Genomic DNA, 72,089 nt, shown 5'->3' with positions numbered 1-72,089 from the left:
GCCCTCCTCCCTGAGCTTTCACATTCTCTCCTCAATACTAAAGCACTAACAGGAACTATGTAGATAAGGACAAGGGAGATAATAGAAGTAAATTCTGCTACGTGGGCGGACCTTGCAAAGACTGACTGGCCAAGGTAATTCTCCATTTTTCCACAAACAAAAGCAGACAAGGTCCTTGGATTGGTAAAAACACCAGCACCTACTGAAGCCACTCAATGCTCACTCTCACATGCTTAAAAAAATGTACTGCCAAGGGAGTGAAGGGCATTGTTCACCTGCATTTTTACAGTCATACAATTCTGATAACTCACATTGTTTTTAGATCTGTTTTGTAATGTTATAAGTAAGGAAGCATGATGCTAAAAGGAAGTCAATGATCAATAGATTTCCAAAATACGATGTTCTCTGCTTCCCTTGCTGTCAGATGACGGTGATTAAGATTATTTCATTACTTGCATTACTGTCATGCATAACTGACAGCAATGTCCAACTCTGAGATTGGTGACGTCTTTCTGATGGCCCACCAAGCTTTGCCTTCTGGATGGAGATCCGGATCTTTCAAAAGACACTAAGTTACTCTAAGTCCATCCTTCAGTTGTTGAACATTTTTTGTAGTTACCAAATAATTCCTCCAACTTTCAAAACCAATGGATGACTTCCTGCTAGGACATTTATTTCCACACAGAACAAGACAGTCACCTCATGCATCATTTCCACTGAACTATAATGACACGGGTCAGTGTGGTTCGGTATATTATCTTATGGTCCAGAGTATTCAGGAAAGCATACACTGAACTCTCACTCGGTAGGTAGGGTTAAAGCCAAAAACCTAAAATAGTGTCATACTAGAGTGACGAAAAATGAAATGTTTTCTGTCCTGCAGTCAGTGGACCGTGTTGTGTTAACACCAGCAGCTCCACCTTAACCATTTTGTACCATTGTTCCATGGACCTACGTACAACTGAAGGGAACCCAAGAATGATGGTGTATGCCTCAGTTGAAGTAGAAAAAGCATGTCAGTGTTTTGAAGTGACTACTGTTGACTACTGAAGCATCGTATAAGAAATATCTTCATAAAGAAACACAAATCCACAGTACAAGTATACCCTTTGTTGATCAGAAATCACTTAACATTCTTAACGTCCAGTAAGTTCAAGTTTGAATGGTTGTGTGGAAGTGTAGGCTGACATATTCAAGAGTTCATTTCAGCACTTGTGTGTACAGAAAAGAGCTATAGGGGTCATGAATCATGAAGGAATTCCTTAGCACATGACGGATCTGGTCTGATTAAAAGGCAGTAGTCATGAAAAAGAGAACAAATAGCTTGCTGCAACGAAATGCACAGAAAATGTTCAGAGGTTGGAGGGAGGTCACAGTCTTAAAGAAAAGGTGTTTGGGTTTCTGTAATGATCATTTAAGTCACTCAATAGCTCATTTCCGCCCCACTCTGCAGTAGTTAAGAGACTATCAGCATATAAGATGCAAAGAGATGCTACAGTACCTTGGCGTTTTACTCAGTTTGAGAACTGTAATCAACACAGAGAAAGACTGTATAATTCAACAGTTCTACATGCTTTCTGTACACAGCCTGCATCGCAGCTTTTCATCATTGTTATATTGATACAAGATTGGTATTTTAGTTCCAAACAATTGACATCTCAGTGAGCACTTTCACTTTCTTCTTACGCTTAACAAATGGGAGAACAAGGACATCATTTGGTCAGATTAGTATTTTTTTTTATTTATTTATTTTTTTACATTTTGTAGATTTTGACCGAAAACTAGTTGCTGGCATTGCTGACGTGTTCTGACGACGTCGAGGAATATTAAATCACAGAAGGAAGAGCAAAGACTTTGCTTTATCCGGCAAGGAAAGAACAAGAAACTTTGACAGGAAATGTGTTTTATTTCTTTTCTTTTTATACAATCGTAGGAATATCTACCTATATAGCACACATCCGACAAGTAAGTTTCCCCCCATTTCCACTGAACTTGTGCAGGTTAGTCATTAAAGGCAGACAGGATGCTACAGAGCCCCTTCCCCTACCTGGACTTGGAGTTCTTTAGTCGCACTCTGCTGTGGGGAAATTCATGGTTCAAGAATGTGAAGCACCTTAATGCACCCCATTGCAGACCTTGTTCATGCTCCCAGGGCCTACCCTGAATACATTAATGGCTGTTTGGAGCAGGTCTTGAGGACAGAAGCATAACTTCAAAACAGTTACAGCATCACACACACACACGGGTGCGAGCGCGCGCACACACGTCAGATGAGCTGCAGATGCAATACTCGGCTGCCGGTGGACAATATCTCAGCTCTAGAAATAGAAATTTAATTATTTAAGAGAACAGTCATTTTGTGTATGATGGATGTTATAAAAAAAAAAACACACCTTTCTCCCTACCTTTCATAACAAAGAATGCATGCGTGTGTGTGTGTGTGTGTGTGGGTGGGGGTGTTTGCAGCAGGTTGCCAGAATTCTCTTGAGGGCTTTAAAAGCTAATATCCTGCAGGGATAGAGAGGTTCACAGTGAAATAAAGGGGCCACTAAAGCAGCCTGCAAATTCATACCCACTGGGCAACAAAACTGTTACATCCCTCGGAATAAAAACGCAGCGTCGCTCACAAAAGGAAGATAAAAAAGAAACTGGGGAAAAAAGCGAGGAGAAACAAATAGAGCAGTTGCATAACATAACACTTAATGTCCCAATTACTGCTGCATTATAGAAGGAGTGAGTCATGATTTACGTTTCTACTGTCTCCCGTTCCATGACGATGACACGAGTGTTTGAAGTAATAGCTTCAGGACAGAGAGGCAAGGAAAGTGGCAGAAGGTGACATCAATATTTCCTTACGTTTGAAAATGTTTGCGCAAGGCACTTTACGAGCGGGAGATGGATACTGAAGGAGAGATTAATGATTGAGAGTGCTGATTAATGCCACTGTGTGCAATGACTCTCAGAAGAATGGGTCCTTCACAAAACACAGAAAAACAAGGATCACCAAATGACAGCTAAGGCTGATCATCAATGTTCACTTAATGTTCTTGAGCAATTTAAATTTTTTCAATTGAGGGAGCTAGCTTACTTGCTTCCATATAAAAACACAAAAAAATCATAGCCACGTGTCGCAGTATATTATGGACAGTAACTATCCGAAAACTAAATTTTTTTATTTCCACTTCTTAATCAAACTAAAGATTTTTTTTCTGACATGTGGCAGCAAAGAAGTTTTCCCACTTCTATAGATGGACTCTTAGTCTTGCACAATGTGGGTGCTTTTCTGGTTTGTAGAAAAAGTAGAAAAAAGAAGAGTAGAAAAAGCTGATCCACAAGGGGGGGGGAAAAATCCGTTTATGTTTCGACCTTGACCCTACGTCAATGATATATGGGCCGACAGAATGGAACCGCATAGCGAAGAAAACTGACTGAAATGACCTTCATTACTAGAGACAAGTTGAGGAGGTCTAGGGAGCCTCAAAGTAAAGTCATTGGTGTTTTACAGCGAGGCGAGTTAGCTGAAGTGGTCAGAGAATCTGACCGAGATGGATCCTAGGTGCTTCCTTTTAGAGGTGGTCTGGGCACGTCTCACTGGAGAAGACCAGGGCACAAACTGTGAAACCACTGGGAAGACTAAATATATCCCTTCTGCTGTGGAAAACCTCGAGGTTCCTCGGGGGGAGCTTACTTACCCGTGTTGTTAGGGTGAGCGATTTATAGGTATTGATCTTGAACTTTTTTTTCCCCACAAGCCCACCTCAGATAGGTGGAAAACGAGAAATGGATGTTGCTGTGCTACAGATTCCCATGTTCTATGGGTATAGTACAAAATATTGATAAATATAATGGCTGCTTGAACTTTCTCAGTCTAAAGCAGAAGTCTCATAAGCCAGTCCTCAACGGCAGTTTAGCCATTGAATTCAAGAGACACGTCTAAACTGTGCAGGACACCGGTCCTCAAGGACTGCAGTGTGAGACCACTGGCCTAAAGTAATGTCAAAAATTATAACCACCGACACACAGCCTCAAATGATTCTTAGATCCAATGGTTCTGATTCATGATGGGAATAATTGCTGTAATATCTCACAGCACATAAAAGAGAGGACTGGCTCTGTTGAGCACAGTAGGGACAAGGATAAGATATTTGTATTATTCAAGGAAATGTCAAACTCTTGAAATGACATGAACCAGTGCTACATTTCCTCCTGGAATGAGAAATTGTAAACCTTATACTGTTCATATAAAGCAACCCTTAAAGCAGAAAAAAAAACCTTGAAGTATTTTTTTTTTCATTGCAGATGTATTAAGAGAATGTATAACTATGAAACTTGTAGAAAAAAAAAACAGGTAGCAGAAACAATTCATGTAAATTAAATGCCACTGACTGATTTGGTTCAATTTATACTTTCATGTGTTAAAAGCAGACTGAATAATCCAGCAAAAATTCTAACCAATATTTGCTACAAAATTTTCTAACTTTCTTGGCAAGGAAATCAAAACATAAGCTCAGTTAAACCTGTATGTCGATACACACAAGAAGCAAATAAACCGTTTTATACTGGAACCTTAACTAACGGGGCTCACTGATAACCAGAGTTATGGCCATGGAGGTAAATATCTCCAAAAACTCTCTGTTTCACACAACAAATAAGTATTCTGGATATAACACTACACTCAGCTTCCATTTGTTGTCGAACATTTACCTCTGTCATCGTCAATTACCCTTTCCTTTCGCCTTTCCTGAATTAGAAGGCAATAATTGAAAATATTTGGAAAATTGCTGAAATACCTCAGGGAACATTCATTACGTTGTATGACCAAAAAACATCCCTCACCACGTAACAGTCATAAACTGACTTCTTACTAACTGTATAAATTCGGGTTTAGTCTGTGTAAAAAAAATATTGGCTTTCTGAATGTCATGGCAAAATGCCACACAGTCAATGGAAGGTCGCAAACACGCTCCATGGATAGCTATTAGCCAATGCACGTGGCCGCACTGTGCAATATGGGTAATACCGTCACTTGACTTGTTTTAAACGATTTTCTGATTTGGTGGAAAATATGGACGGAGGGAAAATGTCACTCTTTCCGATATCTGACCGAGGAAACGACCGCCGGTTGGATCGCCGGCGGACAGCCTCAAATGATTCTTAGATCCAATGGTTCTGATTCATGATGGGAATAATTGCTGTAATATCTCGCAGCGCATAAGAGAGAGAGGGCTGGCTCTTACGGCCGGACCGCGCGGGGCTGACATTTAAAAACCATGCTCAGGGAGGGAGGACCCGTTGCATCTCGCAGTCGGAGCCCGCTCAGATGTCGTCGCCCGCTTTAATGATCGCTATTCATCTCTACCTTCTCACCCACCATGTCAGTGATAAACAAGTCAGACAAGCAGATATCTGTTTGCCTCATTATACATTTCTGAACCGCGCAGCTGGGATGAGACACAGTTCATGCGAGCTGCAACTGGTGTTGAGTTTTGATTTTAGTTGACAGCGGTATATGGTTGTTTTTGTTTTGGGGGGGGGAGGGGGGGGGGTTTCACAAAAGTCAAAAAAAGTTGTCTTCATACTGGTAGGAAACATGTTTTACTTCATCAGCTTTGAGAGCTGCGAGATAAGTGGATATGTGCAGCACTTTATTTTCAAGTCAGGATGCTCTTTTTCCCCCCCTCGCTCCACCTGATTGGCCTTTTATCACACAGCATGGGCTGCTGACAATAGTGAGATGCACTCGAAGGGTAAGGGAGCAAGGATGAAGTGAAAAATGATGCGGCAGGTTTGGTCCAGCATCTTGAAGGAGAGAGCCAAAAAGCCACACATCTTCAGATGTTTGGGTCTTCTTCTACGCTGCGTGATAAAGAATCAAAATCTGTCGCACCTTGTGGTATCGAAATGCTTCGAAATCTCGCCTCAAAGTGAATTCTGTCTTACAAAGCCATGGCAAGGAGGTGTGAGCTATCAATATGAGCGTCAGATAATTATCAATCAATTGTATGCAGAATGAAGAAGGAGCTGTAGAAAATGTTAATACGTCAATTTTTTATTTTTATTTTTTTAAAGATTTTTGACGTAAATCTAAAAACATATACTGTACCCCCTGTTTTCCCTGTAGCAGATGCTCACAAAATCTAATTTCGTGGTTGTAAATCCACCTATTTAATCTAATGCATCACAAACATAATGACATCAAAATAGCAATGTTACAAGATGTGCACCTCCTACATGCCTCAGTCGTTCCAACTTTTAGTGTCAACAGAGTGAGGAGAGAAAAAACAAACAAACAAACAAAAAAAAAACGGCAGAAAGTCGGGGGAGTGGTGGCTTATTACGACTCCCGCTGGAGGATGTTCAAAGGAGAAGCCCGATGTGCGCCGTTTGTTGCTTTCTGTTTTAATCTAGCCTAAAGACATAAGTTTATCAAAGTGAATTCTCAGTCGCTGCGTTCGCGGCTCGGCTGCAGTGGCTCCAAATGTCCCGGCGTTCAAAGGATCGGGGACAGAAGATGAAATGGCGGACCCGCCACGCGCTCAGACTCACCGAGGCGCACCAAAAACACGAGCGCGAGAACAAATCTCTACATTAGGGGAGCGATTGTGTGTCTGTCTATTGATATGAAAGCCAATGTGCAAAACACTGTGTGGGAAGGAAAACGCTGCCATCAAGGCCAGCAAAATTTCTGTATGATTTATTTCTTTATTTTTTTTACAGAAACAAGGTTTTCCTTTTACGATCTCATTTTAACACCTGGTTATTCTGCACGAAATAACGGTCCTCTTTCTTTTTTTTTTTTTTTTTGGCATTAAAGTACCCAAGGCCATAAACGATGTCACTTTAAAATGCAAGACGTGTTTTTCTCGGGGTGGCACAGCCCCACAGATCGTTGTGTTTTGAAGTTTTCTTGTTTGTAAAATGTAATGCCTCGTGACCGAAGCAACGTGTTCTCATGTAAATATATCGGCTTCCTTTGTTTTTGGTCTTTTGTGGCAAAAATGAACATCAGATTCTCTCAAAGTTTTAAACACAAAGGAGTGGCAGCAGCGGTATAATATACATGCATCTGGTTTTTGACCTTTAAAAACCAAGAACAAAAACCCTTTCAGGCGCTACACGGTGTTAAAAGGTGTCTTGGACAGGTCTACCAAGGTTGGTTGTCACGTTGTGAGAGGTTTGAAGTTTACAAGGACCCATAACCTCTAATTCCCTTGTGCACCAGTGTGTTTCTAATGCTTTCCCCTGTGCAACTCCATCAAGTTTCTTTTCTTTTTTTTTTTTTTTCTCCAATAAGAAGGTCAAGCAGACCTCAGAACATTTAACAAGGTCGGGCTCTGTGCTCCTTAACATTACCAGACATGATTGTTGTTGGTGCTTTACATATTCATTATAATGTACCCGGCAAAGGCGTTCACCTTTTGACAATTTGTCAGCTGCAATGTATCATCGAGAGGACTTTGAAACGTGTGTATTTTACACTGATAGTGCGCAAATTATTGGTGTAAAATGGCAGCGTAATGCATTCAAGAGTTTCTCTTAATCCACACAGAGCGTCGTGTAATTGTGATGTGTGAAAAGAGGCGTGGTTTTTAAAATATTTTAACACGTGAAAATGTAAACAACCGGAGTTGATGCCCTTAGAACCACTTTCACTGCAGTTTGACCTGTTCTTATATGTGATTTGGACTTCAAAAGTATTAAAATCAATCCATCTACCTACCGCATCTAAAAGTCTTTTGAAGTATCTTTTTAAAAGTTTCGCATTCCTAGAGACTGAAAAGTCTTTCTAGTTTTTCCTAAATGGTTCAGGGTCAGTCAGACTGGATGAAGAGTTTATAAAAACGCACTTTCAAGTTTTGCTCAAAGTCCTCAACTGGAATTCGTTCTGGACTTTGACATATTTTGGGCGACAACATGGATTTAACGTCGTCTAATGCCTGTGTTTGTGATCATGAAAAACATAGCCAGGTATGGAAAAATGACTAATGAATACTTTACAATATTCATATAAGCACCTAAACATGTTTCCTGTTGGAAGGCAGGTTTTGCAGCCTCTAACTGATTTTTTTTCCTCATGTTTGAACTATATTTAGCACAAGTTAGCTCTGTCCAGCTTTCAAGTGAAAACTGAATTAAAGAATCCACACAACCTGAAGCCGCCGCCGTCATGTTTCGCCACGGGGAAGGCGAGTTGTGGACTCCACATCTAACAGTTGTCTTGTCAATATATTCTCCCATGTGAGATGTTGATATTTGCGGTTTCCAAATTTACCAGCGGCCTTTTGGCTGCTTCTCTGATTACTGCTCTTATTGCCTTGCCCTTTCAGTTTAGGTGTGCAGCCATGTTTGGGTGGATTTGCTACATTCTTTCCATTTTCAGATAATGGCTGGAGCACTGCACAGTGGCATGTTCAAAGTTTGGGATGCAGTGTTTTATAACCTGGCCTTGCGTTAAAGGTCCCTGAGGCTTTAACCCTGATGTGTTCTTTTGTCTTCGTGTCGCTGTTTGATCGTTAATGTTCCCTATCAGACCTTTCACAGCCTTCATGGAGCAGCTATATATTTATACTGTGATGAAACTACACAGGTGGACTCTTTCTGAGAGCGTATGGTTGCACTGCGGATTTATCAATGAGCTTCTGAATATTGGGGGTTCAATGCAAATACTTCCAAAACTTTTCAGAAAAAAAAAAATGAAGGTTGTCACGGTTTTTTTCAGAAAAATTAAGAGACCACCTAAAATGATCAGTTTCTCTGATTTTACTCTTTCTAGGTATATGTTTGAGTAAAATGAACATTGTTCTTTTATTCTATGAACTGTTGACAATGTGTCTCCAAAACTCCAAGCAAAAAATTTTGTATCTATTTGCAGAAAATGAAAAATAGCCAAAATAACAAAAGAGATTCTGTGCTTTCAGATCTCAAATAATGCAAAGAAAACGAGTTCATATTCATTTAGAAACAACAATGCTAACGCTTTAACTCAGGAGGAGTTCAGAAATCAATATTTCAATGGGGCTCAGTGCATATATATATTTATATATACATATAAAACCAAAAAACAAAGTTATATTTCACTTGTTTAACCCCTGATGAGGAGTAATAAACTCAGCTTTTTTTTTTTATTCATTGAGATCTTGAATATATACCAGGATGGTTTCAAAAGAAGTCTTAAATGAAACCTGCAGAAGCTCTGAGTACCAAAAGCCTTGGAAGGTAATTCTGGCACGTTGTTAACCCAAAGCAGCATATCTTCCTACATCATTAAAACGCGAGGGAGATCCGCTATCGAATGACAGGTGGTAGGTTATAGGAGCAGCAAGTTTGAACCACGTCTTCCTGATGCTCCTCTGAGGACCCATGAAGAAAGAGGTCACTTTGAAAGTAAAGATAGACCAGGGAGGAAACATTTTGAAGAGAAAGTTTTAATTACCCCATTTGTTTTAGCGGGAATAAAAAAAGGTTACTAATGAGAGAGAACAAACACAATTAATGTAGCACTGGCATTCTCACAAGAGATGAGGAACAGGAAAAAAATGGCTTTGACAAAAAAAAAAAAAAAAGAAAATCACAGGGCCTATTGGTGAGCCAATGAATGGGGAGAAGAAAAGAAAAAAAAAAAACGAGTTGAAGAGCACACAGCAGTCAGAGAGGAACGGCTGTCGTGCGTAGTAGCCACTCCTCGTGGGACGTGGTAACAAAGCCAGCTGCCATCTAATTATATCTTGCTTTACCAAGTCCATTCGAGCCAAAAACAACAGCAAGTGCAACAAGCAAGAAACCTTTTCCCAGGACCGAGCGCGGCGTGAAGGAATCACACAGGACAACGCTATCAATGCCAGCGAGAGCACGTGAATAATTCTAGGAAACACAGCAGACATCAACGTTCAGGAAACAGCTGACAGCTTTCTGAGCTCACTGGACTCAGAACGGATTACTGAAGAACAAAAGTGAATGCTTAGAGTTGATCAAATACTGAATTAATAGTAACAGATATATATATATATATATATATATATATATATATATATATATATATATATATATGTGTGTGTGTGTGTATATGTATATGGTCATGTATGTCAAAAACATATACCTTTAACAATCTGTAGTGGCAGATCCAACTCACTAATCTCCAATTTCTCATTTCCAGAAATATTACAGCTTATGAGAACCAAATCTACCTGACAAGCTTGTCATTACACTTGTGTCAATATGTTCAGTTTAAGGAGGGTTATACTTAAAACTTAAAAGGAAAAATAAAGATGCGTTGCTTAGGGTAATAGTCAGTTCCTCATGCCAGACATGTATCAGACATGAAGTGCTGCCTGCCCTGTATGCGCTCTGCCAAGAAGCCACCCAGAGCTAAGGCAGCTGTCTGTGTACCGACTTTGATGTCTTATTAATTTTGTTGGTTGGCTGTACATGTGTTGGGTTTTTTTTTGTATAAGTGCAATATGTGCTCCGTGCCACATGCTGCAGAGGTGTGTGCATGAATATATATATTTATATCATTTTTGAATTTGTAGTAGACTTTTCATCTAGCTGCTTTACAGTACTCCATCAACGTGAGCGCCTGTAGTGGCTTTAAACCTTGGAAATCAGATTCTTCTTGCGACAAATATGCGCACCTTTCGCTCTCTGCCGAGACATTTTCAGAGCCCTGTCACAATGGCAGGGAAAAAAAATCTTTTATTCTGCTGTTTGTGTTTCAGACTTCTTCAGAAAATGTGAGTGATGTTTGTGACCCTGCAGGGCGATTAAATAAATAAAAAATAGCTACAGGAGATACAAATAGTGTACTTTAAAACGAGTGATGTTTTTTTTTTTTATTTGCTAGTTTAGCATTTGGTAAGCTTTTGAAAGGTTCCACGCATAATTCATGACAGCTATACCTTTATATATATATATATATATATATATATATATATATATATATATATATATATATATATATACCTTATAGTGGCAGAATGGCACCAGTTCTTTAGCAGGTTTGACCAGCCCCCTCTCTCTACCCCCATGCTGCTACCCCCATCATGTTTGACGACAGCTGGCTTTTCTTCTCAGGACTTCACAGCTCTCAGCCATCGTCCATCTCTTGCGCTTCAGAGGACTCCGTCCCCCATCCCTCCTCCCCCGCCACCATCTCGTCTCTTTCAACACTTTGGGTGAGGAGTGGGGCTGCAAAAGATCAAGGTGCTAAAGGCTGCTGATCCAGATGGCATCAGCTCCAGGCTTCTTCTGAGGTGGTGCGTGAATCAACTGTGCAGCATCATGGGATACATGTTCAACCTGAGCCTGAAGACAACCGTAGAAGACGCCCTGTGTAGAAGACATCCGGAGGTCGGTGGCTCTGAGGATGCACCTGATGAAGACTTATGAGAAATTGGTCCTGTACGCTCATTGGATCCGCTGTGGTTCACCGACTAGCCTGGCAGGGAGTAGGTTCGACTCTCAGGACACGGTACTGGCAGACTTCTTGTAATTGAAGGGAAGAGCAATGAAACTCAACAACATTCCTGATAAGAATTTAAAGGTGAAATCCAGGTGGATTTTGGGGAACATGCTGATCCCAAACAACTCCAAGAAATCTCAAGAAAAATTGTTTCAGAGGAAGAAAATAAGGTTTGAATCAATTGAATTATTAGGATCCAATTGAAAAGCTACAGAAATAGGCCAACGCCGAAATGCCTAAAAGTGGTCTCAAGAAAACGTACATTTTTGAGAATAATTTGTGGATATTTAAAAATAATTAACAACGTAATTGCACCCATTGCCTGCGTAATGGATGAAATTAGATTCTCCCTTCAGAAGCTGTCCTTTACCCATTAAAAATCTACTAAGTATCTTAATAATTTTAGTAAGTTTGTAGACACACAAATAAGATTGTGGTACTTTAGTATTGAATTTATTTTTTTGGTTTTGGGATTTTTTTTTTAAATATCAGTTTTCATGAGAACCATATAAAAATGTTGACTTGCTGCAGATATCTATTTCCAGAGTTGCAAATGGTACACTAAGGAAGAGCAAAGGGTCAAAGGGTAAAGGTCATGTGTGTTTTGCCACAGTCTGGCACATTTTACCCAGTCAAGGACGATTAAAGCTTCAACAAATTTAACAGCTTAATTGCTAGTTGTAGCTTAATTATAATTCCTGATGCCAAGAGGCATGCTACTGATGACTAAAGCAGGAGCGAGAATGATAAGCAGCCACAATGACTTTTCAAACTCCAGACAATACTAAGTCATCTGTCTTTGCTGGAAGATGAGTTTGTTTCATCCGAAGAGTTTGTTTTTTTTCTCTCTCTCTCTCTGCCCACTGAAAAGGCAGTGAGCAGTAATTAGGGCCACATTATCACATGTTAGTATTCACTGGGGAAGTGAAGATGCTGCGAGGGGGAAAAAAAAACCCAACAAAAAAACACAGAAGGTAAGGAGAGACCGTGCCACTTTTGCATCAAGTAACAAAAGAGATGAAGAAAAAGTAGCAGGAAGGAGAGTAAAGAAATGAAAGAGTTCAATTTAATAAAAATACTGTCAATCATGAAAAAAAAAGTTTGGTGCGTTAATGTGTGCCCCTTAATGAATAAGAGACGGCAGCATGGGTCCCTGTGATTAGCATTTATTAGCCTCCTTTCTGAGGTGTCTGATGAGAACGCACAGGAGGAATGGTGAGAACCAGGATAACTAATCTCATGCAGAGCGCATAGAGAACGGGGGAAAAATGAAAACTGTAGATGGAGCTGGGCAGTTATTTAAAACGCATTACTGAATGTTGGTCTATATATGCAAATGTACCTGCAGTGTTTACTGAGATGCGGTTGTCTTTCATCGTAAAGTCGGTCTTCCAACACGACTCCCATAAACACATATACCATAAATATTTATTTATATAGGGAACATCCTGTTACCGTAGTGTGACTAATTATCTGCTGAAACAGTGTATTAGTTGCATGATTACCTGATTCCTCTATAGTTAATTACACAGCCTGCTCTCCCCTGACCTCTGCCAGCATGATGCATTACTACTTCTCCATCTCTCACTCCCTTCTTCCTCTTCCTGTTTCCTTCCACCTTTTCGAAAGTTCACTTCAGTCCCCTTTGATTTTTATTTTTTTTAATTATTTTTTTTATGTAGTGATAAAAAAAACCTAAAAAAATAATTGGCCTTTCAAGTCAAAGTACAGTCTTGCTAAATGCTGACGGCTGTAACATTTTGTCATGTTAGAGCCAAAAACGTCAGTCTCTATGTACCAGACCTACACAAATTATTATTACAAGATTAAAATTTTACGGTTTGTTTGTTCAGCCCCCGTCCCAGATTGGCTGCATACAACCAGTCTGATCTTTCTTCTTGACGACTGGCAAGAAGAAAGCAGATGTCAATAATTCTTGCTTAAGCTTTGCTACACATTTTACGCTGCTTTGTGTCGGCTTCCAACAACCGTGGAAGAAATTGCTCAGGTCCGATGACAACAAAATTCAACTTTTTGACTTGACATGCAAAACTGACTGTACGCTGGCAAGAAAGCACCACCCAGCTCTTAAACATGGTGGTCTTCACATTGTCCTGTGGAAAGATTTTACTCTACTTTCCCACTTCGAAGTCTTTCGAAGTGGGAAAGAAAAAAAGTCATTGAAGCACAAGGTCATTGTCTTCCATTTCTGTTCAGACTGGATGCCGCTGAAACGTTCTCCGTCGTGCCTTCTGTAAAATTTTGTCATGAACCAAAGACAAAACAGACAAATCAGACAAAACGGTGAAAAAGATAAATATGTTGTTACTTATCAGTTCAACACTGTTTGTTTCAACTTCTAGCTGTAGGAGCTCAGAGTACGGCTCAGTTCAAAGCAATATAGAAGTTGTTCTATTTTTTTCTTTCTGCCTGATCAATCTTCTTTTGCTTCTTGCACAAAAATCCCACCTAGAGAAGGAGCCCAGGATGCATCCTGACACAAACTATGACCTAGTTACTCACCTTACCTTTAGGGCCAAACTCATCTGAGATCTGTCATGATCTATATCTCACGACCAAGGGTTAGTAGATCATAGATGGATTGGTAAATCATTAGTGTTGCTTTGTGACTGAGCTTTTGGCCACATTTTATTAGATGAGGTGAAAATCTGTCTATCATCTGCTGCTTCATGTGAGCAAAATACCAAGTCACATGAAATCCTGTAAATAAAGCACAGACTGATTCCCAGTACATCAAAAAGATCATTTTTCTTAAGCATAGCATGAAAATGACATTTTTTACATATTTAAATTACAACCTTTTCTGAGTACTGCAATAACAGGAAGTTATAAGTATTACCCATGGCTTTACACCTGTCTGCGTTGAGTTGTTACGTGATAAATTTTGATCAGTTCAGAGTGCAGAAATCCCTATTTGTAAGTCTAATATTTAGAAGTCAAAAAATGCAATGAAATATATAGGTTGCTTCAATCTCTTGTCCAGAGTTTATAACTAATTCTATTTACAAGATGTGTTGGGTGTTTCACCAACATTATATGTGAAAATACATGGGTGCAACATGAAAATGCGGGATCAAAAATTTATTTTTGTTTTCTTAAACGATTGATTTAATAACTAAACTGACAGATTAACTGCAATACCCTTTGCCACCCTGCATTGCTGCACCAGCTCCATCCTATCCTTCAGTGCTAATTAGCCGTACACTGTAGTTAAAAAGCAGTTTATTTCAATGTCATCTGTTTAAGAGGGGTTACTTCCAGGTGGCTTCTGTCACGTTACTTTAAAACAACCAAACACAGACAACTCCTCAATCTTTCATGTGCCTTGCAATTTAAATGGTCACCTTAGTTATGCGCCCCAAGTGTCCCTCGCTAATCCTGACACAATGTCTCAAAGGTAGCTAATGCATAAAGATAGTCCCCTGACTGATTCATTTTCTGTGGCGCATTCTGTTTCATCTGCAGCCTTTAATTTATTAGCGAGCTTTGAACTCTCACAAAGCCGTTCCATCACGCGGCTCCATGTAGTGTTAAATACTGAACAAAGTCTTTGGCAGGTTATGACAAGTTTCAAAATACTGTTACCGTGCAAAGGCATTCATACCCTTTTTTTTTATTACATTATGTCACATAGTAACCGAATATTAGAGTGTAATTGAAATGTATTGAAATTTTATGTGGTAGATGAGCACAAAGGAAGGTTTGGGAAATTGAAGAAAAATGGCTATGACTCCCGGAGCAGTGCAAACCTAAAACGCCTGGTGAATACTTTGTGGAGCTTTTCACATCTAGAGACTTAAACTTTTTCTTTGCCAAACAATCATTCCTGTTGAAAGAGGAGTTTTCCGTGCAGCCTCTTGGTTGCCTTTTCCACCAACCGATGATGAACTGGTGCTAGAGCTTACTAAACACCAGTTCTCTGTGTTTCCCCTGACCACGCTTTGGTCCCAGCACTAAAAAAGAAAAAAAACACCAATCAAAACAACTTGAGCTCAAAACCCTAGAATTTCATTTTTGATCAGTCAAATTTAAACCGTAAAAAAAAAGAAAAAAAAATAGTGCTTGAACTATGATGAAATGTCGGATTAATATCTAAACACACACTGTGTTTTAACTTCCCTCAGTCTTTTTTCTTCTTCTTTTTAAATACCACTCAACAAGTTGGTTGAGCTTGTAGCTATTACATTTATTTATGTTATTACGTTACGTTTGCTACAAGCTCTTTTGGCTGAGCTCACAACTGATTATTTTCCACTGACTAAATGAATGTTTCTGGCTCAGCCCTTGACCGCTGTTGGTCTTTAAATATCTCTGGGTGGCATGCATAAATGCTCTAAACTCCTGCTTCCCATATGATATATGATGATGCAGATGAGAAATGGGCTGCTCAAAATTATGGTTGTCTAAGAAAAGCAAAAAGGTACAAAGTTAGGTTCTTCGGTGTCCGCGATGCCGTTGGTTCTCTGACAGTCCTCTCATCCCGTCACATTTATACTGAGGTTGAATCACACACAAAGGTAGTCAAATTTTAAAGTTGATGCCGTGATTGATGAACAGGCCTGTAGCTGCTTCTCTCTTGTCTGCAGTTTGACATACGAGTAAAAATAGAAAAGGGGGTCTTTGCTCTCTTCTTAACAAGAAAAGTCCCTCCAGCCATTGAATCACGCTGCATTATCCCGAGCGCTAATGAAAACGGTAGCCATTAAGAGGTCAGTTTATGTGATCTGCCATTTCTGTCGTCTGCCCGGGCGGAGATAACGAAAAAAGAGAAAAGGTGCTTGTCTTTTATTCGCCACTTCTCCTGCGACTCAAACTGCCAGTCACTCTTTTCCGCAAAGCTGTTTTCCTTTCAAAGGCTTAGTGGCTTTGGATGCAGCCACAGCTCTGTGATTTTTATCACATGAAAGGAGGAGAGATTTTCCTCTTGTCTCCACAGGTCTCAGGTATAACAAGGCAGGGAGGGAGAGAGGGGCGGAGAAACTATAGACAGACTAAGACTGGTGAGGGGGGGGGAAAGGGGTGAAAGCCAGAAAGTAAAAATACAAAAAAGAAACAAAGCAAAAACAGACAGTTTCCTTAAGTATGGGTCAAAAAGTGACTAGGTGTTTGGGCTGGAAGTTCCTTTGGAAACGCAATTAGCATCCGGCCCTGTGTATGTGACAGTGGTTATGGATGAGAGACAAGGAGACAAAAGGAAGACGGAGAGAAAAATGAAAAATCCCCACAGGTATGTGAATCCACTGGGGAGCATCGCCTGGAGGAGAGAGGATAGAAAAGAAGGTGATTGACATTCACTTTAATCCACAACTCTCCACATGTCATCCAATTTTTACACCTGAAAAAAAAAAGAGCTAAAGACTATGAGAGAGACAATGAAAATGGACAGAGGGGAGCAGATGAAATAATAATAAAAAAAGAGTCAATAAAAGATATAGGTAGTCACAAAAAGAGAGACTTAATTCCTTAACTTGATGACACACAGAGAGGGATTGGAAGAGACTTGAAAAGAGATGTTGTGAAGGAAAGGGCAGGATATGAGTTATGCTTGGGGGGGCGAAAAAAAAAAAAATCTGACCAGTGGAAAAAGAAAAGGTCGCAAACAATAGGGCGGGGGCATGTAATTCAATGAAAGCCGGATGCACAAAAGGACCACAGAACGGTGAAGAGCAGTGCAGCTCAGAGTGCATGGTAATTATTCTGCCGTTAATGATGCTGACGCTTTCAAAGCAACTCCTTTGTGTTTAATTTAGGACGTCAGAGAGCATATATAGTGTTGTGCTGATGCAGTGGATAAGCCGCCCGGGGAAAAAGCAAAGAAGTGGAACTGTGGCAGACGAACTGTTTGTTTTAATGCGCGAAAAGCTCTATTGTATTCAAGGTAAAAACTGCGCGACCTCGTGGGACGGGTAAAGAGTCGCGTTAGCTTTTATGGTTCTAGAATATTAACGGAAATAAGTTGCAACTTTTTACGCTGCTCTGTGTTGGCTTACAGGGCTGCTTACAGTGGATTTTGTACTTCACCCATTTGGTTTGTTGACCGTAAGCTTGACCTTTTGAGACGTGTTGGTACAACCATTCCATCATTCCTGACAACAAAAGAAGTCAGGAGAGGATTTTCCAGTATTTACTAATGCATTAGTCTTCTTGATTTTACCTGGGATCAAGTCTGATCCATTGCGTAGAAGACATGAGACTGTCATCATATCCCTGTCTTCTTTGTTTCCTGCCTTGATTCATGACATCCCAACCCCGACCAACCATTACCTGCTGATTAGCTCGTTATCCTTCTAGGTGTTGATTGCACTCGCTTGTCCTGTTAATAACACAAACTCCTGTGTTATTAACTTGGTGTTATCCTATGTTATCATTTTATTTATTTATTTATTTTTAGATGTGGAGAATGAACCGTTCTCCAGGTCTTGATATATGAGGTTACAGACAAGTCAGTGAGTTGAATTCATTGAATTCCATTTGTTAATACCAAAATACAGCTGGTCCATTATGACCTGCTACCTTTAAGAGCTAACAGAGAAAATGGTCTCCCAGAAAAGGTTGCGATCTCCTTTATTAGCCTCTCTCTAATTTACTCCCTAGCTCCTAGCATCCTGTAATCTTAGCTTTGAGGACGTTTCCTAACATGTCATTTCTTTTAGCTTCAGCTGAGCAACTAGCTAACAGAGATAGAAGGAAAATACAAAATTATTTATTCTCAACACAGACTCTGAGGGATACATGCCTGACCTGTTTCTGAATCTTGACCACCGTCTTCTACATGCTCCTTGTTTGCACTGTGAGGAATTCTGCTGACAGCTCTGAAATCTCAGTGACGTCTCTTGATTCTGACGACTTGCACAAAGGACTTTGGACTTGCTCTGCCTCTCCTGGCCTGCCTTGTGTTTGAACCGGACCGTTCTTCTGACTAACGCTTTCTTGTCGATTTACTTAACCTTTTGTCTCGCCCGTTGTTGGTTCAGTAAATCTGTTCAGAGCGTGGGAAGCTCTTTGCCCACGTCGGAGGGATGACCTGTTGTGACGTCAACATTTCTGGCTCTCGTCAAGCAGTCTATTTATGTCATTCTGATGGCCAAATTTGGCCAACAGGATGTTCCAGAAAAGAAGCCACTGATCACCTTGCACAGTCCATCAATTGACAAATATTCTTTGCCATTTTCCGAGATGTAGTCTGAGTTACACAAAAATCATTACAAACCCATATTTTTTATTTTCTTTTAAGCAGCTTTCTTTGAGTCTGCCAAAAACTTGACAAAGTCACAGGAGAAAAGCAGCCAGGTGTTCAAAATCCTGAGTCCCCCTGTACATCTTGGCATCATTGTTGTGGCAAGATGTATCTCTGTCAACAGCTGAACCAACGCTGCTCTGCTTGTTTTAACACCCAGACATCGTACAGCTTTTCAAACCCGATTCAGTGAAAGAATCTCGGGATGGGACGTGTTTATCTCCATCCCAGGAACAATCTTTTTGCGCGTTACACGACTCATCTTTTGCTTTCGGGAGATTAATACCAGTGCTCATATGAACCTAGCTGGTGTTTAAATTACAGAAGCTGCGAATGCAGATCTTCTTTCAGTCACTTTATTAAAATGAAGCCTTGTTGCCCTTTTTAAAATAAATCAGTTCTCTGAAAAGCCGCCGCTGTCATCAACTATTCTGGCAAAATATATTGCAGTAATTGTAACGCAGTAATAATAGCATTTCTGACAGACATGAATTACTTTATAAAGTCGCTTTACATAAAGTAGTGCTTTACTAAACCATATTTTTTAACTAAACAATCAGAAAGATGAACGCTTTTGGAATCTTTCCTCTCTTTTTTGTCTTTTTCAATCATAGAGTTATTACTCCTAATTTACTTTATGTGATATAACCAGGTTGGGTAATGTTAAACTAGCAATAAGCCCAACTAAATGAAGTGAAAAACACATTGTACGTGTATATCTGAGGCAGAGAACTCACATAGCTCTTTGGTTACAGTTATGCCATCCTTCACTGGGAGCCCATGAGTCACTGCTTGAGAAGTCGTATTATGTCATATTATGCTGGCTATTAGTCACTAGTGTTAAAGGAATGTCCTCAGTCACACCAATATTGAAAACAGCTGAAAAAACTCACACAGTCTGCCGAAATGAGAAAAACAAGAAGTAGCTGATTAACTTTTATTGCGCATAAATCATAGAAGCTGCAAATACAAATTTGATTTGAGATATTTGGGGACTTTATTTTTTTTTCCTTATGTAACCGCACCACAATCTTTTGTTAGCATTTTTAAGTTCTGAAAAGCTTTTTTTTTTTTTTTATTCAGCAGTTGTACAGTTCCCTAACAGTTAAACGGCTCTGTCCTTCATCCAACACGTCGTGATTAAAATCTTCAACCAGCCTGTTAACACATATGCCGATCTTATCATCAGCATTGTTTTTTTCTTTTCTTGAAAATCTAATTTTTTGAAAGAAATTACGCACTTTTTAAACCTTTTTTTTTTAATTGCTGTCTAAAACTCAGGCCTGGCAGTATTTCAAATATTCTTAGTCCTCTAAATCGTGTGAATCAAATCAAGGCTAGAAACCCATTTGTTTAGAGCCGCCTTTGATAAATAACAACTGGGACAATATAAAGAATAGTTTTTTTTTCAACCTGTCATCTTTTTTCCCTTTCTTTGACACCGTAGTTTGATGTTTTTTTTCCTTGTTTGTTGCTTTATTTTCCTTCTAATCATTTAAGCACTCTGATTTGCCTTGCTGCTAAAAATGTGCAATACAAATGAAATTGCCTCGCGTAAGTGAAGGCTACGGGGTGAGCTATAACAAACTTCTGTTTTAGAAGTTGTTTGCCAGAGAAAAAGGAAAAAAGAGACAAATTGTTCCCACACAAATACATTATTGAATTGGAGCATTGTGATAAATGTAAGTTTTTTTTGTTTGTTTTTACAGTTTTGAGTAGAACAAACTGCAACCTTTCCTTTTCATCCAACTGTATCTTACTTCAACTTTTAGCTACACAGTTCAACACACTGCCCCACTTTTCTGGATGCCGTCTCCAGAAAACTGCAAAACAGCTGAAACACTGAGTTCCTTTGAATAAAGGAGAAAAACCCAACTGTTAAGAGTTTCCTTTATAGTAAATGGAACTTTGACCAACAAATTTGATGTGTGGTGATGATTTTGAGGACGGCATATGACAAAATGTAATGTTTATTGCCTGTTTCATAATTGGTGATGTTCTTTAAGTACTTTGAACTACCGTATTGCTGAAATGCGCTATACAAATAAAGTTGACTTGTCTCTACAACACTCTTTGTACATATCCAAGCAAACACATTAAAAGCTCAAATTCTTTGTCTATCTATACACGTCACCAACACTGTATTGTTTGTTTTCTTTACTTTAAAAAAATGGTAAAAGCATGAAAAAAAAATACAGACAGAGCAACCATGCACAGTCCCTGAAACCGAATGAGATAGTTTAGTTTACATTGCAAACACTCCTTTCTCCTCCAATCCTTCATTTGTGACCTTTGTTGTAGATGCTTTTTCTCTAATTAAAATAGGAGAGAAGCTGGCAGGCAACTGTGGTGAAACTGCAGACCACTGAGCTTTCCAAATACACACACACACACGCACACACGCACACACACACACACGCACACACACACAACAGATTGAACATTGACACCCTCAAACCAATCTGCTTCCAGGAGGTGTTCTCCCTGACAAATCAATACACTCGACCTGTCCATGTACCCTATATGCACTGGATCTCCTATGGAAAAAGGCTGATAAGACCTGAAGTCCATCACCGCTTCCGTCTCGCCCCAGGCAGCGCAGTCATGGTAAAGTTCTGGGCTGTTTTATCTCGTTAGAAAAATAACTGTATCTATAATCACTGCCAGCGGCGATGTTAGAAACTTTGGGGGTGACATGGGCCCAGAAATCTTTCAACATTTTCAGTGGTTTATAGTTTTTGACAGAAATTCATTTCAGGCGCAGCTTTGTCGGTTGGCTTTGAGGGGGTGTGTGGTCGTATGGATATTTTTTTTTACAAATCATCAATATGTTGACAACATGTTGAATTGCACCCCGCCTCTCGCCCGTTGACAGCAGGAGATAGGCACCAGAACTCTTCCCCGCCCCACCAGGGGCGAAGGTGTAAGAAAATGGATGTTGAATTGCAACCATCATCACAACGTCACAGCGTATGCAATGTAACAAGTGCAAAGGAATGCAACATTTGGTTGGCTGTTTTGTGTTTGAATCTCACTCATTCAGGTTTTGCATGCTAATAACACCTGGTGAGAGTTTCTGCCCTTCAAGCTTACATTTATCATGCAGATTTAATTTGATGTTTCCATAAACTTTATTTAAAAAAGTCTCAAACTTTTTTAGTACTCACTGTCAGAGATTCATTCATGCAAATGTTTTTCTCTTTCATGCTATTTAGTATTGGAAAAGATTTTTTAGTTATTATTATTATTTGATGAATAACAGAACATTGATATGTATGGTTTTTCTTCCCATTCAAATATTTATGTCACTCTCATTAATATTTGGTAGAATAGCCATCTATGTTGAATGAGTTGAGAAAAGTTTCCCTCCAGAAACTTTTCAGAGAAGTTCACTCAAAATATTTCCCATTATGAGCCACCATTTTCTCAAGCTCAGTTTTCTTTTGCCTGGAGATTGATGTGTAAATTTCCCATCAAAAACACCTGGTGCTCTGGGACCAAACCCCCGTCTGCTGCACGAAGATGTTGTTCTGCAAATGTCACACAGGTCTTTGTTTTTCTTTTTCCAAATTTCGGCCTTGGAGCTCTTCAGTGGACGACCATTTTGCCAAGTCTCCCTATTATTGAGTCATTGACTCTGAGCTAACTGTACTTTATTCTAGATGAGACCTGAATATAGTTTTGAGGTCATCTTGCTAGGCTAATTACTTTTGGGTGGGTTTACAACAGCTTGATGTCATTTTATGTCGTTTTTCTCAGGAGTAAAGCCTCAGAAGTTGCTTCATAACCCTTTTCAGACTTGTCAACAGTTTTTCCTACTTCTACAAATTCTTTCCATCGGGGTTTTTAGAGATCTTTTTGGCCATTTCACCTTGCTAGACAAGTTACTTTAAATTACATCTCAATTCTACAGGTTTGACAGTTATCATGCCTGAGTGTGGCAAGTAAAAATTAAAAAACTGTGGGAAACAGATTCACGATTTAACCAGTCAGGTTGGTTTGCATAGTATTTGCCCCTCAGTACACAAATGAATAAATAAGTCAAATCCTTACTTGAAAATTGTGAATTTTATTAACCAAAAGGTAATCTTTGTCTAACTATAGGACTGATTTTGTTATCTAAAACATGTATGTATGACAAACAAAATGTTTAAGGACCAAACAGTTTCTCACAGGACTGCACAAAGTGCTATAAATCTGACGGCATGGAACTCTGAGGTGTTTCTTTTCCACATAGTTTGCAAAACTAAACCACGCCTTTTGGTTTCCATTTTCTCTCTGCACGTCAAAATCCACTCTCAGGTCTGGCCGCTGCTAATGTACTTGGCATTGATAAACTTTACTGCATCTTTGGTTTCTCCCAGAGCTGAATAAGTAGAGAATGCATTTCCAACAAGAGGCTACTGCCTCCTTTGTTAGATAAATCCAGGTGGTGTAGTTTTTTTCCTGGACAGTGTGTTGGGATCAACAGTTCTACTGTTATGCTATGATGATGAATAGGGTTGACAGTTTCTTGTTTTTGCCCGTTTTTCCCCCCCACCTCATTTTTTTCTCTCTTCACAAAGCTACACAGACTGGAAACACACATGACCGCACGCACACACACACACACACACAGCAGGCACTGCGATTTCACAGCGCTGTGGATGACAAACACACACAGCAAAACACATGGACTTTCTGGAATTTAATGAACAGTTAGAGGAGAAAACTTGCTCCAATTTATAAATCAACCGCAGCGTTGCACAGCCAATCGACCCAGAAAGACATAGATAAGCCCGGCCTTTAGTAGAAGCTAACTTGGTAAATTTAGTTTGTGCATCGGTGGTAATTAGCGAAATCCACAAAGTGTATTCCTCCGACTACCTTTTTATTCATTTTAATTCCCACGAGAGAGACCGAGGACAGCAGGCAGTAATATGTCCAAAAAACATGCAAGGGATGATATAAGCCACATTTTAACAGCTTGCAGGAAAGAAGAGGAATATTTGTAATCATGTGCTGCAGTCATAATATTGGTGAGTTGTGCTGACGTCTGATTAAAGACCGGCTTGAATTGGAGCTAAATCATTTAAATGAAAATACTTGGAGAGAAAGTGAGCAGAACGGCCACAAAAAGAGGGACAGGAATAAGAGGAGTTGGACTTTGGCAAAAATAGTCCTCTATGGACCTCCAGAGTGGGGTGATATTAGCTTAATTTAGAATCCTGATACAAAATAAGTGAGGTCTGACACAGGAATTCATATTGAAAAATTACGCGCCATAAAAACTGAAGTGTTTCTTGGATTCTTTAGCAAAAAATATGTAAATTTTTAGGGTTAACAACTGAACAAATTTTGGATTTTATGGATTGCTTGGAAATTGATCAGCTATTTATTTCATTCCTTCCCTGCCTGTTGAATAATTTTTCTCTCATATTCATTTACAAATGGATTCATGTCTTCAGCACGTGCTTATCATGTCAACAGAGCGGATGCCTCAGAGATTAAAAGACCCTCCAGAAAGTCATTCTCTCCCTCCCACCCCCCCCAACACTTTGATTTTTATTTTTCTTTTACGCAAACTAATCTGCATGAATCTCATAAAAGATTTGAAAGAAAGCCAACCATATTTGGAAGAGATTAGCATGGAGTTTTGCTCTTTTCTTAAATGTTTCACTTCAGATAGCGCGGGGGTCACAGACGCCCACTCAATCAGATTCCACATTCAGCGTCATTCTCTTGGAAACTCAAAGGACTGATGGGGGGAAATCCCTCTGAATATGAAGCATTGGACTGAAGCTACTGCTGCTAAATGACTGAAGAACAGAAATGTTCTCGCATATTCGCATAGACACCGAAGATCATGCAAGCACAGCTCCACTTCAAACTGTTTATACCACTTAAATGGTTTTGACTGGGGTTATACTTGGATGTTAAGTAGTTCTTAACTCAAGAACCTCAGCAAAAAAAAAAAAAAAAACCTAAATACTCATAGCTGATCTTGAGTGATCATCAATAAAGTATCAGGTGTCCATTTGTAACCCACCGTCTGCACCAGTGATCTCCAACAGCAAGTGGAAAAATAATCAGAAGTGTTTTTCTATTTAGGTATGATCACTTTTCTTTCAATAAAAACAGGTGCAGGGATCCCGTGTTAATTATTCTTAATGTATAAAAAGACGTAGTCGGTATTTTAAAGATTTCTGTTTGGTCAGCGTTTATGAAGAGAATCACAAGCCACATTATTAAATTCAGCTGAAAAAGCGTCTCGGTGGAGACGTCACAGCTAGAAACAAGCAGGAACTCGACATTATTCACGTGCTTGTCGAGATTCTTTAATTTCATTTAAGTCCTCCGATTTCATTTTCCCCTCAGTCAGATCAGGTGACAAAAAGTAAAGCTGACTTGCATCAAACGCGGCAACGCTGAACATTTTTGATTGATTGCCGGGTTTTCTTTGAGCTCGCCTCCAGCCCCGTCAAAAAGCAGGACCTTTATTCCGGGTATTGGTTTTTCAATAGTTGGTGTTTTACAGATAGAAACCGATTAAACTGTCAAACAAAACAAGAACCAGCACAGGTTTACAACTCAAACTGTGAAACCCCATTTGGAGCTCCACTCTAGTGAACAAATGGAGAATACAGGTCAAACCAGGAATGTTCTTCCCTTATCAATCATTCGATTGTGGCACGACTGCAAACCTATCAAGACATCTCCTTTCATCTAAAGGGACAAACATGGCAAGAAGAGTGTTGACTACTGAAGCAGTTAAGAATTTGTGGAAGAGCTACAGAGGTTTTCTGAGAAAATGCGTCAACAGGAGAGATGTTAGACGACATTCAAAAGTGACAATTTAACAAAGTTATATCTGCTTTATTTTATGATAGCTTGAATGGGGCAAATCTAATTCTTTCGCATCAGTTCACTCAGCCTGTTGTTTGGAGTTTTGTGTTTCAGTTCCCTCCATGCAGAGCTCTACTTGCATTGCCTCGAGTTAATCGCAGCATTATGCTGCTACTTGTACCTAGTCAGTCTTTTCTGGTAATAATGACCTTTATTCATCGGTAGGCTGACAGATACAAGAGCAGTAAGGACACCGGGGACAAAATAAAATGCAGCAAATGATCCGGGTCAGAATTTGAAGATTTGTTTTAGAGGGATACTTTTGGTTTATGGGGCACCTGCTCTGCCCCTGAGTCACATTGTGCCCTGGAATTAATTATTAAAACCTGAATGAACATCTACTTAGTTTTGCACTTAACAAATATGGGCTTTAGGGATGAGGGCATGAAAGACCCACTGACGGAAAAAAAAGCCCCTCAGTTTTGTCTGTGGCATAAAATCCAAATGGAATGCATTGAATTTTGTGGGTGTAACGTGACGACTAGAGGTTGAGGTGGTGTGATTTTTAGCTGGTTGGGGGAAGTAACATGAGAATATATAAGAAGTTAATTGTGTTCCTTTAAGCTAAGCTTTGAATTCCAGTCATTGTATAAGTAAGTTAGTTATTTCTTTTCATTAGTGCCTGCTTGAAGTGAGCAGTTCATTTTTCCTAATGCACTTGAACGCACCTCATGCAGCGAATGCGGAGGAGGTTGAACGTGCTGCACCATCGGTCCAGATAGAAAACTTTTTCCTTCTCTAAATCTAATTCTCATAAGTTACATATTTATTCTGATGATTGAAGAGATGTGTCAATTTTTTTTTTTTTTAAACCGTGGGAAGTTATATGGTCTACACAAGCCGAAATTAGATTTTATTTAAATGTACAGCAAGCTAATAAGAGTTCCTGTGTTACTTTAGCTTGATTTCTCACAATTGTGGCAGGATTTTCTTGGCTGTTTATTTCATTTTGACAAATTTTTCTTTGTTTTTTTTTTTTTTTGTCTTTTTTCTTGCAAAGGGACGTGCTTTGGACCAGACTGTGCTGACGTATCACTGATGGTTCTTTTTAAATCTCAAATATGGGTTTTCTAAAATGTGACAAATACTGTTCAGAGCTTTGTTTTGGTTTGTTTTTAACCTTTCCATTACAACAAGGGTGACCGAATGTCACTGTTAAAGGTGAAAATATAGTCTTTTTGCATATGTCCAAACACATAAAGAGAAAATGCTGCTGTGGGCTAGCAGGAGGAGGGAGGCATTTTGGACCAGACTGTGCAGAGAGCTCACCGAGGTTTCTTTGGATATCTCAAACAGACAGACAAATTAAAAGACGGTCTGGCTCCTGATCTATTTGATACACCGACAGAAACACACAACGCAGAGTTAAACCTTGGACCGGTCACACATGTATTGATCTCAAAATCAAGAAAATGCTTCAAGAAAAAAAATATATATATATTGCTAGCGCATAAAAGCTATAACACCAGCAAAACAAAAGAGAGCTACAGATATGCTTACATAGATGACTCTACATTCGCACACCGCCATGTTTGAAGAAAAAAAAGAAAGATGAAAAAAGAGGGATCAGAGAAGTATATTAAGGGTGTTCAGATTTGATTTCTAAGGCAGATATAATGATGGTTAGTTTTCTATTCATCTTCTCAGCTCAGTGGGAGCACAGTAGGCAAATCGGGTTTTAGGATCTGGCCAGTGGGCAACGAGGAGGGCTATTAAAGGATCATTACCATCTCCTGCCATTATGAGGCTGTTGCTCTGGAGGAATTACCTTGGTAATGAGACCAACCTGAAACTGACTGCTCGCGGCGAGCCTGACATACATTACATGGGAACACCATGACACACACACACACACACACACACACGCAGCATGCACAAATAATTCAAACGCACACAGTTGGAATTGATAATTCTTGCTGTTAGTTTCTCAGTCATCAGAGCGAGCTGATGTGCATGCACTCAGACACCCACGTTCATGACACTGCGCTTAAGCCGGTGTGTAGGAGTCCAATTAATCCTTTTGACAGTTGCTTGTTTCTGCGCTTGACATTAGCAGGATGCCACATGTTTTCTTTGGTTACATTCGCCCTCTCTGACTGCTCCGCCGGTTGTCGACGGCGCGCGTTTCACGCACAGAATGCTCTCCGACACTTGGTCTCGTGTGTGCACTCGGGAGCAGGCGAGCTATGACGAGCCATTAACCCAAAACGCTATCTCAGAAACGCATACGCTTTGTGACGGCGGCGAAGGCTTTTTATTTTTCTGTGATCCACTTTGTAATGGGGGATGAAGCAGAAACGATTCAAGCAGTGTTTAATGAAAAATAATAATAAAAAGAGGTGTCTTAACGTTTGCCGTTTTGTATGCAGCTGCAGTGAGAGGTTCGCAAACTCATCGTGATTATAAATAAAACCTTAACTTTATGCACTTAATGATTAATGAAAAAAAGTATCCATTTTCCAGGGGGGAACAATTATACAGAAACCTCTATGTGTCATATCCTGTGTTATTCGGAGTGCTTGCTTGTGTTATTTCCTTGTATTGATTTCTCATTTTCCTTCATCCATGTTTGTTTCCTCCGTTTGTTCAGCTATTTTCATCTGATTAGTATCATCATGTTTTACTCTTAGTCTGCTCTTAGTTTTATTCTTTTTGAGAGTTACGGTTAGATTATTTCCTGGTTTATGCTCTCTTGCTGTCTTGTGTCAGACTACCATTTACTCCCCTTCCCCAGCTCTCTCATTAAGCCTCTCTCGCTCTGTCTAGCTCTAGTCAGCTTCCAGATCAGTCCTCTGCTTCAGTCTCATCTCACGCATGCAACTCGTTACCTAATCAGCCCCTTCTTCTGTTAAATCCTGCCTAATACATATATTTTTTGTAATGCATATTTAAATGTTGCTTGTCAATCGCCATTAAAAAAAGAAAAAGAACAATCCTGCCTAACCCCATTAGATTCTAGGTTCCTGTTATTTTTGTTCTGCTCTGGCTCCCTGACGACCTGTATTTTGTTGTAAGTTTTTGTATTTTGATTTTTTATTAAATCTTCAAAATCAATTCAAAATCTCAACATGGTGCATTATTACTGTGTTGGTGTTTATTATTTCCAACTCCAACGCGCATCGTGACACAGATTTTCAGAGCATATTGTGGACTTTCTGGTCAAGTTTATGAATGCAGACTCACATGTTTTATTTATTTATTTGTTTTTATCTTAAATATTCTGGAACAATTCTATCTACGATTCTGACCGTTCTTCTTGGCAAAAATTGGCAGCACTAAGTGAATTAGCATGTTTCCTGCTAATTCAAATGCACCACACTTTGGCGCATAGCCCAACAAATTTTCAATTTGATTAGTTAGCGTGCTTTTATCCATTTCAGAACCAGTTTTCATGTAGATTTGATGACGTTCTATTGCTGGAACATTCAGTTTTCACAAAGACTCAACCTGCAGTAAAGTGAAAAGTACTGGAAATGCTGGTTACATTCCAGAAACTTTTATATTTAGACAGCAAAAACAAAACAAGAGTTGTATAGCGATAGTAAAAAGCACATTGAAAGAATCCAGGTAAGGCTTTTAAATAATGGGATTATTCCGAAAGGTGTCAAACACAGTGGTAGAAGCATCATGCTGAGGGTCTCCTTCATTGCCCATTGTGTCGTTGTATAGTACAAAGTGACTGAAACAATAAACGAGGGACACCCACAGAGTCTTTTCACCTAAAATCAATAGCTGCTGAAAGGTTGAATCAGAGTTTTTAATTCAGTATTCCAATGGGGACAATGATTCCAAATACACAGCAAAACTGTTTTTGAATGAATTATGCAGGCAGCATTAATCTCATGGAACGCCCTTCATAAATCCATGACCTCAACCCATTTGAAATTCATAAACTATGCGTGCTCAGAATGAGGGATTTCTGGCAAAGTCAATAACAATGTATGATTGGACTGAATTTACCTTTTAATGTTTAGAGTGCTTTGAACTGGTATGTGTTGTAATTGCTGCCATCGTGACTGTTAACACATCAAAACCTGGTGTAAAACATGAACGTCACTGCATTTCAATAAATTAGGATGGTGTGTTTTAGATGTTTTCCTTGATTCTCCAAATCAAAATGAACCATTAATGAGCCAAAAACAAAGTTTTAGGAATATCAAATTTTGTTGTTTTTTTTGTCTTTATATTGTGAAGAGAAACAGTGCATCAGAGTTCTTAATGAGTCAAAAGGATGTTGAGTGAAAAACATCTAAAATATGCTTTTTAATAATTAAACCCTTTCGGTTTGAAAGGGGAGTAAAATAACAGCAGTGTCAACTGTATTGAATTATACATGTGATTAAATTAGAGTTTATCTTCGCAATTTATTTTGCTAGAGATGCAAAAGTGAAATTGAGAGAATATTCAGCGATGTTAAACCTAACAACCTCGGTTTGTGTATTTATTAGGCAGCTTCTGTGCCTCAAACAAAATGTGCCAAAAACACCAGAATTAACTGACTTAGAAAAGTCAGAAATGTTAAATCTTTCACAGGGACGCATCACTCTTGAAATCGCCAAGATCTCAAGTCACTTTGTTGCAAATAGTCAACAGGGTCACAAGAAGCGGGCACAAATTCTAATGATTTTTGAAATCCAACCACCACTGAACAGGACACATAAGTGAAAATGTCAAGACTGAAAACAGGTTTTCAAATCATCTATGCACTAATAAAATAACAGTAACCATTGGAAGACCAGATGGATGGACGCATGGCTGCATTGGAAATGGGCAAAGAGTTTTACTTCAAGCATAATGGGGGGTAGGGAACCAATCTGAGCTGGAACATTAAAGATGAGTTGGACTGAGTCAACACCCAAACTTACTGTTCATTTTTAGAAGACTCTTTCAGAAAAACAATTTTTTTATTTTATTTTATGCATGACAATGTTTCATCACATGCAGCAAAGTACTCTGCTGGTTTGGTTAGCCAGTGAAGAAGTTAAGAGGTCAAAGATTATTATGATGGCCACCTTCCTCACATTATGAAAGTCCTGGTGAGAACTTCTTAAACAAGACGCCTAAACTGTCTGAGAGACGGTGGTTGCTGCTATTAAAGTTCATCATCAACGGATCAAGAAACTGACAGATTGCATGAACTGAAGGCTTGTGACGATTAGTTAACAAATAGAGACTAGAAAATTTCTCAAGAAATTTAAATGGGGCCTGCCAAAGTGAACCCGTCGGTTGGAACCTAGCGTTCTGATGCTAAAAATTAGCATCAATGCTAAAGTAAGCTACAAGGTACTCAATAGCATGTGGAGAGTCACAAGCATTTTGAGTAACATGGACTTACTCCATTCAATATGTTAAAACTAGTGTATAAGCTAAAATTAGCCAAAATGCTTCCAGTGGCATGTGGGGTAAAACTAGCATGATGTCTTACATTGACTTCCTGTTTTGTGTCAGTTAGAATTTGTTTTGATTTTAATTTGGTTCGTTTTTCACTAGTTACTTCGCCATGGTTACTTGAAAGGCATTTCAGTGCTCTCCTATGCATTTCTATGGCAGGCCCCAAATGTCAATCACTTATTTATTTATTTTTCATGTAAGAAATGAGCATTGTGCATGTAGAGATAGTTCAGGACTTATATTTATTATCCTCAGAACTGAGAGCACTCATTCATAAAGCCAATCCTCAGACATGAAAAGCGTGGGTACAAACAAAAAGCCATTTTGCAAGCAGTTCCACAGATGTAATTTGTTTTGTTTTGTTTTATGTTTGGAATCACAAAAACAACTAAAACCCGAGCCTGAACTGTTGGCCTAATAGGCGCCTACGCACACAGACAATGTTATTTACAGTACCATTCCAAGGGCACAGCCCATTCCAGCTTTACTGTGGACCTAAAGCCTCACCGTGGGCAGCAGGGGCTTCAGCCAAAAAGATCTTTACAGCATCATAAACAGAGTTATATCCCATCTCGCCGACATAATACATGCTGGAGAGTTACCAAGGGAGCAACTTGAAGCCATGCCTGCTCTAAAGGGATCACGGGGCAGTCCTTTGAAAGAAACAGGTGAAGATGCTTAATGACGATGTAATAATTTACGGTGTAATAATAATTATACTGGTCACAGTCCTCCCTCCACATGCCTTTAATGTTCCTGTATGGCTTCCATAAGATGACCACATTTGTGAAGGTCTAATAAATTAAACTGAAAGGCTGCAGATATTACTTTTGATTTCTGGAAGGTCCTGAGTCTTGTGCTCCTTGCTGTGTTAGAACTTTTTTTCCAAATTGACTGGAGATAAAGACAGTGGCACCATTAGACCACACTTCGCTAATTCAGCTGTGGTAACAAATGCACACAAAAAAAGACTGTGAATATTTTTTTAAGGAGTACTTGTACTTACTTAATATTTGTACTTTTTCAGTGCTAAAATGTACAAATAAGTAAGTAAGTACAAATATACAATATTCAAATTTCAGAGGCATTTTTAATTCAAATCATGATGGCACATATTTACTTCCATACATTGTGGATAAGACTGTCTTTTGTTTGCATAAAATGTACATCTGGTCCACCAGTGGCTCTGTATAAAACTTTACTCTTTCCTAGATTGAACCATTGAAAGAAGCATTGCTAACTGAGCCAGGTCATCTGTTTCAGTGCTAGCTCATTTAGCTCTATTTCTTTCCATAGAGCTATTGCTGCCATAATCTGTCCCCTGTAAATTTTTTTCTTTACCATAAAAAAAGTTGCCCTGACTACTTCTTCAGTGTTTTGGCTTAATTTCTTCCCAAGGTAGATACAGAAGGAGTCACTGGTAGCACTAACAATGTTTTCTTTACCAGGAAAAGCTCTCCTGACCAGTGCTTCCGTGTTTATTTGTATCTCTTTCCGGGCAGGAGGCTTTGAGAGAGTCATTGCTGCCAATAATTATGTGCCCTGCTTTGTTTTTTCCTTTCCCCATAAAGGTACTCCTGATTCAGTGCTTCTGTTTTTTGCCGTGTCTCTCTCAAAGAATATAATGTTGTCCATAATTTACAATGAACAGTGGATGAAAGTCCTAATGATGCTCCAGATCTCTTTAAATTTGTAACAGCCAGTAATCACAGGAGACCAAGTAGAGACTATAGCCTAGGTTTATTTCTTGCAGAAATAAAACATTGGTATGGCAGCGATTTACAAGTTTAAATCCAAAGACATTAAAATTGCATCGCTTAACTGACAAAAACTATTCAAAGAAAATCAATATATGCCAACCTATAATACCCGACACCTCATATGGTCTCATTATAGGATAGTTGGATTTTCAGTCTGTAGGACAGAGCATTTAAAACCCAAGTATCCAAAACCACATCAGGCAGAGACAAAAAAATCCCACCCCGCTTTCCTTGCTGTCTATCACTTTCTTTAAAAAAAAACATCTGTCTCTTGAGAACCAAGTTTCTTTAGCAAGTGACACATTTGAAACTTTCCTTTGACGTTTCCCATTATACTGCTATAGCTTCTAAAGCAATGCAGGGATTTAATAATAAAATACATTTACCAGCCACAAAAAGGCTTAATTGTAATTTTGTCAACTTACATAGCACAGGCTTAAATTAAATAAATATATATTCATATATTTGAAAGTCACACTTTGAAGCTTAAAGTGGATATTAACAAAGCTGAAAGAGTCATATGCAGTTAGAGCAGTGGTCCCCAAACTACGGCCCTCGGGCCTGATCCGGCCTGCTTCCACATTTGGTCCGGCCCCCTGAACAATACCAGAGAGCATTTAAATTTTTTTTCAGATACCGTATTGTCCGGCGCCCATTAAAATGAAATTATGTCCATCCATCCATCCATTTTCTTTCACCCTTGTCCCTCAGTGGGGTCGGGAGGGTTGCTGGTGCCTATCTCCAGCTAGCGGGCCGGGCGAGAGGCGGGGTACACCCTGGACAGGGTGACAACAGGGCAACACGGAATTATGTCTTAATAGGGAATTCATCTGGGGTGCTTCGACTAGGGTTACCAAGAAACCAGCCCCTATACATTTAAAGCCGGGGGGTCGGGGGAAGAGAGATGGAGACTGCGGCGGCAGCGTGTCGGTTGGTCTGTGTTACCCAGAAAGCAGTTGGGCACAATATCGCAACACCAACACCATGAGTGAAACAATAACTGGGGTAGCCTACTATATAAAGTACTCTGGGACCACTTCTTTATTATTACACATCCACATTTGTAGAGTACGGAACAAATCGTCCCGTATAGGTTCAATGCAGGAACTGTAACTGTAGCGTCTATTCTATGCGCCTTATAATGCGGTGTGCCTTATATATGAAAAAAGTTTTAAAATAGGCCATTCATTGAAGGTGCACCTTATAATCCGGTGCGCCTTATAGTGCGGAAAATACGGTAGGTCAGTTTTTGTCGCTTGTTTAACTTTTAGGAATTGCAGCAGCTGCAGTGCGCCACAATAAAGGTACAATAAAGCTGATAAACAGGTGAAGAACCAAACACCACTTCTATTCTGCCTTTTCTCGCTCTGTGTGTTGGCTTCAAGCGGACCCGTTGCCGTGGCAACCGACAGACAACAACTCAATGAGCAGATAGAACAAAGATTACCAATCAGGGGAATCAACACCAAAAAACAAACATTTCCCACACAAAAAAGTAGCAAAAACACTAAAACATAACATCCAGTCTGTTGCATTATGCTGTCAGGCTAAATGTCTATATTATGATTATTAATAAGTTTTCGCCTGAGCACAGCGGCGGTTGATTAGCTGATTTAAACAGCTGCTCTACTGATGACGTGGTGGGCGGGTTGACCTGTTTTAGTGCTAACGGAACCAAAACACACCGAACTGCGCAGCACATGTTAAGGTTGTAAAAGTCAGTAGCAGGCTAATAACAGTTAGGCTAGTATAACTGACCCACTGATCACTTGTTCAATGTTTTCTTTAAGTTAAAACTTTTTCCTCGCCTGTTAAATCTGAAGCCCTTGTTATCTAATTCATAGGGTTGAATTAACCGCTAAATATTGCATCCATTTTTTCAGATTCTTTGCGTGACTGTGGTATTTTCCTGACCACCTATAACGTTGACTTAATGGACAGCAATGGCACATGTGTAGCGCACGATAAGTCACGTAATGTCCAGTCGAGTAATATATCCATCAAAGCTGCTGGCGCTCTGTCCTTCTCTCGCACTTCCTGCTACTCAGCAGTAGGTGTCAGGTTCCATTGTGTTGCATTCAATGTTGTCGGAAAAAAGAGATTTGTTCGCTTAATGTCCGATTTCCCATAACTATTTATTGAATTCATAGTCGCCAGCTGGGGTGGCAAGAGGGGTGGCAAGGCTCTCATTTGGGGTGGCAGCTGCCACCCCATGCCACCCTTTTTGATCCGCCCCTGAATCTAAACTTGGCAACTTTTTCTTTTTCAATTGTAATAAATGTGATATTCAATCTACCTGTTATGACTCAAATGTTGGGTATCCACCCCCCTCTGCTGCTGCTGCATTGCTGTGGAAAACCTGAAGCGGCAGAGATATCTGCGGCTTATATGTGTATGTTTACTGGGTTTTTAAAAAAAAACTTTGGTGTGGCGGCTCATAGTTCGGAAAATATGGTATTTATTTCATAAATAGTGTTATTTCCTGGATTTTTTCTGTGAAGAACCCAGAGAGGGTTATTTGGTTATTATTTATTTCATTAATAGTTATTATTTATTCCCTGACTGTTGTTCTGTGAAGAACCCAGCGAGAGTTATTTGATTGTACTTTCTGGAAAACAATACATTTTTGCATTTAGGCACTCCTGCTATCGTCACACTTTTTCTGTTACAAACTGACTCAGGCCCCCCACCAGAAAAGGGAAAAGTTATGTGGCCCTCACAGGAAAAAGTTTGGGGACCCCTGATTTAGAGTTTTACGCACAGTGCACCTCTGAAGCAGAGTAACATCTACCAATATTTCCACTGCTGTTTAAACTGTGTGTCATAAGTTATTAATTGATTATTAAATGTGCTGTTCTTTATGTGATGTGTCCAAAAAAAAAGCATTTACCCCTCAGACCCAGCCAGATTAGAACAATAAAATGCAAGGTATATTATTTAAGTATTTTTTTTATGTTTTAGGGCTATGTCCTTAACTTTCAAAATCCAGGGACTTAAGTCAGACTGAGTAGAATTTTGATCTTTTCCACAGATTCACAAGTGGATTAAATGTCCAAACTTTGACTGGCCAAATCCAACAATTAAACATGCTTTGATGTCAGACATTGCCTGATTGCGTAGGCTGTTGCATTTCATTATATTACTATATATTATATTAAATTTATTCTGTTTTTCATAGAGCTGATTGACTATGGTAATATAAAAAAGATGGAACAGCAGCTTTGCATGGTAAAACTCTGTGACCAAGTTAGATTTCTACACCTGCACATTGAAAACCCCTAAACTGTGTCCGTATACACATCAGAAACTACAATTTCAAGCCAGCTGTTGATTGGTCCATTTGCTGTGGGGGGCGGGTACATTAGCTTACCGTTCAAGATGTCTTGCCCTAACATTTTCATCGTCATACTGCTCAATGGTTATCTACCATACGCAATCTTTGGTACATTTCAGAGTAAAAAAGGTCCAAATTTCATGTCCATGTTAGCTCTGTTCACTTCTTTTGTGCCTACTGAAGGTAATTAGATGCATATTTTTTATGGGTATCAGAGTAACAGAGCTGTTTATTTCTTTGTGTTGGTCCATCACGTAAACAAATTATTTTTTTCCAATAATAATGTGCATTTCATGACGTGGAGAAAATGCTCATGAAACACAAGAGATTCGGATACCTTTTCAAAGCGCTGCCTGATATCAATTTTGGGCCCAAATGCATCAAACACAACAAAAATAGATAAATCCCCAAGTACATTAGAGTGTAAGTTTCCACATTTACATGAAAATGTTGAACTCTCATTGTTGTTATGGTTATTATTCAGCCATGAATAGATTTTGACTTCCCAAAAAATCATACCTGCAGTGAGGCTCTTTGGTGTTAAATGCACCGTGGAACCCATTCAGCGTGCAAAACAAAAGGATGAATCTACTGTCTGACCTGGATTTCCCGTCTTACATAATGCTCATTTTCTCTCTTTTGCGGCTTCTGTCTGCCTGCCTGCCTGGCTCTGCCTTCCTGTAACACACCAACACTTAGGCGGAGATTTGCATACACAGAGGGGAAGGGAAAAGTAGGTTCGAGTGTGCGATGGAGGGAGCTTCAGCGGTTCTCAAAGGCAGACAAAGACAAGAGATCACCAGGCTGTCAGTGTGAAACCAGCCATTCAGTCTGAGAGGCATCATGCATGATAATCCCAGCGGAGTGCAGAGGTGTCTATTTATGTGTGAATGGGGGAAACCAGCGTGTGTGCAATTTAGTCTGCCGCCAGGTTTAAACAGTTCTGTGCGGATAGCACACGCTCTTTGTGGGGCGACTTGTAGCTGCTTACGAGCAGCGCAGGTCAAGTTCTAAATAAAACTGCTTGCTGTGTTTAAAAGCAGCTGTACTCTTGTGGAGTCTTGCTCTTTCTGTGCATGATTCTGGCAGATTTGGTGGTTAGAGCTCAGGCTTCAAACATAGAACTGGATGGACGGACGGACGGACGGATGGATGGAAAAAAAGTTAAACTCGTCCTCTTTCTTCTTCTGGAACCAAAGTCTGTTAATGCAGTTCATTCGTGAATAACATTTCCTGCTATTCAGTCTCTCAATGATGCATAAAATGTTGTATTATTTCAAGGTTTAGTCAGAAGAGGATCGTGTGTCTATGAGCCGACAGCTGCTAAACTGTGAAAGGTTTTCTACTTTATTTCATCTCTTTTCTGGTAAGTGAGAAAGATGCAGAACTGATATAACACTTTAAATAGTTGAATTAATTTGGTTCATGTTACCTTTTCTGCCCATAAAATGTCAAAAAACTTTTTTTTTTTCTTTTTTTTTTGCATGTTAGTTGGGGGGGATATATATATTTGAGTCAAAAAAAATTATCAAACAGAAACATAAGTCTTCACCCATATTTTTAAAGATGGGGTACTTGCTGTTCCGTTTGGATGGATGGATGAGTGAACAAGCTATTGTTTGATGAATTGATGATTGACAGCTGGGTGGATAGATGAATCCACTTATATGTGCCTATTTTATTTAACAACCAGCATAAAAAAAACCATGCTGTGTGGGATTGAAAACCTTTATAAGGGATAGAAAATACATATTTGTCTACTCTGACAGTTATTTGTGCCGACTCAGGACCAAGATGAGAATTTGACCCGGACCTGTAAATAAACTAACCTGTGCCAGTGTCCAGTGGTTTGTAACTGGTGTGGACCTGGAATGGATCTGAGGCAGATGTGATCCACAGGAGTTATAGAAATACTGCATTTGACCCATATAACAAAATTCCTATTTCATTTTCTAGACTGATTTGACCCACACCGGACCAGTTCAGAGCCAAAGCAATTTTTGCAGGTGTCAGGCAAGGCTCATGACCCCCAGTCCAGCACAGAGCTGGCACACGTGCATGGATCTGGCAACATGTAATGGCCCAGATCTGAATGCTGTCTGGGTATAGCTGAAACTAAAAATGCTAAAAAAAAATACTTAAATTCCACCCTTTTCGGGACTGCACAGGAATTCCTACTAATCAGTCGATGAGGTTTCACATGTCAAAGATGCGTTGTGCCCACCACTAAGTCATTGCACAGTGAGATTCGCTTGAGATGCTGCAGTATTGATCAAGAGAGCAGAAAACCTCAGAGCGTCGGCCCAATCCACCAAGACTCGCCCTCCCTTAAACTCTCAACGAATCACATTTAAGTTCCTAAACCTCCGCCACTCTACAACCGCACTGCCCGTATGGATCTATAGGGGTAGCAGGGAATGCATTTCTGTGGTGCTTGTGAGACTAAGTGACCAGCTTGTTCATCTCCAAAAAGTCCCACAAGAGTTTGGCTTGCAGATGCTCACCATGCCGAAAAACACGAGTCACCTGCTTTGTCTGGAGATGTCCTTGTGAATACCCCAGCGCCGGCCATTTATCTCTTTCATGCCCCCACGAGTGTGGAGCAGGTGCTGCGTACCGCTCAAACAACAGAGCATTGAGGTGTGCATTGTTTGCTCTCTCTCTCTTTCTGTGTGCCTTCCATCCATGTAGATAGGCTCGTCGCACCATGATATTGGGGAAAGGATAAAGGTTGTTTGTGACATAAGCCTTAAAACACAACCATTTGGCATCCTCGCTTCCCGGCCTGTTCTTTAGCTTACACCCCTTCTCTGCTTGCCCGTTAAGTTCACAGCCGCTGTCCGGTTTGCATCGGCATGCAGACGAACAACGGCTCGGTCGGGCCTGAAAATAACAGGGTGCATCGCTGATCACTTCCCCACAAAATGTTTCCCGAAGGCTCTGTTGTTATGGAAATCTAGGAAATTCGCCTGTAATCCTCTAATTCCATAGGCCCTTCACTGTAATCTGATCGAGCTGAAATCAAACACTCACAAGCGCACCTGCTCACAAGCGTCTGGTCGGGAATGCTCTTGGTTTTCACGTGAGTGAGAAACACAGTACGAGATAAGGGAGTCTCTTTTAGACTACAGGGCTACTCTTCTCTTGTGTGACCTGCTGCTTTGGGCAAGAGGGAACAGTGCCATCTAGTGTGATGTTTGTACATGCATGGAGTGCATATAATCCCCTCGTAGAAGAAGTTGATCAAAAAGTATAAGGGAATGCTTAGAAAGGTGCATGTTGTCTTTCACTGAACTTTGTGATCAGACATAGGATTTAAGAAGCGATGAAGAAAAAAAATGCTGATTCAAACACATACAAGTCAGGCTACCTTTCAGCAAACGTGTGATGTTTATTTCCTTTCATGTAATTCTGTTACCCTGCTGAACCTGAGCGTTTTCCTTCACAATAGTTGACCTTTTTTCACATTACAAAACAGCTTTTTTATGGTCTAATCAAAATTTGTGAAGGAAAGCAATTGTATAGACAGGTTTCATAAGGAGCAACTTGTTCATGGACTCCTATTTGTTTAAATGCATCTTGTCATGTCAGTTGTTTTTAAGGTGCTAAACATTTTTTGCTGTTTTTTGAAAAAAAGAAAAAGGTTCTTACCCTTTTAGAAACATTCCTGTATTGCTACGGTAATACTTAAACTACTGTAGCAATGTGAGTATTTTCGGTGTATTATGGAAATAAATAATGCAGGTGCAGATATTTCATATTTTATTTGTTCTAACTGTAGATTACTTTGTGAGAATTTCAGTTCCGCTGACTGCATTTCTGAATTATATGTGTGTTGGTTGAGTCATGTGAAATATCAGAGGTAATCCATCTGTGATCAAATCAAACTACATTGGACAATTACTTAAGCATTGATTTTCAATGCAGGTAAAACATATCTAACAAAGCTGGGTACATAAAAAATACCTGCAAAGGTACAGAACGGAGCCAAATGACTAATATGTTACCAACACTGGGAACGGCTTGTCAAAAACTACTCTGTCACATAATTCACCATCATCGTTTCTTCGCCAAGACTCAATAAAAGGCAGGGACTTAAGGTTCCTCTGTTGGATCCTCCTAAAAACCTTGGATGGTTTCTGCCAACTGCATTAAACCAGTTTTTAACAACTTTGCTAATCCGTTCTTTTTTTCTGGTAATGTCTGCTGCAGCAGTTTTGCAGCCGCTCAGGTGAGACGCTGCCTCAAACAGTTTAGCGGTGGTGGAAAATGAACTAAGATGGCATCATCAAGTTTACCTTCCACTTCATAAATTTCATTTGGCAACTGGGGGTGATGACTCTCACACCTGCTGTAGAGCTATATCTTTTCACAAATAGATTGCCTTCGTCATGTCATTTGTTTTAAGGAGATAGGCAATTAATCGTCCTTTTTCATTTGATTTGAGTTTTAGTTTACACAACCTTTAGACAAACGTATCTTTTTGTTTTAAAAAACATTACAGATGGTAAAGATAGACATCGATATTAGTCTGAACAAAACAAAAAGTAGATTTTTTTCACTTTGTACTCCATTTCTATGTTTGAGAGAGCAATTAACCTAAAAACATTCATATCTGTTGAGGTGTCGCTTTGCTTTTCGTTTTCCATGCTTGCACATGATTGCCTGAAAAACAAGCTGAATGTTTGGTGCTATTTGCCCACAACTGGTCAGTTATTTGCCAAATCAATTAGAAAATAGAACAAACCCCTCGGCCAAAATAGCAGCACATCCGATTATTCAAAATGCAAAGGTGGGAAAACCTTCGTCTGTGCAGACAGAACGTCTGCATGTAGTTACATGTGATTAAATGAGGCTATTAAGACATACTGCTATGATTGAGTTGATTTTGTTGAAACAGCAAATTTATGTAGAGTCTGCTTCATCAAAAAGTTGCAAATCTTTGGCCACATTTCTTTTTGTCCATTTCATATTACATCCTCTGTGGTTTGAGGGGATAATGGAAACACAGATACTCGACATTTTACAGAACTTGAACTTCACAGAATATTTCTACCATTTTAGGTTTGATCAGCAAATGATATCTCAGTCCACCCAGTATTTACCAGTGCTGCTTGCATTTATATAGTTAAGTGTAACGTAGTCGCTCTCCTTGTTGACATTAAACATCAGCCACATCTAAACGCCAACGAAGCTTTGTACAAGCTCCACCTAAACAGTAAGCTTGATTAGTCAATTTAAACAACCTTTAAAGCTTTTTTTTGCCGTTTTACATTTTTTTATATACATATTTTTATGTAGTTGACTTTTAATCTTTCACTTTGCAACAACGTATTGTTGTTAAAGTTAGTTGGAGGGGAATGTCAGCTCTTTGCAGCTTCAACTAAGTTTTGCTCAGGTGGGAGCATCAAGGGAATGGAGAATGTGAGACTTTTAAAAAGTCATCAGCATATATGCTGCTGCTTTGACCGGTGAATTCACTAACATCAGTAGCCGTTTCTCAGTCGACCTACTTACTGTCTAATTTGTAAGTAGTTTCATATTATGTGTTCTCCACAGGAAGACATACTAACTGCAAACTTCCTCAGTGAAAGTCAAATCCTTCTCCCTTTTTTTTATGACAAGAGTTTTGATTAGCTTGATGAAAAATGAGTGAAGTGTTCAGGGTAAGACCAGGGGTCAAGGATGAATATTTGTGGTGCGCCGGGCTCGGTGTGGATAATGACTAGTTAAAATTCAAGGATCATTTAACGTGCACTGCCATTTAACTAATTTATGACTTCCATTTGTAATTTTTTTTCCTTGTCTCTTGGGGCTACTTAGGAAAACTGTCCAGTAATTAAAATGGACTTTGTCATTTTAGATAACCCATTACAATCTTTTAAGAAATTATACATCCTTAAAACAAATGAAAAACGGTCTTCTGATAAGTACCTGTGGAGGAAACGTGATTTCCTTTTTAAAGTCAAAGAAAGGACTTACGACTGTGCAGAATTATCAAAAAAATTTAAAAAAAGCCACAATGAATATCATTGAGATCTTTTTAGGGGTCATTATCTACTTCGAGGAACACACCAGCAGTGCCAAATGTAATGATGTGGAGAAGTTTAAATGAGTTTTAAGTTAAAGAACAATATACATAGATGAACCAAATTGTTAGCACAATCTGTTAATGACCAAAAGAAAAAAGGTCAGTGAAGCCAACAAAAGTAACGTTAAAAAAAGTCGATGTGTATATCTCAAGCATTAAATAGCTGACCGAGTTAAATCCATATCCAGAAATAGAGTGAGGCAAAACTGCAAACCCACAAAAATACAAATGTCCATGGAAAGGGAGAACAGCACTGGTGAGAGAATGTATGAACAAGACAACTATTAGTCCTATAGTCCTCAAGTCTGGCTTTTATGCAAGAATTGCCATAAAAAATAACTTGTTGAAAGAAAGTCTCAAGAAATCCTGTTCACGATTTGCCACAAGTCACTAGGGGACACACCAAATGTCAGAACACGGATGATCTAGTCAGATGAGACTAGAATTACACTTTGAGCTAAAGGCAAAAGTCTTGCTCATCAGAAGTGATGGAAAGATGGACGAAGCTGAAGAAGAAAACCTGTTAAAGGCTGCAAAAAAAAAAAGACTGTGGTCTGAAAGGTTTCCCTTTCAAGAGCACAATGACTCTGCGCACATCCTGGCTCTACTCACACATACATATAGTGCATATGTATGTGTGCAGGTGGTATGCGCACTTCTCACATGTGAATTTTTTTGTAAAGCATATATTATTTTCTCTCTACCTCAGTCATACACTACTTTGTGTTGATCCGTCACATAAAGCTCCACAAAAACCATTGAAGTTCATGGCTGTAACGTGGCGCAATGTGAAAATGTACAAAGGTAATGAACACTTCTGTAATTTAATGCACCTGGTAAGACTTCAATAGTAGACCGACACCTTGACAAGTATGAAATAAAAACATTTTTTTTTAAAAACACTCGTGTATGAAGCTTTTTTATTTTAAAACCTGGTGCACTTTCTACAGCTATTGCTAAATGAATTCTTGGAACAAATCTACTATACTGTACAGATTCCTTACTGTATTTTTGTAGAATTCATGTATGCTCTCAGAAAAGAGCGGTTAACAAGGTCAACGTGCTTCAACACTCGCAGCAGGAGAATGGCCTTGCTTTCCACACTGGACACGCTTCCGAGGCAACCGCTGCACAGGATTACTGACACAAAAAGATAAAAACTGATGTGTTACGCACGGCTGGTGCGCTAACATGTGCGTGTCGTGTGAACAACTCGCACCGGAAGAGCTGATATAAATAATACCTACTATCACAGATAGGCAGACAGCGTAAAAACGTGACTTTTGAAAACAATATCCACATGGCGGCTTCTTCGAGAAGATCAATTATAGTCAGTAATTGGGTCAAATTGCTGACTCCGGCTGGGACGTGGCTGCCAGAACCGCCGCTCGTATTGTACTAAAACGGCTGGGTTTTTCTTTTTCTTTTTTTTTTTTTTCTTGGGAGGGTTGTTGTTTCGTGATCGCAACAATCAGCGCTGATTGCAAGGCGGATTATTTAACGACCCGAAGAGCGCGTCATGCTGGTCCATGCCCATATATAGCGCTGGACTACTTAACCATCTGCTGAAAAACACAATTACTCTTTAGTTCAGGCTGATGTAGCAGGAAATGAAGGGAGGGGCTATCATCTTTGCCACTACAAACCGTCTGGATGAGGTTAGTGTTACAGCGTGGCGATGTCATAAGCAGAGTGTCTTGCTGGCTGTAATTCACCCATCATCCCGCTCTGCTCTGGCGGCGACGTCGGCTCCTTCACTCACCGCGTCTGCCCCGGCTCATGGACAGTGATGTTTCTTAATTATTCAGACAACGGAGTGGGGAACGAAACGAGCTAATGGGGGCAAAATACTCCGAACAGCCAGGTTAATTTGGAGTTTATTGGATTACTGTGTGAGTCGGTGTGATGTCATTAATTACAAGAGATTGCTAATGAAGAAATGGGAACTGTGAGGAGGAATGGGGGGCGTTTTCAGACGCAGTAGAAGAATACACAAGCCGTAGACGGAGTCTCGGATAGACAGCTTCTGTGAACAGCGTGTTTTTTTGTCTCGTCAGAGATTTTCACTTTAACAGGACCGTCTTAACACACGAACATGCTTTGACCTAAACTACTCCACTAAACTTTTATTTATTATTTAGGTCAATTTTCCTACTAGGAGGTAAACTTCTACCTCAGTCTTTCTTCTAGGATTGCCCTGTTTTCAGTTTTGTCCTCCTTCCAATCAACTCAGATCAGTTTCAATCAATCAATCAATCTTTGCATCATGCAACTCCTTCCACAACACTTAACACCATCAAAAGCAAATCCAAACACACTGCCCCAACTCACCCCGAAAAGAGGTAAAAACTTTTTAAAAGCACTCTTTTAAGACATTTTTTTAAAGGCAAATGATGAGAGGAGCTATCAAACGTTAAATAGCAGGGGAGAAAATTTAACGCTTTTTTTATGCTTCATCAATGAGAATCAGTCATTCGAGTTTATTTGTGCAGAACATTTCAACAAGGCAGTTCAAAGTGGTTTATGTCATGAAAACACAAGATTAAGAAGTCATAAGTTAAATTAAAAAAAACAGTAACAAGCATTACATGTTGACAAGAGCCGTCATCAATACACATCGAATGTGTTGGTTAATCATTTCTTATGGTTCAAAAGCATCTCTGAAGGCTAATTTTCATTATCACATTTGGATTTTTCTATCATTTTTTTTTTTTCGTGAGTCTATATATGAATTTAGTTAATAATTATTGTTTTCTCGAGATGATTATTGATTTTCCTACGTAGTCATTCTCTTGGCAGATGCCACGCATTCTGTCGTTTAGACTCACTAAATCCTAATTTCACAAATCACCTGCCCAGCATTTAAACCTGCTAGTTTCCATTACTCCACCACAGAGTCTTCTGTTGTCTCTCTGTCGTTTAGACCGTCGGGTTCTCTGCCGCGATTGCTCACACTGACGAACCTCTGAGGCTCTCAGACAACAGCCGAGATCATATCATACACACACAGGTGGACTCTTAACTACCATTTGGGCAACGTCTGAAAACAACTAGAGTTTATTTGGGGACATCGGGTCTGAATACGCCACACTGGAACATTTTGTCAATGCAGAATTTGAGGAACTTCAAGGGGGATTGAACAATTTTGCAAGACACTGAACAGGGTTAAATAAAAGCACCGGGCACAAATTAAAAAAGCACCTTTTGTATTCCGAACACACGAGCCGTTCTGCAGGCTGTAAAAATGATAATGACCTGCACATGGCCTGAAGGACAGATCTCCATTCTATAAACCTCAAAAAAAAAAAAAAAGCACACACTCAAATCCAGTCAATGATGGTGGGAAAGGAGGGAAAAAAACAAACAAAAGGTTCACACATCGTCGTAGCAGAGTTTGGTAAATGGAGGACAAAAGTAGGGCAGATTTTATTGGGAGGAATATGAAACCAAAGGTGAGGCTGGCAGAGGCGGGGAGCGAGATAAGCTAAAAAGTTGAGAGAAGCGGTGTTGGTGGGTATTGTGGGGGGTGGGGAGGGTGGAGGTGACGGTGGGTGTAGGGGTGAGACAAATTACACCGCACCCCATTTCTCCCCGACATCCTTCAGCCCATCTCCTGAGCCTCTCCGTTTTGGATGATGAATAGCGTCCTCATTTGCATACCAAAAATGCTTTCTGATACGCGCCCCTCCGAGTCATTTCGAGAGATTAGAAAATATCGACAATTATTGACAGAAGCCGAAAGCGTCGGCAACCTCCCATCTGGATTATTGCCTATACCGTTTCATTTTCCTCCTCCTTCCGAGGATACGCCATTGACTGGAAATCTGATTGCCGAGGCTTATGAGCGGAGTCTGGGCGCCGCGCGGTGTTGACTCGCTATAGAAGTGGACCACTCTGGAAAGGCTGTTATGTTATTGCTTGTTTGTGCACATTTCCCAATGACACAGACTTTAATTAAGATAATCATCGCCGTGGTACCCTGCATGGACATTCAAGTGTGTCTATGTATGTGCGTGTGGTAGTGTTCTATGCAGATTAGGTCCAGGTCCGCACAAACCTCACGATCGCATTCTGCGTGTGGGCAAACCTTTTGATTACAACAATAAATAAATGACATAAAAGAGAGGACAGGGACATAATGGGGCGCCCATAAATTAACGAGCTGCAGAACAATTCTTGAAATATTAAGAGAGCTTCGTCGGGCCAGAACTCACTGAGAGAGAGAGGCACAGGAAATGAACGCTGTTAATTGAATAAGACTGACACCGCGAGTGGAGTTGGTTATTAAAAATCCAGAAATGAAGATGCCAGGATGCGGGACAACCAACAGACTGATGTGCCGTCCTTTTCATAAACAACTTGAAACAGTAATTATTCTCTGAAGGTATAGGTCCTAGAACGCGATAGGCCAACAAACAAAAAAAGGTGTTGATCAGTGATCAGCAGGACAATGTAAAGTTTTATTTTACCTTGTAATTCATTCTCTATTCTACTATCTCTACCTATCAGTTTATCCCTCCATCCATTCTTCCATCCATTGGATGAAAACCTTAATCAGCATCGCAATCGGCAAGTCAGACTCTAAAAAAGAAGGCCGTTGTTGGCTATGCTGCGACTTTAGCGGCAATAACAGAGCGGACAAACATTTCTGTGAAATTCTTCCAGGATGTGGATTCCCACTAAATCCCAAGCCTCCCTGTGAGACCAAGTGTCTTGTTAAGAGGTGGAAAATCTCCTTACTTCTACCGCCGACCAATCTCTGGTCCCCAGCTAATTAAGTTCCTTGTGTCTCAGTTATTTGTTGTTGCCTAATGAGAGCTATCAGCAGCCTGGCAGTGTCCTATACTGTAATTAATGGACAATGGGAAGATGAGGAGGTGGTAAAGATGAAGTGCGGAGGTGGTGGGGGGGGAGGGGGAAGGTAAAGTGGAAACTCGTCCTGTCTGATGACCTGCTGGCTGCCCTCCCTCTTCCTTCTCCTCCTCCTCTCTCTCTCCCTCTCTCTTTTTCACTCTGTCTTAGCATTCCTCTCTTGATTCGTTGCTCTTTTTCCAGTGGGCTGTTTGACAAGCTGCCAGTTCTAATGCCCTCAGTGCAATGTCCCTTGTCAACTCCCATAAACTCTTATATCTATCAGAGCCTCCTCTTAACAAAAAAAGCAGCTTCCATTATCAAAGTGATTAAAAATGATCTTTAATTTCAGGGACAGTCAAGGGCACAGTGAGTTTAGACAATAAGCCATCGGCAATAAAGTTCTATATCTCCAAATCTTTTCTCGTAACTCGTCTCTGCTGCACCTTCTGTTCCTCTTGCGTGCCTTTTAGCTTTAGGCCAAGTACATATCGCCAGATACATGGCAAGATTTTATTTGCCAACTTGATACAAAACATCTGAGTGTTAAAGTGATAGAAGCCAAAAAGTCAATATTAAAGACAAAAGATTTTTTAACTTTCAGTCAGCAGGTAGGACTCATGCCCTCAGTGAGACGTTCATATTTTGTTCTTTTTTGCTTTACTTGTCTGTTTCCAGATCTTTCCAGACTTTCTGTGCAGCCTGGGAAAATATGGAAACAAAATGGAACATGGAAAGTTTTTGTTCTTCCAGACGTTATTCTTGAAGTCGTACCAGTCCATGTATTCTTCCACACACTCCTCCTATTCATCCCTTCATCGATTAATTTCTCTCTCTCCATACTTTCTTCTGTCTTTCTATCCATCCATTCATTTAGCCATCCATTTGGTTTTCCTTCCATCCATCCGTTAATCAGTTTATCCATTGCTTTGTCCATCAATTCAACCATTTGCTTAATCATTCCACCCACCCAGCCGTCCGTTCTTCCATTTTGGTTTCATACACTTCATACTTCATGAATCACAACCATGTGTGCCTTAAATTAGCAATTTTTTAAATTTATCCCTAAAACATTGATTATGCAGGAATGATAACATATAAAATTTAACTCTGAAAATGTTTTCTTTGTGGTAAAATTTAAACAAACTCTAGTTCATTACAACGACCAATCCGTTTGGGGAGGTGTGAATGTACAATCCAACTCAGATTAGGATCAAAAAAACAAACTCTGGTCTACCTGAAAACTTAGTTCTTGATTCAGATGACGTGAACTCTGGTGCAGTTTGAACGCAAATGTCAATGCCATGCGGATGTGAGACCGCTCCAAAAGCAGGAAGTGGACTACAGCGCAGGGACTTCTGGGTAAAAACAACCAAAACAAACGATTGAGTGTAGCACTAGCGGGAGAAATGGCTCATGGTCTTTTGCAAAAGACAAAAGAGAAATCACTCAAATTTGACGCCCTTTAAATGTTGTTTACATTTTGTGAAGAAGGAATGTGAGCTCATTAACTCTTCTGAGACTTTCCTGTTATTCCCTACAGCTGTTCATGGTGCAGCGCCCCCACAGGTGAGGGAGGTGAAAAGGTTTTGTCAAAGGGTTTGGTACACGGTGCAGTGTAAAAGCAAACCGCACCAGCTAAAAGATGTTTTAGCTTTGGTCCCCAATGGAACCTGTTCTACTGAACTGTCAGGTGTGAAAAACTTTTGCTTTATTGGTGGAGTGTTTGATGATATATTCATAACATTCATCATAATTTTAAACATCCCAAAAAGTTGTCCTTCCAGCTTTGTTTCAGCTTATTAAAATGCAACCTTTTAAAACCCAATTAACCCCTTTTCTGGTCAGACAAATCTTATCTTCCGCTGACATCAAGTCATGACTTATCACCCTAGTATGTATCCTAAAATTTGGCATTTTTAAAATGAAATTTTCAATAATTGAACAAAGAAACAAACATGCGATGTCATCACAAACACCACAGTGAGTGGATATGGCTAAAGGAAAAACACGATATACTGCAGTGGATAAATGTCCCCGGTGACGGCAGAAGACTTTTAAGAGCCTAACTCCGGCATGAATCAAAAGAACACCCAGTCTGACTTGTTAATTTAATTACCTGAGTTGTTTCGGGAGATTTTGGACGGCCGCGGAGCCGGTTGGTCCCGATGCCAGCAAGAGGCCACCTCCGTGTCAAACGGCTCTTCTCATTTACTCCCTCTCTCCCAACACGGACACGCTGCCAGGTCTTTTGCAGACGCCGACTCGATTACCTTTCCGGGGTGCTGGTGTTAAAAGGTGTGAAGAGAAATGGGAAACATGCAGAGGAGAATTATGGTGAGGTAATAGGGATTTGGAAAAAAAAAAAAAAGAACACCTACCAAAAACAAAGAGGGTTGTGGTAATGAAAAGGCTTTGGGAAGCGGCTTGGTGGTAAGGAAACGCTGGAAAGCTAAATGTGCCAGGACAGGCCTAATTAGGACAATTACAGAGTGGGCATATGGGGTCCTCAAGGTTGTCTGTTGGTCACAGCCACAGAAAATGATTAATGAAAACCTGCAAAGTGAGTACTAATGTTTCTTATGCCAAGAGAGAGATTGCATAGAGGCTAAGACGTGGTCGGAATGCATCTGACCGAAGCAAAAAAAATAAACAAAAGTTGGGAGGTACCGCTCAGATGCAAGGCAAAAAGAAAGTAATGATTTTATTTTATTTTTTTTAAATGGGCCTTCCAATGGGAAATTGATCAGGATGATAAATGTATGTGGTAGAGACAAAAGAAGGATGCTGGCGAGAAGGGGAAAAAAAGTGTTGTTTACTTTCAAGGTATGTTGGAGGGATGGGAGCGCGGGACGGGTCGGGACGGGGATGGGATGGGAGGTGATGGATTCTCTCGAAGAGCTCCACTGGACGTCAGGGAGAAAATGCAATGAGTTCCAAAGACCTTCCGGTGAATATCAAACAGAAGACTTGAGCTGCTTTACAGCGGCTCTGTCATCACATTGGCAACTGTTCTGAGGCCGAACGATAATTGTAAAGGCTGAAGAGGAGAGGCGAGGAACCAGTACCTGGACAAATCACTGAGCACACGTCCAGTGCTTACCAAACACTGTGCCATGCATTGTGTAATTTCAAGCTCTATTGGCATGCCTCCCGCAGCCTCGCCGTCTGTTTATCTCAACTGCTTGAGTGGCCGCCAACCTGAGGTGGTAAACTAAATTTGCTCATCTTTTTTGCGTGTTTGTTTCCAAAGTGCTAGAACTCCACCTTCACTTGAACCCGCGGCTTTTCCCTGTGTCTCACATTTTGAGGATGTTGAGTACGGTTCTAGCTGTGTGGTCTTTTCTGTTTCAAACATTGCTTTGACCAAATAGATGAAGGTAGCAGAAGAATTTGCGAATGTTTCCGAATAAAAATTATCAAAAGATTTTTAAGCCCATAATTTTTTTTTTTTTATATTAATAAATGTTTATGTTTTGGTGGACGTTTTTATATAAAGAAACATGCAAATGCAAAGTAACAATGTAGTTCAACCGTTTAAAAAAGTTTAAAGATAATATCCCTAAAGGCCTCCTGATGTATTTGAAGATAACAGTGGTCTTACAATTAATGTAATGTAATTTTGAGTAAGTTTGTATGAAACACTTTCTTACATTTTTATTTTATAAAAGGATGTGGAAAACATTCTGCTGCTCCATCACACAGGAATTCAAGAAAATAAATCAGTATATGTCACTGTAACAAAAGCTTTTTTTTTTCTCTAACTACAACTCCATTCATGAGATTTATTTTCTTCAAACAATCTAAAAGATACAGACAATAAGTAGTTAAATAAGATCATAAATAAGATCACAAATTTGGAGTACAATCAAAACAGGAATTAAACTTACAAAGAAAGAAAAAACAACAGTACTTTTTTTTATGTATTCAATATACTTGTGGAACACTTTTTTTCCCATTTTCTCTACCACACACACGCACCACACCAATGCAGCGTTACATCCTTTGAAAGTTCCACGCCATCAGGAAACTCAATTGTTATTTTCCCAGGAACAAACCCTTTTACTGACATTGCCAGTAGCCAGCACCTGAGGCACTAAATTAAAATGACCTGAATGCCCTTTTAAACTAATAATTTATATTTAATGTGAGAAATTAATAAAAGTTAACCAACTTGTTGGGTCCCTGGCTCTCGGGTGTTTAACCACTAATGCTGCTACATGGAAATTCAGTTTGATTTAATTGTACCAAATTCAAAATTACGTTCAGCGGCGCTGCTAAAGCAAGAATGGAACGACTTTCACTTATCCTATTGGTTTCTTAGCATTATCTGAAAAATAATCATCTAGGTCATCCGCAGCATCCCCCTTCACCACTTTCCTTTTGGTCCCACCAATCCATTAGTGGTTGGTGCACTCATCAGCACCAACCACAATGAATTTCATCATCAATAAAACCTTTGAAGCATTTGTCTTAATGTCATTCTTGGCTCAGTCTTTCGGCAGTAATATTTGAATCTCAGTAAATTGGATTGTGTACTGGCCATCTTTACTGTGGCTGTGTCTTTAAGCGTCTGACGCTTAAAAAAGAAAAAATCGAAAGCTTGGACTTCGTTCTGCCAAGAGGACGGGAGCAGCTGACGTCCTACCTGCAGTGAATAGATCTCTGAACAACCCGGGCAAACACAACATAAAGGTTTGTCGAGTCTGAGTGAAGCCAGTTCCTATTTGGATTGATACTATCCTACAACAACTCCAGTATCAAATATGTTCTAGTCATTATTGATGTTACCTTTTTTGTGAATATGCAAACAAAACAAAACTTGAAGTCATGCTTCCACATTGTCGTTAAATACTACAGCAACCATCTACAACAGGAAGTGAATCTCCACGAGTTGAGTTGAGGCGTCCAGCAACATTTTGGATGAATCCCAACTCCAACGGACCTGAATCCAATGATTGAATTACCTCCACATGCACATCAGATCTAAGGATCAGAATATGCTGTTCATGTTTTTTTCCTACAGAAAGGTTCTTGACTGGTCGAAAATAAAGTGATGGAAATTTTCCGGAAAATAATCAACCAGGCCATTTGAAATGTGTGATGCACCCACGGTAATCTACTGAATGGTGTTGGTGTGTACCCAAGCATTAGCTCTTTTTAGCTCATATTAAATGCTTTCATAGATGTATTCTGACAACAGCTGGAAGAAAACGGACAAAACGAACGTGAGTTTGGGGGACAGTTGGATTCGGGTTCAGTGAAACGGGTCGGCAAAAAAGCGAAAGCAACGTTATGATAGCTACGCTCTCCATTACTTTATTCAATTATTCTAATTGAAGCTAAATGAACCAATTAATCAGTTAATTAAACCAAAGTGGACACACTTCAGTCTGCTTTGCTTGGTCTTTGAAACAGTGCGTGGTGATGTCGCACAGGGTGGATGATAACAGCAGATGCAAATTTGGGGAAAAAAACCCCAGAAATTATAGGAAGTCTAGTTTTGCAATAGCTGAAAAGATCTGCTCAAAATCTGAGGAACATGTTTGTGATAAACCCAAACATTGTTTAGCCAAGAATACTTTTTTTTTTTTTATCACTAGCAATATCTTCATCGCAATCATTCACTAACATCATCACACACTGTATGTTTTTCCAACTTTGTACAGTCCTATTGGGTGTTGCTTTTTTTTACCCACCACTCTAAGGCACAATTTGCATAAGAGCATATTCAAAATATTGATTAGCTTGACAACACCGATCAAAAATTCTTAGTTAGGACATAATATAATTTATATTACAGCATATCTTATTATTCTTAGTTGTTCCATGCTCTTCGGTTCCAGATGTGCTACTCTGACTCTCGGAAGTGTGTCAACATTTGTTTTGCAGGGTTTCGTTTCTCAACAATGTCTTAGTCGTTACGCCGTCTCGGTGGGATTCCTCTTAATGTTTTTTTTTTTTCCTCGCTGCAATACGGAGTTTTTACAACAATGTGACAAAACCCATCTTAAATTTTTTAAACGACTCCGAGCATCACGCTGTCATTACAGAAAGCTACCCGTCCCGGCTGCGCTTTTGAACCCTACCCAGGAGACACGCGCATTTCACGGCTCATTCTGTTTGTGTCCTCGGGCTGCTAATGTCTGGATAACTGAACTTCAGAGGCTCTCGTCAATGCCGGCGCTCCCTGAAAAGGGAGGAATGAAATCATTTGGTGCACTAAAAAAAGAAGCGGAATGACAAGATATAGCAGGCAGGCTGATGCAAGTCAAATCATGGAGAGCAGGTGGCTACAAGAAAGTGACATACAAATGGAGGCGAGAGGGGCTGGGGGCAGCGGGAGGGGTTGGCGGGATTGTAATAGGGCATGGCAGTGAGGAGAGAGGAACAGGTGCAGAAAATGAGGAAATGGAGAACGGCCGAGGAGGAAGAAGAAGAAGAAGAAGAGAGTCGGTCGTACAGTGGAGAATTAGAAGATCTGGACACGAAAAGGAAATTGCATAAAAAGGTAAGAAGAAACGAGGAACGAGAAAGGGACAGAGGGAGAATGTCCATCTGAGCATGGAACCCATCACAAAAACCTGCCGTAGTATTCTCACCATGACAATACCAACAGATTGAGTTGGACAGAGTTCACAGGCCCGAGTACCAGTCAGTCAGAGAAAAAAAAAAAAAAAGCTATTGAGTGCTTTGCTGGTGTTATCTAGCTTGCTGCTGAATACCGTCCTTCTGTAGCAAAAAAAAAAATTTAAATAGAAGGCTCTGGTTACAACACACGCTACAGGCTGTAAGTCCATAACACTTCACCTCTGTCGAGAGTCAATCTTGCGCCCGGCTGCTAAACGCCGCTTTCAAACTATCGACAGCTCCGAGGAGAGAAAGTGGAAATACGAGAGCTCTTCGCTGGTTGATGTACGAGAAGCTTGTAATCATCTTAGACGTTTGCAGGGATGCCCCTTGAAATTTACATTCTTGCCTCGCATTTTTTTTTGTTTTTTTTTTACTTTTGGCGAGCCTGTGTTGCTTGGTTTGATATACAGAGTCGTCCTCCGTTCCATTGTCTCTGACCCGTGCGTTTTTTAATCATCCAATTCACAAAGGACAGAGCTACAACCAGCAGCAGAACACAATCCCCATTATTTCTCTGTGAGACGTCATGTTTGTAATTGAAAGTATTATCTTATCGATCACGGCTCCTATTGTAATCATCATAATTACCACTGCAGAGTCGTTTAGATGGTAATTTGGACTTTTCTTACCAAATGTCAAGCTATTCATCTTGGTGATAGTGGCCTATGGAATTGGCTATTGTCTCATACAACATCTATGATTTGCTGGTGTTTTAGATTCTGGCTGTGCTTGCAGCATGACCTTTGCCCTCGGTATTGTACGGGGAAGAATTTGGAGTGAGGGACACCAGGCCGACCTTTGGTCCAAGTTCTGGCCCTGCTACTGCCTTGCACATAACTCTTGTCATAAAGAAGGTCTTATAAATATGGATGGTTGCTAGTCCAGGTTGTGTTTTTCATTGCTCTACACACAGCTGAAACCAGACATTAGCATGTGCTAAAAGAAGGAAAGATGACTAAAATGTCAAATTTAATCATCAGCTACATTTTCTTGTTTGCCGCAGTTTTAGTCAACTAAAGTTACTGTAAATGTAGCTCTGTTTAATTTGCTTTAGTTGGACTTATGTTTCGTTAGTTGGCCTAGGAAAATTAGCTTCATTTTGGAAAGTGAGAATACCCAATTAAACTCTGACGTATCAAAGTGAACTCTGTTCCGTGTAAAAAGCTGGGCTTTGGTTCAGCCGAATGAACTCGGATGTGGTTTGAATTCATATATGAATGCCATGGGGACCAGAGACCGTTCCCAAAGCAGGAAGCATTCTGATCAAAAACTACCAAAACAAACACACATCTAGAGCTAGCAAGAGAAATGGCTGAAGCTCTTTTATTAAAGACAAGAGAGAAATTCTACAGTAGCTAAAATCTGACACTGCTCAGTTTTTTGTTTACATTTGGCGAAGAAGGAAGTTGAAGTCAGTAGTTTTCCTATTGTTCCCTTCAGTGGTTCTCAGTGCAGCGCTATCAGAGGCGAGGAGGTGAACAGGTTGTTTTTAACAGGTTTGGTTAATTTGGTACAGCGCAGTGTGAAAATAAAACTGCACCATATGAAAACATAGCAAATTTTACAATTTTGGCCCTCATTTGAAGTGGCCAAATGATTATCACCTGATTATCACACCTGAAATGGATTATCAGGTGTGAAAACACCATAAAGATATGAAGTCGTAGAAAACCTTAATTTTTAAAGGAGAACCGAGTAGAAGTTCTGATATGATCAAAGTGCATTACTGTGAAATTATTCAACCCCCACCTCACACAGACATTAGAAACAAGAATGAGTTTTTTTTTAAAAAGGTTTCAGAAAATAAAAGTTGCAAATAAGATGTGCATTTTATGGCAAAGATTAAGTCTAAAAATATTCAGACAACTTTTACAGTCAGCAGAGACTCTACAGAAAATACAAATATGACAGATGATGTGGCACAAAATAACTTCCATTTAACTTCCACACTCGATGATCATTTGAGTATGTAAGGCAATAAGCAAGTGCCAAATGTGAGCAAAATAAAAAATACTAGGAAGATTAACTCAATTTCTGCTGTTTAACATCATAATGAAGGTATTCTAAAACTGGGGGATTTTTTATTTTTTTTACTTCTGGAGATGCTTTCAAACTGCATTGCTTTAACCCTTGTGTCTAGAAATGGGGTCCAAACGACCACACACACATAAAACTTGTATCATTTGCATCAGTCCTCGCACGCTCAAGGGTTAAACTTAAAGACTGAACTTGGATTTGTGGAAAACAATATAAAACACATTTTTGTCTCTGACAGATATACCTCATAAAACTTCCCACAGATCAAATCTGGAATACTCTCTGACTATCCTTAGAGTAACCTCCAGGAACACACGCTACATCCCATCCGGGGGCATGTTGCACAGAACTCATCAAGGGGAACAGATGTCATCATCAACAGGGATAAAAAATCATTACACTGACAGCTTTACAAATAGCTATGTCACCGCTCGTGCGGAAGACAAATGACGGGACGCCATCTTGTGGTTTCTGGACTGTAAACTTTATGCATATGCAAGCATATTTTACAGATACATACCACAAAGTCGTTATTTTCGAAAAGTTGACTACATCCACACCCGAGGACTACCCTTCATGCGGCTGAAAGCACGACCTTGGCATCGATACCCAACAGGGGGAGGGGGGCAGAGAGAGAGAGAGAAGACGGAGGGGAGAAGCAAGTCAGGAAAATGAAATATAGGGGAGATTAGGCAAGGGAGGTAAAGAGATGTTTTATAACCTCTAGCTTATAGAGAACTGAGCAAACCAGTGAAATACACTTGTGCAGAAGCAACATGAATGGACAATCACACTCTAATATGACTGCAACTGTCTAAATGACTGTGTTTCATTAAACTTTTAGGCCTAAATGGAGGAGCTTATGGTGGTATACTATTGCAACCCTTGAAGGATAAATCTGGCCTGTTAAAGGACACAAAGACTCATGGGACAAACAACAAAGCAAAGACGCATTCATACCTCAGGGCAGGTTAGCAAGAGTAGTTAACTTGATTTTTTTTTGACTGTGGGAATAGACCATAGCATCTGGAGAACACCAATGACTTCAACTGGGAGAACATGCTAACACAATGCCTTAAGACATTAGGGTTTAGCATGTTTTCAGCGTTTGTAATTTAGATACATTTAACAATTATCACAGGCCAAGCTCATCTTTACATTAAATACTCAAACTTTGATGGCTCACAGACAGAATTAGAGGCAGCAGGTAATTAATTTATAACTTAACTGGGGCAGATAATCTGAAATGTTTGTGTCCTTAACACTTTGAGTAAACAATGTAAAAGGAAAAACCGTCTCAAACTAAAGAAAATAATTTTGCGAGCAATTAAATGCTATTGACTTCCAACATAATCTCAATTATTTTCATGTTTGGCTGCCTTTTGCATTCAGTTTGTCTCAAACAAGAAAAATCCCCCCTCTGGTTGACACAAGTAAGGAGACACGCTTGTTTAGGACTTTCTATTTCCTCTGTCTGCACTGTTCTAAAATTGGAAAATGGCTTTAGGCTATAAGAACCACACTGCAGTAGCTTGTCTATTAATCACACACGTCAGCACCCTTGAACTTCTTGGTCAGTGTTTCTTTTACAAGTTCAATTCTCTGTAGTCGAGCAAAAGAGAGAGAGAAAAAAAAGAAAAAAGTGGCTCTTATGTCCCTCTCCCCTAAGAAAAAAAATAAACTAGACACGAAAACAGAATGAAATGTCATACTGGAAAGTATTGAGTGTACATGTCCTCATTCTGCTGTGTCGCTTAAAGAAAAAAGAAAAAAAAAAAGAGTTGAGTCACTCCTCACATTCCCACTCATCTCACCCTTCTTTGGTGCATTAAAGTTCATATTAATCCTGCTGAGAGTTCATTAGAGGCAACATCAGTTCAATTGAAAGGCTGGAGGTTTCTATAATGCATTCCCTGCTAACTCCGAAATACTTCAACACTCCTCTATTCCCCATCCTATTTGTTTACATGCTGGCTAGTTGAGGCTCTTAATTCTTCGCAGGGCTAATGCGTGCTCTAGATCAGTGGTCCCCAAATGGTACCAGGCCACGCAAGAAATAATTAAATATTTCCGTTTTATGTATTACGTATTTGAGTCTGGAGGATCTTTTATTTTGAAAATCCTTTAACCTGATTCTCCCTTGGTTACTTTCGTGCCAACACTGAGCCCACAAGCAGCAAAATGAGTAAGAAACAGATCAGATGTCTTTAGAAAGTTACTTTGCAAAGGGGAAAGGCCCAGAGAAGAGACAGGAGAATAGATTTATCCCGGACTGGTAGGTGAGTCCCACATTACAAGCCAACTCTGCATAACATGTGGCAACCGGTTCGCTAATGAGACAATGAAGCTTCAAGCTGTTTCACCACGTGGAGACCAAGCAGGCTGTGGATATAAGTGTAGTAGGACAAGACAGCAGTAGCTATCCAAAGGAATACCTACTTGTGAATTCAGGGATTTATTTTTGCTTTTTTTCTTTGGTAGTCTTCCCCAGCAGGCACGGAGGAGGTGGCACAGCGGCCGGTGGATGGAGTGTATCAGCAGAATGTGACGGCTGGGGGTTTGCCGGGCGCCGCTGCTTCCCCGGCTGTGGCTGGTGGTGTCATGCCTGCTGGTGCTGTAGTTGCTGAGCGGTTGGTGGTTGTGCCCAGGGACCGACGGTGTCCCATGTTCGGTGGTAGGACTGGCATTGGGATTGGTGAGTGGATTGAGGAGGCCCAATCATGTATTCGGGCCTGCCATTTGTCAGCTGCAGACGAGGCTTTCTTTCTCTTTGATCATTTAGAGGGGAAAGCCAGGGAGGAGATACCGCTCCGCACCAGTGCAGAGAGGAATGACCCAGCTAAGATCTTGGCTATCTTGAGGGAGTTATATGGTTGTGCTGAGTCCTATATAACTCTTCAGCATGCAACCTTGCTGGAGGTGCTTAGGGAGGCAATTAGGTGGGAGAGGCAGGGGTTTCCAGGTGGCGCTGGGGAGAATAGTCATTCTCTCCCATCCACATATGGGCTGCAGTATGGGGTGTACTGCAGCTCTCGGCTGTCTCCACCTACTGCTGCCCGCTCTGAGCTTAGTGAGTTAAGGGAACTTCTAAAACGGCAACAAGAACAGATTAATCAACTCCCCAGTATATTGCTTCTCTGCAGACTTCTTTACCACAGGTGCCGACAGCCGGGTCCCTTTGCCAAAGAGTGTGATGGTGAGCGGGTCCGTGCCAGGGTTAACTCTGTGGCCAGGCCAGATAATGTTGATCAAGGGAAAACTAGCACCCACTGAGCTGTTGAGCCACAACTCAGGTGGGGGAATACCAGGCTCGCAACCAGCAGCCGCGTCAAAATTGTTGGCATCTTGTCCAGTCGTTAATGTTATGGGAGGTATCTCTGTGACTTGTTTTGTAGACATGGGGTCCATGTTGTCGACAATCACTGAGAGCTGTTTTCAGGAACATTTTGCATCATTGGGGCGTGATCGTCTTCAGTCATGTCATTGGTTGCGGCTCTGGGCAGCCAATGGTTTTTCTCTCCCATACATTGGCTATTTAGAGTTGGATGTCAATCTTTGTGACAAAGTGCTTCCACATTGTGGGATTCTGGTAGTGAAGGATCCCACTAATGTGGGTTCGTTCTTTGACTTGCCTTCAGTGACAGTTTGCCGTCTTTCGCCCTTGCTCCTGAGTGTGCAGGTCCATCGTCGGGGCAACGATGCAACACCGGGGTGGTAAAATGTGGTGGGATGGTGTTCCACCCTACCCCACTCTGCGCACCGGGTGCAGCTAGAAGCGCACCATTGATTGGTGGGCGGAGCAGATGCCTTTGTAGTTGGGCAGGCCGCTGATGGTGCGTGCGTCTTTGTATCTCCCACTGTTGCTACAATCGGCGGCTACATGTTGGCTTGTGTGTTTGATCGGCTCGTCTGCGATCGTAAGTGCCAGTTTTGCTATCTGTGGCTGAGATCATGGTTGGTTTTTGGGTGCTACACCTATCGTGCGTTTCTGCAGTGTTCTCTGATGGCGCTGCTGGCTGCAGCTGGAAGTTGCTGTGGCGTGCGGCTTCCATCTGGTTCTCACCTGCTGACCTGCTTCCTCCCGGGTTAGGTTGTGTTTCCACCCCTGGGTAAGCTACCTGCTATTTAGTTTTTGATTTCTGTTATCTGGATGCACCGTTGATGGGTTTTCCATTTCAGGCACCTGATTATGTTTGGAGCTGCAGCGCTTTGAATGCTCTGCTGTTTTGTCTTGCCATTGTTTTGGCCGCTCTCTACTAAATCTGTTGCTGGTTGGGCAGGCTGTGTGGGCGGGGCTCCTGTGGCCCCATTGAAGGGCATTTGGAACTGGATGACGACAACGATTTGTTCCATTGTTTGAAGTGTTTTCTTTTACAGTCTGTATTTGTTGTGTGTTGTTGAAGTTACTAATTTCTCTTGCATTTGCATGTTTTATTTCTTTTGGAATAATTGAACTTGTCCATCCTTACCTTATGTGTTCCCTTTTGTTCTAGGGACCGAGTAGTAGGCCTGAAGCCTCGTTTTTAAAAAGAGAAATGTTTTAAGGAAATTGTTTAATAAAATATTGTGCACTACTCAGTCTGTGTTCAGGTGCATCTTGTAACTTTTAAAAAGAACTCCACCTGCTGGTCACATAAGGAACACTTCAGGTGTTATTGTCTCTCATCACTCCCAGATGGAACCATCTCGTTGCAGAGAAACAAGCTCAGTGCTCCCGTTAGTCATTATCGTGAGTTACAATTTTCACGAAAGTAAAATGTTTGTTTTTGTGCCGCATCTGTATCTTATTTTGAAGGGATATGTAAACGTTACCATAGTGACCAGACTGAGAGAGCGTTTGGGCAGTGGTCGAGAGGAGATGAGTAGAGCTTGTGAGTCTGGTTTAGACGGCAAGATTTAAGAATAAGTTTTCCAACAGAGGCTCGAAAGAACTGCAGTGCAACAGAACACTAGAGGCGACGGATGACTCTTTGGGCCATACGTAGGTTTCTTGCTGCATGACCCCAGTGATGCCTCCAATTGGCTCCGATGTTCAGGGTGTTTGGTAGAAAGACATAATTGCCAAGCACTGTTAAGTGAAAAATCACTTTGTTAATACCAGCTTACAAAACTCAGATACCCATCAACAGGTCAGAGTAAAAGCTCTGCCAGAAGGCAGATGATGTGACCTGCATGTATATTGCTGCCAATGCAGACATTCACCAGAAAGATGTGCCACAGAGGCCATCTTACTAATAAACACCTCCGAAGTAGCTTGTATTTCCAAATCGCAAAATGTAACATCAGTGTTCTTCTTACCAAGAGATGATTTCGGGTATAGAATAATGAGCCGAGAGAATAGAATATGTCTTTGTTTGAGTTTTATTGCTGTATTTTTTTTTTTTGCATTCCCTTTGCAATAAAATTAGCTTTTAAGATTAGGACTTGAACATTTTGTCTGGATTTTTCATTTGTTATATATTCTGTTTCTGATGCATATCTCGTTTTAGCTAGAATCTGTATTTTAGCTAATTTTTCCATCTAAAATACAGCGTTCCTACTTCTATGACTCTTTCAACAAATAGTTTTCGTAACAATTCTGCCTTCCTCGTCTCTGTATTTGTTCTCCTCATCTCAAGATAATAATAAAAAAAGCAATACTTAGACAGTGGGATGGGCTCCTCTGTCCTCTCTTTCTCAATGAAATATAAAACATTTTAATTTATAATTATCCATTACAATAAGTCCTGTAATTCCTCACTCGGGGTCTAAAAGCTTTGACCGTCACAAAGATGATGGCTGCGCAAACAAATCCCAACGGTCTGATCATTAACATGGCCGTGTCTGGAAGCAGAGTTGGTACTTGCAGGCAGACGACGCAGACAAATAACCAAAATAAAAAAAAAAACAACCCAGTCAGAGAGAAAAAAATCTAAACTGTTTTTTCATTACTGAGATTTTTCATGGCTGGTTGTGAGAAAATGCCCTGAAAATTATCCAAATGATTAAGAGAGAACATTTGTTTATGTCAATGATTGACAATAAGTTTGCTTACTTTATCCTTCTGACGACATTCTTGACGCCACTGATCTCTCAGAAACATCAACATTGAAATTTTGTGGGTTTTTTACACGGGCTGATTAATGTAGATTTGGTTCTGCTGAAATAAAGATTTCAAACTAACAATATTTTACTCTAATTGATATCGATGGGTAATAAAATGTCTGTCAGATTTCCTTATAAAATCCTGACACATAAATGCATCAAATTCTGAATTATGTTCCTTCCTTGTTTTTCATCATAATTCCCATTTGTATAAAAAGTTTGGAAATCAGTAGACATTTTTAAATGATACTGCTGAACCTGGCTGAGGGGAGAGAAAATATCATTTGATAAATGATCTTTATCATTTATCAAATGATAAAGATCTTGTAGTGATCAAATGATCTTTACAAGCTGAAAATGTTTCTTCCACAAATTTACTTGGTGTTTAAACAGAAAAGAGTGATGACATGATGAAAGAAAAAATATTTACATTCATAAATATTTTTTCAGTTCAGTTTGTATTTATATTTATAGCGTAGATCAGGGGTGCCCAAACTTTTTGAGACCAAGATCTACTTTTTCTCTCACCCACCGCCTGAGATCTACCTCATGACACAAAGACATAAAAATTGCAAATTAAACTCTATAGACTTATTTTATATGCGAATATACATCAGTTAGAGCAGAAATAATAAAGTGACAGAAAACCTAATCCAGTTTCTTCCTCAGTGAGATTCTGACACTGAGAGCAGGTTACTGGTTTCTGGTCACTGGTCAATGGTTTCTGGTCTCTGGTTACTGGTTTCTCAGTCAGAAGCTGGTTGCAAACCTGATGCCAGCAGGTGTCAGTCAGTCATGGTAGATCTGAAATTAGATTTTTCTCAATATGAGAAACTACAGACTGATAGGAGGAACCAAAGAGCCCAGTAAGGGTAAAGGCAAATCTTCTGAAGTCGGGATATAATTAATTTAATCACATAATTATCGCAGTAGAATTTGTTAAAACTTAATGAAATATATTTGTCCTATTTGATGTTTGTTGCGACGTATGATCACAAACGAACGAGGTAATCAGTCAAATTTTGTCGTTTATTGAATGTTCAGAAACTACAGCAGGTGTGATGAGCCACAGCAAAGGTAAAAAAAGGTAAAACAACCCGAACAGACTATCAACTGAAAACATCTCCTACCTTTTTACTCTCGGTCTCTTTGTCGGTTAAGCACACCCGTTGCCGTGGCAACCGCCTGCGCCCCGCAAGCCGAGCAAAGATTACATTAAAAACCCAACATTCAGTCCGTTACGATATCAGGTTACCAGGCTTGATATTTATTTCTCGATTATTAATAAGCCTCTCATGAACACAGCGGTGGTTGAGTAGCTAATTTAAACTCCTACTCTGCTCGTCAGTCGGTCTTTTGAGTCGCTTTTTTTTTTTTTTTTTTTTTTGTTAATGGAACCGAAACGTACATAATTGCGCAACACCTTGTTGAAACAATAATTACTGAGATTATTAATTTTAACATGTTTCGTTGACTTTTTATAATTATTCTTTTTTTAATGAAGCCACAAACGTTTAGGATCTTAGTGAATATTTTTGATAAGCCTATCAGAAGAGGAAGTGCTGGACTCAGCGTCCTGACGGCGTTCAGCTTGTCACCTGCCGAGATCGACTCAAAACCTTTCCCCGATCGACCGGTCGATCGCGATCGACGTATTGAGCACCCCTGGCGTAGATTATTAAACTGTCCTTAACACCTTACCACTCTGACATGTCCAATCATTACAAACAATATCCACTTTATTTCAGTATCCCAGGATGCTTTGCTTTAGCTCCTTGACCAGTATTTCAATCTAAAAACTAGCATTAGGAGTTTCACATGTAAAAATGTCAACTTTACACTGAAGATAAGCATGTTTAGCTGCTTCTCACTTTGTCAGCTAACTTCCTACAGACAAAGGGCAGAGGTTCAGATCTGATTTAATGTTCTGAAATTTTCTACACGGTCAAATCTGTTCAGAACTTTATTTTACTATTTTTAAGTGGGAATTCGATTCAGAATGTGCTCAGGGAAGAGACTGGGATGCTGCGCACTGGAGATTATTATTTATTTTTTAGACTTTTACCTCTTCTCTCTTAACACCTGCAAGTTAAACCGAATGAATGATTTCACGTTTTTCTATAAGCTTCATTTTATTTATGTTTATCGACAGCAGTGCAAACAAGCCTACACAGTGATGAGTCAGTCAGTTTGTGTTGCTCTTGTATAATAAGTTGTTTTTCCAACTTGACAAACTGCAATCTTTGAACCGTGTACTTTTTTTCTCTCCCCCAAATCTGTCTGCTACGCTTTTATTTATTTACTTCAGTCCACCCACCGCCAAGATGGAGTTTGAAGTCTGAATTTATCTTTCTTGTAAATAACGATTCACTAAAACTAATTTCGATCAGTCCTTGCATCATTGGTTGAGATCATCGATTTCAGCATCAAAAATTGTTGCATGATTGTTATTAAGACGATCATCTTTCTTCCCTGATTGGTGTCATTTATGCAACGTTGGTGTGCCCTATTTTGCAAAATCCATGTGACCCATTTAGCCTTGCAATTTCCATAAGCGGGACTCGTATATTACAAATCAACAGGATTAATTACCTGACAGGCTGATCATGCTAACTGTTTGAGCTAAACAAGCTGCCAAATAAAAGCTGAAGCAATAAACCAGATCTTAACTCGCGCTCTGCAAAACATACAAGTACACATTCAGACACACACACACTCTCTCTCTAACACGCCACTTCTCCGAGGCTAAATAATGACAAACGGAGGCACGTAACTAAGGTGATTAATTATCCATGTCACCAGATGGGACGATGAGCAAAAAAAAAAAAAAAAAAAAAAAAAGTTGGATTTTCCTTTTTTTTTCCCCTCCCCAAATGTATTTCAGAATGCGGATTCGATTGGAAAAATGACAACCATATGTTGATGGATGACCAAAGGCGAGCATTAATCAAAAACACAGATAGAGGGGATGCTACGAGGACAGATGACTGTATCTGTGAGCGGGCAGCACAATGAGAACCAGCAGGATGTTTATACATGGAATCAAAGTAATTAGAAACACTCCACCAAGACGGCAGATGGTAAGTATGGTAATAAGACTTTCAAAATAAATTGTTTAAAATGTAAGTAGAGAAAAAGAAAATATATGTGATTCAACAAACCTATTTTGAAACTCGCACGAGTACATAAAACAACAAAGGATAGTAGCAATTGTTGAGACGCTTTACCAAGGTCGAGAAAGAGTCACACGCTGTTAGACAAAAGGCCCATGGTAAAAAGTTACATGTTTGATTCTGTTAGACACCCAGGTCCATTTCTCATGAAAAAGAAACGTTTTCCCAGGCCACAGAGACATGGTGTGTTTTCAGGGAGTGTCTACAGTCCATATAATCAGCTACCCTCCTCTTTCGCCTCAGACGCTGCACAGACTTTTTTAGAAACTCTTCTCGGATGTAATGGTTAAAGCGTCTCCTTTCAGCGCTGAAAGTGAATAAAATAAGTAAAGTCTGAATGCTTTTCTTGGCTGATTTTATGCTCCGTGTGTCAATACAAATTATGATTCATCAATCGGGATGTCCATTCCCGACACAATCGAGGAGGAAATTGTCACCATTTATAAATTTAAAAAAGAACTTCCTGTCGAAATTCCCACTTTAACTAGCATTAAGCATTTTTTGTTGAAAATGATAGTTTGCAAGAAGTTCAGGAATACTAGAAACTGTTATTTGGTATCTTATGAAAAGAATCAATTCTTATTTAGGGACATTAATCTTTATTTTTCTCTTCTCCAAATATAATGAAATGCAGCATAAAGGGAAAAGTAAGAGCAAAAAAGATTTTCGATCCAGTCACAGTGGATAATGGTTTCCTGAGCTAAAGGTGCAGCATCCCGTTTTACCTGCCAATCGCAGAAGAACTGTAAAATAATTCATCTTCCCCAGTTTTCCATACTCCTACTTCTTTTTTTTTTAAGTTTTATTTTTTGACTCTATTGGCCTTTATTTGAAAATGCTAAGATAGGAAAATAGGTAAAGAAAGAGAGGACATGCGGCAAATGTCACCAGGCCGAGAATTGAACCTCCAACGGCTGCTTCTTCCTTATGGTGGTTGCGCTTAACCCCTGCACCACCACAGCACCCCTGTACTTCTACCTCAATATGCAATCCAGCTACAAGACAGCTTTTAGCAACATCTTTCATCGACTCACTTCTGGGTCATTGCAAGCACTAAAAGTCAGTCTCTCTTTTTTTTTCTGTGTTACTCACCTAAACCAACATTCAGCACGTGGCTCATTAACATATCAGGGCAGACAGCCATTATGCAAACTGTTTAATCTACTGTAGCACTTCTTATTCACAGAGACAGAGAGTGTGTGTTTTTTTCCATAATCCTCAATGTGACAGGGGCTTAGAGGATATCCTAGCAGTCAAGAAGTGCGAGGCAAGTTACACCGCAAGTCGTTTTAGAATTACCAGTCACTCTAACGTGCTAATTTCTGGAAGAAGCCAGAATAAAAATCCCAGAGGGATCATTTTTCTTTGGATTTTTGTCTCTTTTCTTGCAAAGGTGTCAGACGTTGAAATAACTTGTGTCAAAAGTCGTTCATCAAGTTTCTGGTGGCAAAAAGTTTCACTGGAGGGCTTTTTTTTTTATTTCTAAAACATCTGCTTTAGTGGGACCATTAACAAGAGCTGATTGAATTAACACATTTCATTTGCAGCACCAAGTTAACTTTCTGTTCCAATTCATTTGACCGAAGTAGGGATCTCTTGATTTTGTTTGTTTTCTGTACAAAGATTCAGCATTTTCCTGAGTTTCCAATATTACATGACTGAAGTTCCACCGTCAACTGTTTGGGTTGTAATAACTCATTGAATCATGAGCTCTCCCAATATTAAACCGTAAAAGTAATTCCTCTGCAGAGGACTGTTTGTGTAGTGAAGCCCTGTCCTGTCACATGGGCTAATTAGCATGGAGGAGACCCTGACTCCCTTTGATCGTTAGCTTGTTTAGCTATTTGCACCAATATGTGGTCATCAAAATAGTCGGGGACAGAGTGAAAAGAACATATTGTGAGACGAACAGCAATTTTCTTTTCTAATTACGTTTCTTAGACAATTAAAATACTTACTTTTTTCCCACCATCACGCCATAAAGTTCAGTTTTTAAACTGGAGAACCTTCTTGCAGATGTTTTCTGTTTTTTTGTTTTTGTTCATTTTTCTGCCGATTCGAAGGGCAGAACTTCGACTCGGCGGCAAAATTAATGTTTTCGATTGTTTATTCAATGTTGCACGACTCTGTGTTTTTGTGCTTAATGATGTAAAGCACTTTGAAATGCCTTTCTGCTGAAATGTGCTATGCAAATAAAATTTGATTGATTCTTTGTCCATCATATGACCTGTGAGAAATATCAAACAAGATTTCTTATGACATTCTTTCAACAATAGCTTTTTATTATTATTATTATTATTATTATTGCCACTCTTCCATAAAGGCCCGATTTGTGGGGTGTGTCACTTACAGCTGGATCTTTGTAGAGTAATAAGGTTTAGGTTTAGAGGGAACGCATTATCTTCAAATGTGTTCAGTAATTTTGTCACATTTTTTGATGAATTGATCAGCATTTTTTGTGAGATAATTAAAGTTTGGGATGATGTTTTTATTTAGATCTGATCACATCTGTCTGGTGTGTTCTGTGGTTTCTTTAAAAGTCTACTTATTTATTATGGTTCTTACTCTGAACTTAACAGGTCAGAAACTGCAACAAAATCAAAGTAATTGTACGTCTGAGTTTCTTAATATAAGTAAAAGAAAAAAAAGAAAAGAGGAAACTTTAGTGACCCAGAGTCGACGTTCTCTTCCGAGACTGGATCAAACTAAGATGACATTCAGAAACGGAGATATGTCTGCTTTAATGAGCAGAATGTTTGTGGCTCAAAACCAGCTGTGATCCGAATACAAAGATAGAGTAATGTCATGTATATGAGACAAAAAATTCAGCGAACCGGCAGAAAGAATGACCTCTACACCTATCGATTCCAGCCCGTCTGTCAAAACGGCGAATCGTCGAGGATGTGAGAAGCAGTGAGAAGCAGTTTGTCAGAGATTGTTAAGGCGATCTCTGACAAACTTTTTCAAACAGTAAACACCTTGGAGCATTTAAATTCCACAAAGTGACGGCATAAATGATCTTCTAAGTGAAAGCAATTAGTACATCCACTTAGTATTTGATGGAAGGAGAATTTTAATAACGTTTTTACATTTTAACCTTGAACACAATGTGAGTTTTTACACTCGTTCTTAAATGTAGCCAAGAAAGACGGCCGAGATAAATCCTCTCCGTGTGCGAGTTTCATAACAAAGTCGGAAAACAGCAAACACGGTTTTTGAAGGAAATGTGCGCCCAGCGGTGTCACACAAAGTAAACTGGAGAAAACTCATAAAAATGCTGAAGCCTTCCAAATATTCTCAGCGGGGAAGATAGAGAACGAATTGGAGACAACAAGAGATCAGAGGCTCATATAGATAAAGAAATTGCAACAACAGCAGATATATATATATGTATGCTGTGGGTGGAGAAACAAAAAAAAAAAAAAGGTGCCTCACCAGATGTGAAGGGGAAATAGAATTTTGTAATTTTAATGAAGATTAACGTTGCACCTCATCCTTCCCAGCAAGCTCACTACTTGATAAACGTTCAAACGAAAATAAGGTCACGTTTGGAGTTTGCAAATGACACAGGACAAAAAGTGGGATTTTTGACCCTGTATTCTGACGCAAATGCAGCTAGTCAACGACAGATAGACAGCAATCGACAGTTTACATTTTCACTCACGGGAGTCGAAATCTGTTGATTGCGGAATCCTTGGAGGGCGGGCGAGAGGTGTTAACGACTCTACTTATTAACAGTAGAGTCCGCCAGGGGCGGATCTAGAAAAATATTTATGGGGTGGCAAGAGGGTGGCAGGGACTTTTTCAGGGGTGGCAGAATATATATATATAATTAAAAACTATATTAAAAATATTGTTTTTAATATTTTGTATAAAAAACAATACGAAATATTGTTTTAAACTTGCATTGTTTCAAAATGAACTTCGAAGCTTAAATACAATTTCTTACTGTAGTATAGTTAATTAAATTAGTAAATTTGTAAATTAAAATAAAGAGGACAAAACTGATATTTGTGGTTGTTGTTGTACAATAAAGCCTGATAGCTAGCTAAAGGGCTTTAACTAAAAATACTCCTTTTTTTTGTTTTACAGCCGTCTCTGCTATCTGAAGCGTGTCATCACCATGCCTGCTCCTCCCAAAGTGATGAACCTAGCTAACGTGGTGTCCGGCTTCAGTCTGAGGAACTATTTCCTTTGAATCCTGCAGCTGCATTAAGCTCTAAACTCACTGATTTTCTTACACAACTTTTATTACTAGATTTCCAATTTTCAACTGTCAAATGCTTAGAATTTTAAGTGCTTGGGAAATAGTTATTCTTATTATCTATGGATTTCCATAAATCATACAGTGCTGGCTTTCAATTTTCATATTATGGTGTGCGGCCATTTCACTGCATTTGTGGAATCAGGACTAAGTGCTCAGCTATATTTTAAAATCTATATCACTGGAACTTGTCAAAATAGGGAATAGAGTCTCCTTACCCAGTTTAAGAAGGCTAATGTCTGCTTCAGTCTGATTTTAAAGTTGTGTAAACTAGTAAAACACTTTTTTTTTTGAGTAATTGGGCTTTCAATCAATTTATCAAAAAAATTATCTGATCCGGGCTAAAATGTTATCTAAAATCCTGACATCCAAGGTTACGCATCACATTTTTTCAGAAATCTATGATCAAACAGTTACATTTATTAAATGTTATTTACATGTTTCACAGTATGACTGTTGTGATATCTTCTGATATAAATGAATGACTCAGGAGCAGCTCTGTGTGGATAGTTTGTTCATTTTTCCATTATTTTTTCCCAACCTTAGCACTTGAACAAGCAAGTCGGTAAATATGTTTCAAAATTAGCTGGATACCAGCTCAATATTTCTTAAAACAAATGATGAAAATAGCAAATGTCCAAATGTTTAGAACAGAAGGACGTCATTCAACAGAATACAACCAAGACCTTCCATAGATATTATTTAAATGACATCACAAACCATTCTGACAACAACCACCACAGAGCTTTGATAATCCGCATTATGACTAACACTTAACCTAAAATCCCCTCATTTTTCCATGTAAATTATGGAGGACCAAAACCGACAAAATAAGAAATAAAAGAATAAATATATATATATGGAAACTGGCAGTGCAGCAAGTACCTGCTGGCGGCGGAGCATGAACCAGGAGGCCGATGGGACCCATGACGAGGCTCTGGAGGCCGATGAGACAAACAAAAAAATCCTTGAGGTCAGTAAGAAAAGGTAAGTTGATGGATGGAAAAATAGTGTGGTTATTATTTTTTGTTTTGTATGTGTTATTATTGTGTGATATGGACATAAACATTTCCTATCATAAATAGACCTAAGAGCACCAGGTGAGAGGCATGGTTAATTTAAGAATACTTAATGAAAAAAACGAATAATCAAACTTAGAAAAATGAAAAAAGTCCAGGGAACAAATAAAATGCAAAACAAAGACAAACTGGAGACATCGGAAGATCACAAGGAAACCTGGAAGAAACGAGAAAAGCGACGAGACGAACCGGCAACTAATGACTAACAATGAGGTGCTTAAATACTGGAGAGGCTGTGAGCTTGACAAAAGACCTGGGATGATCTATAGAAAAATGTTCTTACACCATTGTCCCCAGTGGGGTCAGGAGAGGTGCTGGTGCCTATCTCTAGCAAGAGGCAGGGTACACCCTGGACAGGTCACCAGCAACACAGAGACAGACAGGACAAAACAACCATGCATGCACACATCCATACCTGAGGATGGGTTTACAGAAATCAATTAACCTAACAGTCACTCTTCTGGACTTTAGGAGGAAGCCGGAGTACCCGGAGAGAACCTATGCATCTATTGGGAGAACATGTAAACTATGGAGGACCAAAACAGACATAATAAGAATATATATATATATATATATATATATATATATATATATATATATATATATATATATAAGCTTTTCTGCCACCAATAATCAAGTATGAAGCCTGGAGCCCTCATGACTCCAGGCTTCAATACTTCAATACTGAGGTATTGGGTTGAACTTTAGACGTACTAAAGTTCAACCCAATACCTCAGTGTGCCTGTTGTGTACATTTTCACAAATGTATTGGTGAAGCCCCTGACCACATGTCTGAATACAGACGGCTGCTCCTGTGGCGTGTCTGAAAGAGACTGACTGTCTTCGGGTGTTTCCAATTGAGATGGCTGCTGGTTCTGCTGCTCCTCTCTGTCCCTCAGCCTTTGGTTTAGCTGTTCCACTTCAAGCAGCAGGTCGGTATTTATACGCTCCAAGGTAGTGTTTTCCTGCTCCAAGATGGTGTTTTGCTGCTTCAAGGCAGTGTTGTCCTGCTCCAAGATGGTGTTTTCCTGCTTCAAGTTGGTGTTTTGCTGCTTTAAGGCCGTGTTTTCCTGCTCTAAGGTTGTGTTTTCCTCTTCCAAGATGGTGTTTTCCTGCTCCAAGGTTGTGATGTTCTCCTTCAAGGTGGTGATTTTGTTCTGCAAGGTGGCTTTTCGTCTCCACAAGTTGGAATTCTCCCGCGTCAAGATATTTGTTGCCTGCTCTAAGCGCTCAAAGTCCTGTTGAAGGGCGCGTAATTCCCTCAAATGTTGGCGGTGATCGTCCTGCTCACGGAACATTGTCTGCTCCAGCGTGTCGCTCCTCAGCTTTTCCGTCGTGCTTTTTCGCTCCAAGTCTTTGTTTTTGTGCTGAAAGATGTCGCTCATTTTCTCATAAATTGTGCTCTGCTGCCTCAAGGTCATGTTCTCCTGCATCAGGGTTGCGATTGTCAGCTCCAAGGTGGTGTTTGCTTCACTCTTGCTTTTTAGCTCTTCATCTTTTTCCTGTAGAGCTTGTTCCATGTTGGTAATTTTAATCTTCATGTCCTCTATCAGCTTCTCTGCCTCTCTAGGAAAGGTCGGTTGTGGTTCCTTCTGAGAAGACATTGCGGTGCTGCTCTCACTCATTCTTGATGCTTTGTCTGGTCAAATCAAAAAACTGCTCAATTTATTTCTCTGTTAGGAATTGCCTTTTTTTCTCTTTGTGACATCAATTCTCTTTGTGACATCAATTTGTGTGATGTCACAAATTGATGTCACTACCTCAGCAGGACAACTAGAAAACTTCTGAAAC

At 39.8% G+C, this 72,089-nt stretch overlaps 1 long non-coding RNA gene across 2 annotated transcripts; it reads right to left on the bottom strand.

Moving 5' to 3' along the window:
• Positions 1-44,611: 44,611 nt before the first annotated feature.
• LOC145553767 (uncharacterized) lies at positions 44,612-67,225 on the bottom strand. 2 transcript variants are annotated; one of them, XR_014089807.1, is made up of 3 exons: positions 62,913-67,225; positions 49,148-49,313; positions 44,612-48,386 (listed from the first exon to the last, which is right to left on the bottom strand). It is a non-coding gene; the product is annotated as an uncharacterized LOC145553767 (long non-coding RNA). The 2 variants fall into 2 exon arrangements; XR_014089808.1 differs by lacking the exon at positions 62,913-67,225 and adding an exon at positions 56,219-60,932.
• Between the last annotated feature and the right edge of the window lie 4,864 nt (positions 67,226-72,089).

Source organism: Poecilia reticulata, chromosome 11 (genome assembly GCF_904066995.2).
Source record: "Poecilia reticulata chromosome 11, P_reticulata-male-v2, whole genome shotgun sequence".
NCBI lineage: Eukaryota > Metazoa > Chordata > Actinopteri > Cyprinodontiformes > Poeciliidae > Poecilia > Poecilia reticulata.
This window is presented reverse-complemented; position numbering and strand designations above follow the sequence as displayed.